This window comes from Bidens hawaiensis, unplaced genomic scaffold (assembly GCF_021521415.1).
Source record: "Bidens hawaiensis isolate Kalapana, Puna unplaced genomic scaffold, B.hawaiensis_p1.1 tig00030532_1, whole genome shotgun sequence".
Classification (NCBI taxonomy): Eukaryota; Viridiplantae; Streptophyta; class Magnoliopsida; order Asterales; family Asteraceae; genus Bidens; species Bidens hawaiensis.
Genome location: NW_027495095.1, coordinates 27,993 through 95,567, shown reverse-complemented (window position 1 = coordinate 95,567; position 67,575 = coordinate 27,993). Strand labels below are relative to the sequence as shown.

The 67,575-nt window shown below is 38.2% G+C and overlaps 2 protein-coding genes and 1 long non-coding RNA gene across 3 annotated transcripts; 1 reads left to right on the top strand and 2 right to left on the bottom strand.

The window, feature by feature from the left end:
- Positions 1-8,926: 8,926 nt before the first annotated feature.
- On the bottom strand, positions 8,927-18,124 carry LOC143580594 (uncharacterized). Its single transcript, XM_077063570.1, has 10 exons — positions 18,114-18,124; positions 17,880-17,997; positions 17,523-17,619; positions 17,329-17,435; positions 16,231-16,353; positions 15,473-15,626; positions 14,303-14,363; positions 13,868-14,220; positions 11,767-13,138; positions 8,927-9,384 (listed from the first exon to the last, which is right to left on the bottom strand). The coding sequence occupies exons 1-10, from the start codon at positions 18,122-18,124 to the stop codon at positions 9,141-9,143; spliced, it is 2,640 nt and encodes an 879-aa protein (XP_076919685.1). The 3' UTR covers positions 8,927-9,140.
- An 8,855-nt stretch (positions 18,125-26,979) lies between these two features.
- Positions 26,980-36,402, top strand: LOC143580597 (uncharacterized). The gene is made up of 14 exons (XM_077063573.1): positions 26,980-27,083; positions 28,136-28,229; positions 28,323-28,501; positions 28,637-28,687; positions 28,773-28,829; positions 29,275-29,395; positions 29,671-29,737; positions 29,818-29,965; positions 30,047-30,157; positions 35,476-35,547; positions 35,665-35,766; positions 35,835-35,881; positions 36,013-36,040; positions 36,151-36,402. Exons 1-14 carry the CDS (start codon positions 27,066-27,068, stop codon positions 36,268-36,270), a joined length of 1,215 nt encoding a protein of 404 aa, XP_076919688.1. The 5' UTR covers positions 26,980-27,065; the 3' UTR covers positions 36,271-36,402.
- A 16,088-nt stretch (positions 36,403-52,490) lies between these two features.
- On the bottom strand, positions 52,491-55,061 carry LOC143580596 (uncharacterized). Its single transcript, XR_013143686.1, has 2 exons — positions 54,678-55,061; positions 52,491-54,031 (listed from the first exon to the last, which is right to left on the bottom strand). It is a non-coding gene; the product is annotated as an uncharacterized LOC143580596 (long non-coding RNA).
- Between the last annotated feature and the right edge of the window lie 12,514 nt (positions 55,062-67,575).

Sequence of the window (67,575 nt, the reverse complement as noted above, 5' to 3'; positions counted from 1 at the left end):
ATATCAAGATGACATCTTTCATTTCAAATGACGGACGTCCATCAAAATATTAGAACATGGTGTTTTTATTAAAAAAAATCTTTTTAATATTACATTTTGTATTCTTTTTAAATAATGACATTTAGAAAACTAATAAATAATAAAGAGACAAAACGTTTTTAAAAACTATATTTGTTAAATACACTTTTTATTTGTTAATAAGGTATTTAAAAAAGGTTATTAAGTAAATATTAAAAAGAAAAAAGTAAATAATGTAGAGAAAAAGGGACTGGAATAGTCAAATCAGTCACTATTCACATCCGTCATTTGAAATGGCGGATGTCAAGATGACATCTTCCATTTCAAATGACGGGTGTCCATCAAAATTTTAGAACATGGTATTTTTATTAAAAAATCTTTTTAACATTACATTTTGTATTTTTTTAAATAATGACATTTAAAAAACTAATAAATAATAAAGAGACAAAACGTATTTTAAAAACATTATTTGTTAAATACACTTTTTATTTGTTAAATAAGGTATTTAAAAAAGGTTATTAAGTAAATAATAAAAAGAAAAAAGTAAATAATATAAAGAAAGAAGGATTGGAGTGGTCAAATCAGTCACTATTCACATCCGTCATTTGAAATGACGGATGTTAAGATGACATCTTCCAATTCAAATGACGGATGTCCATCAAAATATTAGAACATGGTGTTTTTATTAAAAAAAAATCTTTTTATATCACATTTTGTATTTTTTAAATAATGACATTTAAAAAACTAATAAATAAAAAAGAGACAAAACGTATTTTAAAAACGTTATTTGTTAAATACAATTTTTATTTGTTAAATAAGGCCTTTAAAAAATGTTATTAAGTAAATAATAAAAAAGAAAAAAATTACATTGATAAAAAAATTGCTATTCACATGTCAAGTTAAAGATGGTGTCTTGTCATTTCAAGTCAGTCAAAATCACTATTCATATTCGCCATTTGAAATGACGGATGTTAAGATGGCATCTTTCATTTCATACGGCGGATGTCCAACAAAATTCACTTTTACACATAGGGGCATCCTACTTTGAAATCTGTGACCTGCCAGTCAAACTGGCGGATCACCAAAAAATCCGCTATTTCAAATGGCGGAACACGAATAAAATATGGGAAAATTACATAAATAGACAACTTTGACCAAGATTTTACCAAAATAGACATATCTATTTAGCCTACATCTCTCCAATCATTGGTTTTTTTGACCAATAAACAACTGATACGTTATCGAAGCCGGCTAAGGCGGCTAAGACTTAGCCTCCACTTTATGGGCACAGAATTTTATGAAAAGTAAACTAGTCCCACCTTTAACCAATAATATTCGACACGTGTCAAAGGCGGCTAAACTTAGCCTACATCTATGGTTATTTAGTCGGCATCTCTGACTCTTAGCCGGCTTCGGGATACGCATATATTTAGTTAGCCGGCTCCAAATATTCATTCTTAGCCGGCTTCAACTCGGCTTGTAGGCTAAGGCTTCACTTAGCCGCCTTCTTTTTTTCATTTAGCCGTCTAGTTTTTGCCGCCGAAATTGAATATTTTACCAACCTTACCAACTCTATTAAATATTTAGCCGTCTTCTTAGCCGGTGTAAATTTAGCCCCAAAATTAAATATTTTTACCTACTCACTTAATTATTTAGCCGTCTTCGCTTTGCCGCCAATTTTTTTTCACCTAGCCGGCATGTTTTAGCCATCAACAATGAATACATTTACCTACCCAAATTTAATTTTTCACCAACCATTTTTATGAAACTATACAACCCCATTTACTTTTTTGCCTGCGTAAACTAACCACTGCTCAAATGAATATATGGAAAAAAATGAGGAAAAAAAGTTTGAGAGGGTGAAGATGGTTTTATAAGATGTAGTGAATATGAGGTTGTATAGTTTTATAAAAATTGTTGGTGAAAAATTAAATTTGGGTAGGTAAATGTATTTATTGCTGATGGCTAAACCATGCCGGCTAGGTGAAAAAAAATTGGTGGCTAAGCGAAGCCGGCTAAATAATTAAGTGAGTAGGTAAAAATATTTAATTTTGGGGGCTAAATTTACACCGGCTAAGAAGACGGCTAAGTGAAGTCGACTAAATATTTAATAGAGTTGGTAAGGTTGGTAAAATATTTAATTTCGGCGGCTAAAATTAGACGACTAAATGAAAAAAAGAAGGCGGCTAAGTGAAGCCTTAGCGCTAAATAGATACGTATCCCGAAGCTGGCTAAGAGTCAGAGATGGCGGCTAAATAATCATAGATGTAGGCTAAGTTTAGCCGCATTTGACACGTGTCGAATATTTATTGGTTAAAGGTGGGACGAGTTTACTTTTCATAAAATTCCGTGCCCATAAAGTGGCGGCTAAGTTTTAGCCGCCTTAACCGGCTTCGGTGACATGTCAGTTGTTTATTGGTCAAAAAACCAATGATTGAAGAGATATAGGCTAAATAGACATGTCTATTTTGGTAAAATCTTTGTCAAACTTGTTTATTTCTGTAATTTTCCTTATAAGATTTGCATGCAAAGCTCAATCAATAATATTTAGGAGAGAAAGGGAAACGATGTAGGCACCACCCACTGTACAACGACACCACTAAAGACCACCATAGAATCATGTAACCTTCAACCTATGAGTTTTTGCAAGTGTACACAACAATTTTAAAACGTGTTTTATGTGTTGGGAAATAATTTCGAGATCTAGACACTACATTTGCGTGGCTAATTAATGTCGAATATTTTCATCTGATTTAAATAAGTTTTATTTAATTAATTTTGTTAAATAAGTTGCATATTTGGATGAGGTGCAGATTTTTATGTCTTTGTTCAATAACAACCTGAGTATTTATGTTAATAAACTGTTTGCTTAATTGAGAACATTAATACATAATACAAATTGTGTTACGCAGACAATAATTGGAGTTTTACAAATTGAACAATACTAACAGTTATGAAGAAATAATTCGTAAAATCACCCAAACAAAACTCCAAGGATAATGGACTTTGAACAACAATATGGTGTTATATAGTTAATAGAACCTATTTAGTTGCCACGGATGATGCCAATTAAGAAACACGGATCCGATCTCCGGGTATGGGTCCTGGATCCAATGAGTCCACAAGGTAAAATACGATAACTACTAACACAGTATGAGCACAACTTCCCAAAGTCCAATGACCGGAACTTGCAAAACAGACACCGTGAGTCTCGTTACAAGAAGGACAAGAGGGGGGGGGGGTCTTCCTGTAACCACCATCCAGCGTGAGAATCAGTATTGTTCGTAAAGAAGAAAGTACTAAGGTATACAGACTAAGTGTAGTCAGAGTATAAGTGAGTCAGAGTAAATGTGAATGAATACCTCATGTAGGTTGACAAGGTATTTATAGCCGAAGGATGTAGGAAGGTGATTAGGCCAGCTGTCCTCTTCTAGAAGATCTTGATAACTGCCTGGACGCGTGTCCCTTTGTGATAGGTTGAGCTATATGTCCCATGTGCATGGGTATAACAACCTGGACACGCGTCGCCTTATGATAGGATGGATCATACCCTGGCCATGTGCACGGTTATAACAACCTGGCCAGGTGTCCTTTACTCATTGGCTGGCGAGTCACATATTCTTCAAGTAACAATCGTGGATACTCTTCTAGAGGGTAGTTAGTTCATGACAGCTGTCCAGTTGGCATTGCCTTCCGGTCATTTTGACGGACAGATGTCCTATCTCGCGGATGACTTCTGAGGGTGCCTGGATGCTTCCGCGTATGGTGTGAGGACGTTCTTTCTCTACCGTGTTATGGGGATGATCCGTATATCCCGCGGGTGGTATATAAAGGGTTTCTCTACGACCCGCGGGTGATACGTAAGGTTATTTGGGTCTTTTTGGCACCCAACCTCTATAATTGTCAGTTTCAATTTTTGACAATGAAAATAAATAACTCACCGGTTAAAATAAGGAATACGGATCACACTTGAAATTTTCTATACAAATGTTTAGTGAGTTTCCAACTCAACTAAGATCAATTGATATATAGTTCTGATAGGTGGCCCTTTTATATGTGCAAGTTCCTTACTTCCTGTCTATGTAATATGTACTAAACTTTAATTATGGATAAAGATGGTAATTTTGATGGTAAAACAAGTGTTGTATAAAAAACGTATTTAAAAGTTTATGAAAAAAAATGTTGAATTCTTTATTGTGGGTTATTGTATGCAAGATTGTTTAATGTCAATCATCAAGATTGTTTCAATTTTGTTAATTTTATCATTATTGTTGTCCAACGCGTGTGGTATACGAATTTTTAACCTAGCTAGTTACATAATAAACCAAACCAAACAACGGGTGAAACAAAATTGAAATTAAGTTAATATAAGACACAAAGATGACAAGGCTTTTGAAGTTACCTTATATGACTTCAGTTACAAGTCAAACTATCTTAATATTTCAATACTTGGTTACTAAACATGTCCTTGTAGAGCAAATCTATAAGCATGTCATTGCCTGATACAATGGCGCGATACCAATCGTGACGGTAGTTTGAGAGCAGTAGATCTCCATTTAGAACTTGTACATTGGCCACTTATAGGTGCATGCCAGCCCTCACCGTCTATGGTCTCGTTAATATATGTATCTTTCATATTGTCATGTATATATTCGACTCCAAATTTCAAATTCTAATATAAGTCTGCTAATCATATTTCATACTTTAATTTTACTTTATCTTTGATATTCTTTATTATTCTAATAACTCGGTACTATTATTGTTTCATTTCTTTTTTGCAAGACAGGTAATCGATATGAAATTAAGGCACACACTAACAACATTTAGTTGTTAGGGTTGTGGGTTTGGTTCAATTGGCAAAGTCATTGGAGTTAGGTATTAATGTGGCGTTGCTCCTCTTGATGCCAAGATTTCAAACCCAAATAAGGATGGATTTAGTGTAATTTAGTCACTCATATATAAATAAAAAGAAAAAGATCAGTTGGTTGTTAACAAGAGTTTAAAACCATTGCTAGATGATACTGTATAAGAAATATTTGTAAAAAGTCAAGAAAATCTACAAAAAAATAAACAAAAATAAATAAATAAGAATGTTCTGTTGTTTTTGTAATATTGAGATACAAAGTATATAGCATATATCTAAACCTTTATACCCGCGTGTACATTGATCCAAATCACATGACATATATAATACGAATCAACCCCACATGAGATGACATGTAGTGCTCGGGTTGTCATATCACCCATGTGGATGGACCGACTCTATGAGTCAGTAGTGATCCCATACCATTTTTTTTTAAAAAAAATTAATAAAAATTACAACTTCAATATTAAAATTTAAATTTTAAATCCAATATGTTTTCAATTTTGTTAATTTTAAAACTCAAAATGTTGTAGAACCCAAATTTTGGACTCGGTTTTAAACTTGAGAAAAATGAAAGTTTAATAATTTTATATATTTAGTATTAATTTGGTGATCATTTTTATCACGAATGAAATTAAGTAATAATGTACAATAACATCTAACAATAAGCTAAATTATATAAAAGTATCTATGTATTTTCATTTATTCTAATTTTCTTTTGCTGCTTAAAAGCTTTATTTATGTCTTTATTATAACGCAAATTATTTGAGAAATACAAATAATTGCTAGAATAAAGACATAAGGAACGTGACAGGGAGTTTGGGCAATAAACTATGTTTATCTAATAAACCGTATAATACACATATGAACCGTATATCGTATAATGCCACATATTATACCGTAAAATTGCCATTCACAAAAAAATAAATGATTAATCTGAAAATAAAATGATTAAATAAATACAGATAACACATGGTATATTGATATATCAATGATTATGCACATCAGGATGCTTATGCAGTAGCAGTATGCCCATGTTAAACACTTTGTCACCTGCATGATTCATGACCCACCCATGTTACTAGTTCTTTCCTTCAATAACAAATTGACCATTGTATACATCGACGACAATTTAGGAGGTCAAACTATAAGAAAGCATCAACTTTAATACCCATATTAATATAGAGGTTAATAAAGAAGCGACAATTTAAAAGGTCAAGCTATAAGAAAAGTCAACAGTATGAAACTTCTACTTTATTATCCATAATAACGACACCTTAATATCCCTATTAGTATAAGAAAACGTCAAATTTAATGCTCGATCATACTAATATAAAGCTTAATGCCCATATTAAATTTTCATTTTAATACAACGACGGCAATTTAAGAGGTCAAACTATAAAAAGAAAACGTGGACTTTAACACCCATATTAATATGAAATATGGCTGGGTGAAAGATTAACGGACCCTTGCGAGTTCCGCCATTATGGTAACCTTTAAAATCTACACAAGTATTTAAAGACTTACATATGATTAGGTCTTGATATATATAACCACCAATCAACGTTCCATTGTTGACTAGAAACCATAGCCCCAGAAATGAGTACGCCCTGTGCATAAACAAGAAAAAGGATTTTGAGTGTATATATTAATATCATGAACCGGAACAAGCATATGTGGTTTGTGACATATATTGTAAACTAGAGAAAGATGCATTCTAGTAGTATAGTAAAATTCAGTATTCCACACAAAGTAAGATAAATTTGGCTCAAGTAAAGTTCATCTTTATCAGGTCTAGGATTCAATTAAGTGTATGCGAGCGTGCACTTTGCAACTACTAATTTGTGTTGTAACATAACTGAATTGGACTAATGGCACTATAATCATCAACGTTTCTCCTGATTCACAAAACAAAAATAAACAAATAAACATACAAACCAAAATCATGCATGATATGTTAATGATATAATTTTCATTTTAGTACATTACACATCCTATATTTTCAAGAATCATGGTGCGTTATAGATTGAAACCAACTCACCTGAACGCATGAAATAACATGCACACAAGTTTCCAGATATCTCTTATGTTCAAATTGGCCAGTACTAAGCCTTGTGTCGTTATCCATCCATGAGTGTATACAAAGTCATGTATTATTCGTATTGAAGTGGTTTTAACATTTCATACTCATAAAAGTAGTTGCTTTAGATAAGGCACATGCTCTTTACATTTTTTTCCCGAAAACTTAAAGAGCATAAACCCAGATCTAAACTTTGATGCAGGTTTAAATGCATACCTTGGGTTGAATGTAGTGATGTGTCCAATCTCTAGTTGTACACATTGAGCCTTTTCTTATGATGTGAATTAGAAGGGAATTTGGTTGTCTCGACATTAGAGATATAAATGGACTTTTAACCTATCCATATATAAAATTTGTGCCGTAAGCCTGTAGTTATACTATTAGGCAAGTAGTTTGCCAAATTATGTTGTATCCAAACAAACTTAACTAATATCACAACATTCATGATCAATAGACTTGTCATCGTGCACTTGGCTATATGATTGGCCAAAGTGGATGCATTATCATATAGAATGGAAATGCGTGATATTGGTTTCGGCCATAATGGAATCTCATAGATCATGCTCCGTAATGTTATAAAGGCATATTCCATAGTTGAGTTTTTAACGCAAGTTTGCTTCTTATTAATGAAGAAAATCCTATTAATGAAGAAAATCATGCATATGAAATAATAATCAATGTCTTCAATATTTGAAAACTCTTATTATTGCCAGCTAGTGATGAGTACTAGAAATACTAGTATAACAACTCAATTTTCCAACAATTTAAGTAATAGCAGGTCGTGTGCGCGTCATGACATACATTAAGCATCAATATTCAATTCGGAATATCTTATTAGACTATTAGTATTAGAAACCATAAGCTTCATATTGGGTTTGCCACACTTCTAACAAGATCTTTTAGATTTTGTTGTCCTAGAGCATCTATTTAACCTTGAACTTATTCGTCGAGCATAATGATCCTACCTTCCTCTACCCTACTAACTAAACAAAATGTCCTTCGATTAGCTGTTTTCTCAAGTCTCTAAAAGTTACACTCTATGCAAGTGGCTTACAAGTTGCACAAGAATGAGTTCCTCCATCTTTTGCTTAAGCATATGATTGAATCCCTCTAATATAAAGGCAAGTTGTTTATGATACTTGACACAAGGATTCATCCACCTTCACCCCATGCTCTTAGAATTCCCCAGCATACGTATCAATTCATTATACTACTTCACGGGCTTGAATCCATTATTTTATAGTGTTACTAAAATTAGTGACTATAAACTTCTTACTAAAAGCATCATCTTTAGTCCATAATACTGTGGATTCAGCATGTATCAAAGAGAGAATCAAACATATCATTCAGATTGTGTAGACGTAACGATCATTCTCCCATTCACCCCAATGCCATCTTGCTTATAAGAGTTCATCCTCCATAATTTCCTACATGAGTGTACTCTATTCATACACGACCTAAAATAGTAATAGAAAATGCATCTTCTTCTACCACCTCCTAAGGCCGTATCCTTCAAGCTTCTCCATTTTACCTTTACCAACCTTGGAGATCATATCATGAACATATTCAAGAGACATGAGGATAATGACAAAAAATTCTTCTTTTATATGTGCGTGAATTTGATGGTTTAGGATATGGATAATAAACAGAGTCCTAGATAATAACTTTGATCATGTATTGCACTCTCTAAAAGAATTATTTCAGCCCTCTAAGTTACACAAAATCCTCTTTGAGATAATCCAAGAAAAACTAAAGTTTGAGGCAAATACACTTAGAGCAAGAACACACCGAAGTTGTAAGTACGTTATTAGAACTTGATTGAAAAAGATTTAATGTATTGAGCCAAAATTAGCATATGAATATTTACTAACTGAGGTGCACTTTTTCATGATTTAACTGTTACAATATACCCATTAATGACAATCTACACCTTTTCATGAAATGTATGCATATATTTTAACTTTTTATTCAAAGATTTATATAACTATTGTAATAATATTGTTTTACTAATCTTCAATAACTCAAGTTATTAATAACAAAATATAAAGAACGGATAAAAAACGTTTGTGCGCAGATGCATACCTGAACATGAGCAGCATTTAAGCAGAAATCAAAGAGAGAGGTTTGTCCTGATTAATATACAGAAAAACTTTGTATATACACTTTGGCATCTGGCTCCTATTTGATGCCAGAGGATGAAGTGGATGCGAGTGAAGCCTCAACAATTAAAGAAACCGGTTGTCGAGCCTGAAGGCAAGCCCCAATATCAAACGGTCGCAACTCAGATCCGTCAAATAGAAGATTGACACCTGGCAATATAGCTTCTCTGCTTTCTGTGTCATCTGGTTTAACGCCAGTTGAGTCAGAGGCTTCTTCAAACATACCCATGACAGTTTCATAGATAGGTGAAAGAGCATAGGATCTGCAATATCATCACAGTTCCCATAAGTTGTCACAAAAAGGAAGAACATCAACAGTCAAATTTGGGATCATAATGAATTATCAATAATTGATCATTATATCAACCTGTGCATAACGGCTTTCGTGATAATTAAACTAGCATATAGTCCCTGGCGGAATGAAGAGAGTGGGGTTAAATATATACATAATTATTTATATTTAACATACGGTAGTTAAGTTAATTTAAGTGGGTTAAAATATGGTTAAGTTAGTAAAATGAAGCCAATTGTCGCCTCTTCTGAACAGGTGCAATGGTTTATATACATCGGTTAGTTTAGTGTATATATCTATGCAATCAGATCGAATTGCTGTGGTGTAATTGTGTATCTTATATTCTCTAATACAAGAATTTCTATCATCCCTTTGTGTTTACTCTCAACTTTATTTACCACAAATTATCTCAATCAAACTGCATAGATCATTCCACACATTTTTTTTTATCAATATATATTGATCAATATAAGGAACCTATATAAAGATTTATCTCCATCAAGAATTCTGGACAAAGAACTCATATAGAAGGCTGTACAGAATACCAGACCAGAATAAATCAATATAACCAAATTAATATCCAATTAACTGCGATACTATCAAGAAGAGATCTCGATAAAAGCCATATAATTTCTTGATAAATTAGTCTTTCGATCAAAAAGGAATCACAGAAATTAGTGGCCATTAATCAAGACACTTCAGAATCAGAAGGAGCAAAGCCAGAACATTCATAGAATCTAACTTGAAGCTGATCACAAATAAAAAAAACTAGAACCAGGAAGAAGATCTCAACCATCAGAAAACATCAAATCGAAATCAGGATGGGACAACTTATTTCAACACTCAATAGGATATATGATGTGTATATCAAAGGTGGCACTTGACCAATCAAGAACAGATCAAACACTGATGACATATTTCGCCAAAATTCAAAAATATAGAACACAAGGGAAAGACAATCACCACTGACCCAGATTAGGAAGAAGCAAACGGGTCAGCATCAAGGAAGGAACAAATTACCATAGATGAAGACGACATAAATAATCCTGCAAATTATAATTATAAGATGCTAAACATCAGAGGACATGCAGGTCATTTACATCTCAAATTCAGATTGGAACATGAAGACTTTGCAGTTTTCAAGGTATTCGTAATGAAATAAACAAATCAAGTCGGGCTCACAGAAACGTGAAGGAAATGCAAAGCAACAGAAACAGAAATTTAGGTCCGCAGACACAACATGGAAGATTTTGGCAAAATTCTAAGTTTTAGAACCTTTCCATCAAAATTCTTTATATATATATATATATATATATTTATATTTAAAATGAGCCCTGCTTGCGGTGCGCGCATATAATGTATATATGTGTGAACCCTCGGGTGGGCAAAAGTAAAATTGCACTAATTTTGACGTTATTTTACTAATCTCGTGAAAATAACGTTAAAAGTGGCGGAAGGGTAATCAGGCATCATGTGGTGGCGTTGATAGCCGAAAGACAAGGGCACATGCACCAATCAGCCAGTGTCCCGATGATTGAGTGCTATGTGCCTTATGTCCAAGGCTTGATGCAAAACTACTATCGAGCCGGGGGTCTCACCGGAAGCAGCCTCTCTATCCCTATGGGATAGAGGTAAGGCTGTCTACATCTTACCCTCCTCAGACCCTACCATAGCATTGCTATTGGTGGGATATACTGAGTACGATGATGATGATGATGATATTTATATTTAAAATAGGGTAATTACATTAGTTTAGGTGGGGTGGGTCAAAATACAGTTAAGCTAGTTATACAAAGCCAACTGTCGCCTCTTCTGAATAGGTGCAATGGTTCATATACGTCGATTAGTTTAGTATTTTATCTTTGTAATCAAATTGAAATGGTGAGGTCTAATTATATATCTTATTAACTATAATAAAATAATTATTCTATCATCCCTTGTGTTTACTTTCAACTTTATCTCCTGAAAATTATCTTAATCAAACTGCATATATCCTTCCAAACATTCGTTCCAGATTAATATTGATCAAGATAAGTAAACTATATAGAGATTTATCTTTAACAATAAAGTCGGATTTTCGAAGGAAAATGTGAGCTGGACCCTCCAAATTTTCTCAGCTACGAAGAAAATGTGATTTTTTAAGAAAATCCATGAATTTAGTGAAAAATTTTATTTTATTTTTGGTTAAAACATGAATTTTTACATTATATTAAGTTTTTAAACTTTTGACACTTTTCAGGAGGAAAAGTAAGTATTTTTCTTCAAATATGTAAATAGATTATATGCCGGCCCTCGGAGCGAGAGGTTCCGTCGAAAGCCATTTATATAATTGAATAAATTCCAACATCAATACCTTAAAATGCTGCCATCAAAGCTGAGGACTTCTGAGCCACACCGCTGCCTATTAGCAAGTTTCAATCTTTGATGATCACTCATTCCAGATATTGGAGAAGAAGGGTCTGTGAGAGGATTCCATCTTTGACTTGCATAAGTCATAAGAACTTTACTTTGACTTTTCGTCTGGTCAGCTTTTGGTTGATCTCTTTGATAAAACATTCTTGCAGTTGAACCAGTTGCTTGATACTCTGAACAAACCTCTTGCAACATTGTCCTCAGCTCTTGCATTGAATTATGATGATCAGTAAACAAATTCGTCTGAAGCAATTGTGACGACACAATTCTTCTACATATATTATTACATAAAGCCGGACTTGATAACGGAATTCCAAATTCAATACTCAACGGGACCCATTCGTACTCATCAGAATTGAAACTGTTGGGATCACTCGCTTTATAGAGCTTCAACAAACGAATATAACCGACTGTCCATAACGAATATATCTTGTCCCCCAAATTTTCCAACAAAAAGTTAAGTTTCAAACTTTCGTTTTCATCGAGCCCAAGTTCCTTCCCGATATCGGCAACCGAATCGCCTGAGTTTTTTAAGGGTAGAGGTACTTCCATTGTGTTAAACTTTCCATGATCATCAAGATCATACTTGCTTAAAGGCTGCACTAATATAGCTGTGCGTTTTAAAAATGAGTTTAAACAATGTAACAGTATATTCCCATTGACCAAACGCTGGTCAAACTTGTCGTCAGAAGATTCATCCCAAGACCAAACAAGGGCTTTTTCACAACCAGATAATGGTGCAGGAAGCAACCTTAAACACTGACCTTTCATAAGCACAACCGATATCGGGCCACTGCATGCAGCTGAATATAACACGAGTTTCATCCATGGTGTGATTGAGGAGTAAGAAGGCGGGCCAAAATGGACTGGGACTTTGGGCCCGGGAAGGACCGAAGAATGAGGGAGCGGTAACATCGACACGACAATTTCATAGTTCCGGTGGAACAATCGGTCCAAAGTTGTGGCTGCGAGTGTGGCTAAACTTTCGCATCGTAAGATATCGACATTGTATTTTCTTGTTTTCTTGTTAGTTATCTTTTCAACATCGTTGGTGTCTTCAGAATCATCGGACTCATTAACAGTGTGTGCAGCTGTAGTGGGGCCGGGGTCTTCGTTGGTTGAGGTGGGTGTGATTCCTCCTGATGTTAAACATTCTAAAATGGACCGTAGACTAAATGCATGGTTGGCGAATTCTTGAAGAACTCCTTCAAATTTAGCTCCTTCTAATGAGCTAAGATCGTTGCAGAGGTCTTTTATGCTTGTGTGGCCTAGTTTCCCGGCTTCATATAATGTTACTGCGTGCGACTTTAAGCCTGCAGAAGATACACGTAACGGTTATAAACAAGACTGGGATTAATATCTGAATGCTGTAATTAGAATGGAAGGAAACCCTCAATATATACAGGAAAGAAACCAGAAATCCTAATGATTATAATCAACACTCCTTCTCTTGGAGAATAGATCGCTCTTTTAACCTTAACCAAACAGACGATTAAACACAAACGGGCTTTTCTTGTTCGTGTTTGTTCCTTAAGAAAATGAACATGTTCATGTTCGTTCATTAACAATATAAACGAAAGGTTAACGAATGTAAACGAATGAACATAACTGAAGAGAGCTAAAACCAGCTAAAAGTAATGTGATGAACGACGTGTTGGCCCTAAAAAGCTATTAAAACTATACTAAGTTGTAATCGGGGGGGGACTTGAATTAATATATTAGCGAATGTAAACGAATGAACAAACATAAAGAAACGTAAACTAACAACATACATGAACGTGGAAGAAAAAAACATAAACGAATTTGAATGAGCGAATACAATGAAGGAAAGAGACATGTGTTCATCTTCGTTTGTTTATTAAATAAACGCATAGACGAGCGACAAATTTGTAGAGAAGTCAATGACTATATGTTAAACTTGGTCAAATAGCTATTTTGGTATAGTCATGTTTAAAATAACTATTTTCTTGATATTCCCAGCTAAGTGATAGACTGATAGGTAAACTAAATAATCAAAAACATTTAATGAGGAATAAACTTACCTGGTGAAACAGAGCCCATCATAAGATAAGATGTAATATTAGCATCAACAACGAAAGCAACACGAGTATAACCGGAGTTATCAGAAGAATCTTGGTCAAAAACAGTGGAATCAACAGACATGTTTAAGGATCCGACACTAGTACGAGAAGCTTCATCATCATCAGATACTACATTTTTAGGAGAAGTTGGTTCTTGAAGCATGGAACCCGGGTCAATTAGTTTAACAGCCCATGCTAAACGACAAGCAAAAGAAGCAGCAGCCTGTAGTTGTGACAGCTGGACCTGTAATGTTGTGGCCAGCTCAGCAACAGTTGAGTTCTCACTTGAAACCACAAAAACAGCATAAAGCAACCTGTATAGTGAAGTTCCCATAATCAATATCTTATAATATACTTTTCTTCTTGCACTAGTTAATAAATTAACAATCTTCTTACTCCTCAATGGGGTCTTCATATGATTGCTCTCTGTTTGAAACAAACCCTTCTAGCCTGCATACTGTAATATTCAAAATGTCAACTTTCCAACTTCATAAATAGGGCAAACATGAAAACAATCACGAAAAAGGGTAATATTTTACATAAAATAGTAAAGGATACTAATTCTCAATTCCTAATTCTAGCTAGGGGTGTGCATGGGTCGGTTTGGGGCGGTTTTGAGCCAAACCCATAACCATAACCGATATGTCGGTTAATGAATAACCATAACCATAACCATAACCATAACCGACCCGTTATGGCGGTTATGGTTAATCGGTTTTGTAGGTTATAGTGAGCGGTTATGGGTCGGTTAACCGTAACCATAAAAATGTAATTGGTCTTAAAAGTTTGGTACAGATTATTACAAAAAACAACATGACATATTCTAACAAAGTATATAATCGTTAATATTAATACCAAATATTAAAAAGAATGACATTATATAATCAAACAATGAATTTAACTTCATTTGATAAAAAAAACGTCGAACCAAAAACATCAAAATGATATAATCAACAACATGCTTGGTGGAAGTTAATCCCAAACATATTGTTGGTTAAATAAATGGGTCGGTTCGGTTATGGCGGTTTTGGAATTATCTTTAACCAAAACCGACCCATATTTGACGGTTTTTAAAATTTCATTAAACCGACCCACCGGTTATGTCGGTTATCGGTTAAATCGGTTCGGTTATGTCGGTTATGGTTCGGCTAAACGGTTATGGCGGTTAAGTTGCTCACCCCTAATTCTAGCAACCAGCTGTAAAATCATCTAATATAGTGAAAAACTTAAGTTGTAAAAATATCTACATTTACTTGATTACCATATTAATATGTTATTTTTTTCTTCTTATGTTGATCTTCTTCTCTAGTTTTCTTTTAGTAATACTAATAAGTCGTCATTCAAATGAAATAAAAAAAATGCTGAAAAAAAATGTTAAGCTCGGTTTTCTTACATGTGGTTTGGTCATTTAACTAGTTCAAAACTGAAACCTTCAACCATTTGAGTCATTATGGTTTCATTTTTAACCCTTTTCGTCTCCCTTTTTGAAATGACAATATTCACATAATAAACACAAAATATTTCAGATTTTATAGTATCATAATGGTAAATAATACAAAGTGCTACCTTTAAATCGATCCTCAGCATAAACACATACATCAAGGTATATAAGCCCTCGACGGTAAAGACCCTTGATCACAACCGGGTCAAATAACATGAATGCATTTCCTTCCTCTCTGCATATTTTGTCAATTGTTCCACTTTCTTCTTCTGAAAGTTTCTGCATATTTTTATTTTCTTATAATCAGTATTTTGTTAATTAACATGAATTCTTCCCTGTGGCTTGACCATTTTGCAAGTGTGGTCCCCTGCTGTATAAAAAAAATTAGTCCAAGCATTTGTGAGAGGTTAGTCCCCACCGTTAATCCCAGTTAGTTTAACGAAAAAGTGATGTCATGCCCCATTCATGTGAGGATAATTATGTGTTTTCAATTTTAAAACTCAAATAAAATAGTTTTTCAGCTCCAGAACTCTTGACGCCGACTTCATCACCTTGGGTTTTTAAACCGAACCTTCGATTTTTTTAGGGTTTCATATAAAATGTGATTAACTCACATCAAAGACAATTTTACTGGGGGTTCAAATTTTAAAAGACACAATTACCCTCACATGAATGGCACATTACATCACTTTTCCTCTAAAACTAATAGGGATTAATGGTGGGTACAAAGCGTGCAACTCTCTCACATTCACATATGTTTGAAATTAGTTTGCAATTTTTAAAATATGGGGACTAAACTTACAATTTGGTCAAATCAGAGGGCCTAATTGTGCAATTTTCTTGACTAAAATACAATAAAAGAGAGAGATACAAGTCACCTTACCTTAAATTCTTCCAATGTGAAATTGACAAGACAAACTCCCCACCAAGGTTCAATTGTGATGTCTACTGGATGTGTGGGTAATGATTCTCTAGCTATTGATTTGTTCAGCTTCCACATTATTTTCTAAATAGCTCCGAATTCATTATGAATAATTAGATTAAAGGAAAAAAGATGCTTCAGGTTGTATTTAGATTTTTAGACAATAATTGTGAACAGGTAGTAAATCTATAAGGGCGTGCGGATATTCATATTCAACTTTTTCTTTCATGTTGAGCCAACACGTAGAGAACATAAAATGTTAGATAATATGTGTAGGCATGCAAACAAACAGAAGGTTCAATGAACCGTTCGGCACAAAGTATGTTTATTTAATTTATGAATGAACATGAACGAAACTCTTTGTTCATTTAGTTAAATGAACGAACATGAACACATGTCTCGTTTGTTCATTTATGTTTGGAAGTTTACGGTTGTTTAAGTTCGTTTGTTTATGTTCACTCATATATTCATTTAAACTTCTTGGCTCGTTATAGTTTACTCTAGTTTTATAAGATTCAAATATCGCCCATTACAATTTAGTCTCATTTTATTAAATTTTTGGCCCAATAGTTTGATGTTCACGTTTACTTTTAATTGGTATTCAGTCATCTATGTTAAATTATGTTCGTTAACGAACCGTTCATTTACACTGTTAATGAACGAAAATAAATGAACAGGAACATGTTCATTTTCTTAACAAATAAACACAATCATTTGTTCAGTAGTTAAACAAACGATCACCCTCCGTTTGTGTTCGTTCGGTTCATTTACAGGCTTAAATATGCATGAGCCTATGAGGACACGTGATTGATATTATAGCATCCCGCCTCTCGTACCAACTAATATTGTCCACAAACACTCTTAACTGTGAAGTTCTCCTCTGATCCACGTAGAACGTGCCCAACATGTGTTGTTGGTATTGAGGCGGGACATTATTAATGAATCTAGCATCTCTCCTATTTACAGCCAATGTGAGATTTGTCTAGAGTGTTACAGATACACACACATATACAGAAATGTACTACATAAGTTTGAAAAAATAATATCGTAGGATTATACCTTAGATCTGCATTTATTCATAATATCAATAAACTCATTTCTGCCTATCCCAGTGAGTCGCAACGCATCAGCAGCACTAAAATTTGGAATGCGGTCATAAGACTGTTCTGCATTTAAAACCAACATCAGTCTGCACATATGGAAATATTATAGTATTTTTCAAATTTGTGTCCTCAGATAACAGAAGCTAGTACCATTTTTCATGACTTCAAATAAAATATCGCAATAGTATCTGAATGGAGTAACCCTCATTACACGACAAACATACTCTGCAAGATGATAAGGAAACAGCTGCAAGAAAAAAACAAAACATCATTAATTGCATCATTCAATCACGGAAACCTAACAAGAATCAAAATAAACCCTTCATTCATTTTTAAGGTTATTAGTGAACCTACACAGACAACATAAAGAGCATGGATAAAACATGAGTGTCATGATACTAAATATAGTGTGCATGTTTAGTTTATATATGATAGCACAAGTACGCTATCAAAGTCAGAATCTCACAAGTTCAAATATGCATCATTCATACTATAAATAGTGCTTACCGCCAAATTCTTTCGAAGATAACGCATCATATCCTCATAATATTCACTTTCCCTGCATACTTTACGCACAAAAGAAGTACGCCATAGGAGCCTTCTCTTTATACAATGTGCAGTTATCCTGCACTTTCATAGAATGCTCAATAATTGCATGCTTAATCGAGCAAAAAGTCTCAAAGCTTACTCCTTTATATGAAATTTATAACACATTAACCCAATTGACCAAAGAATATATACATTTTCACCATTAGGTCAAATTTTCAAGTGCAAAATTGATATGAACATTGTTATAAATTTGTTAGGAACAAAAGGCACACACGAACAAGAAATCAAAGCGATAAAGAACACGAGAATTTTACGTGGTTCGGTTGCGGTGTACAACCTACGTCCACGGGGTAATTAGGTTTGTATTATTTTGGTGATGTATAATAACAAGTACAAGAGACTATTTATAGACCGCATATTAGGGCTACTCCCTTGCTAAACAAGCTAGAACCCAATTGGGCCCAATAGGATTAGGGCCGGCTAAAAAAATAACCTCCCTAACTCCTTTAATATGCAGTTGTCTAAATGTGGGTCCGGGGATACCACATCGCCCAACAATCTCCCACTTGGTGTCTTCGGACCTAGAAATGCACCATCTCTTCTGTACTTCTGTAAATGAAAATCCCTCCTGATCTTCAAACCATCCTAATTACCCTTGTCTCCTCAACATTATTTCTGGAGACCAGCTGAAGCTATGCAAAGCTTCAGCTTATCCAGCACCACACACTTGGTAAACATATCAGCTGGATTTTTAGCACCTGGGATGTTCTTCAGACTGATTGTTCCTTCACTGATCAACCCCCTCACGAAGTGATATCTCATCCCTATATGCTTTGTCTTTCCGTGATACACTGGATTCTTTGCAAGTTTAACTGCACTCTCATTGTCACAGTACAATGAGTAGTCGGGTTGTTGTTTTCCTAATTCTTCAAGAAAAGTCTTCAACCAAACTAGTTCTTTGCTGGCCTCTGCAACAGCCATGTATTCTGCTTCTGTAGTTGACAGAGCCACACTTTTCTGAAGTCTAGACATCCAGCTAACTGCTGTCCCTCCCACTGTGAAAACATACCCGGTAGTGCTCTTGAACGTCCCTTTACAACCACCCAGGTCAGCATCTGTGTAACCTCTGAGTATGGCATCCTTTTTTCTGAAACATAACCCCATCTTCTGAGTACCCTTCAAGTATCTAAGTATCCATTTGACAGCCTCCCAATGTTTTTCTCCTGGATCTGACATAAACCGACTAACAACCCCAACGGCATGAGCAACATCTGGTCGAGTGCAAACCATTGCATACATTAGACTCCCGACTGCTGATGCATATGGGACTTTGGTCATCTTCGATCTTTCTTCTTCAGTTTTAGGAGACTGATCTTTGGTGAGCTTCAAATGACTTCCCAATGGAGTATTCCTAGGCTTGGTTCTTTCATCATTCATCTTGAACCTTTCTAACACTTTCCCTATGTATTTTTCCTGGGATAGTGTTAGAGTACCTGCCTTCTTGTTTCTAGTGATGTTCATTCCCAGTATCTGTTTTGCTGCACCCAAGTCTTTCATTTCAAACTCTTGGGACATCTGTTTCTTCAACTTGCTTATTTCCTTCATATCAGATCCTGCAATCAACATATCATCAACATACAACAGTAATATGATATAAGAGTTGTTGAATTTCTTCAGATAACAACAATGATCCATCTGGCATCTTTTAAACCCCGACCTCTCCATGAAATTATCAAACTTCATGTACCACTGTCTAGGCGCCTGTTTCAGACCATACAAGCTCTTCTTTAGTTTGCAGACCCAATTTTCTTTCCCCACAACCCGAAACCCTTCAGGTTGCATCATATAAATGTCTTCTTCAAGATCACCGTGTAGAAATGCCGTTTCACATCTAGTTGCTCTAGATGTAAATCTTCTGCTGCTACAAGACTTAAAACAAGTCTGATGGTAGTCATTTTCACCACGGGAGAGAAGATTTCATCATAATCAACTCCTCTCTTTTGTTGAAAACCCTTGACCACTAAACGGGCTTTATATCGTTTAGACCCATCATGTTCTTCTTTGACCCTGAAGACCCATTTATTTTGCAACGCTCTCTTATCCTGCGGAAGCTTGACTAAGTCCCATGTCTTGTTCTTTTCTAGAGAGCTCATTTCATCCTTCATAGCATTCTCCCACTGGCGAGAATCCTTCATCTTGACTGCTTCAGAGTAGCTTTCGGGTTCACCGTTTTCTGTCAAAAGAATATAGTTAACTGAAGGATTGGAATGACCGGGACTATACCTTTCTGGCTGTTTAGTAACTCTGGTGGATCTCCTGACCCAATTTTCTGTCTGGTCAGGCTGTTGTGGGATCTCCTCGTCTTCAGACTCTGAACTCCCACTGTCAGAAGTTTCTTCTGACTCATTATTTCCACCAGCTTCAAACTCAGGAACTGTGTCGACTTCAGTTTCTGTAGCGGGTTCCTGAACCGGTTCGGGGATCGGTTCAGATCTCTGGTTTTCAATTTTGAATTCAACCTGTTGCTTCTGAACCCTAGAGTTTGGATTTATCACATCTTTGTACAACTCAGCCTCATTAAATGTAGCATGTTTGCTGCGGACTACTTTTCTGCTTTTCGAGTCCCAAAGCTTGTAGCCCATCTTGTCTGACCCGTAACCAATGAAAACATACTTCTTGGCTTTTGAATCTATCTTGTCAGCATTCGGATCTAGGTCATATGCACTGCACCCAAAAACCTTTAAGTGCTCATAATTAACCGCTTTCCCCTTCCATTCTTCTTGAGGTGTTTTGTAACCCAACGGAACTGATAGACCTCGGTTGATAAGATAGGCAGCAGTTTTAACAGCGTCTGCCCAGAACATTTTAGGGAGCCCTGCATTTATCCTCATACTTCTGGCTCTTTCATTTAACGTTCTATTCATCCTTTCTGCGACTCCATTTTGCTGAGGAGTACCTGGAACTGTATTTATCATCCGAATGCCATGCTCAGCACAAAAGCTAGTGAACTCTGAGCTAATGTACTCCCCTCCATTGTCTGACTTCAAGCACTTTACCTTCAGATCAGATTCAAGTTCAACAGCAGTTTTCCATTTCTTAAAAACATCAAATACTTCAAATTTATTTTTAAGAAAGTAAACCCATACCTTGCGTGTGGCGTCGTCTATGAAAGTCACATAGAATCTCGAGCCTCCCAAGGATTCAACACGTGTTGGTCCGAAAACATCTGAATGGATAAGCTCTAATTTCTGAGCTTTAGGTGCTTTCCCTGTCTTCACAAAAGATACCCTCTTCTTTTTTCCAAAAACACATGGTTCACAGAATTCAGATTCAACCCTTTTAAGATCTGGAAGCTTTCCTCTGGCGACAAGCATCTTCATGCCCTTCTCACTCATGTGGCCGAGTCGTTGATGCCACAACTTTGATAGACTCGGTCCACTCGTTACTGCATTAGCACTACCTGCAGAAACCTCAACCATATACAAAGTACCCCGTTTCTTTCCCTTGGCAATTACCATGCTACCCTTGACGACCTTCCATTGTCCTCCCCCGAATGTTACATCATAACCCTGGTCGTCTAATTGCCCAATGGAAATTAACATTTTTTTCAGTTTTGGAATTACCCTGACATCTTTCAATGTCCAAATTGTTCCAAAACTTGTTTTCAAGTCAATATCTCCCAACCCAGTAATTTCCAAGATTTGGTTATTAGCAAGACTTACAGTACCAAAATTGCCCCGTCTGAAATTCTTCATCTTTCTCGAGCTTGAGATAGCATGAAACGACGCACCTGAGTCCATAATCCAGGACTCGACTATATCCTCAATACAGCAGATCAATGCATCATCAGAATCTGATGCTGTTGAGGAGGCAACATTCACTTCTTTCTTGTCTCTGGGTGGTTCTGTACATTGACTTCTGAAATGACCATTCTCATTACAGTTCCAACACTTTATGTCGTTTCTTGTTTTTGAACTCCCCTTTCTGTCTCTTGATTTTGATCTTCCCCTATTACTTACCCTCTTATCTTTCTTTCTACCTCTTCCCTCAGTACTTAGCAAAGTACTGGATGATTCACCTGCATTCTTTCTCCTGATATCCTCTCCTAGGATCAAGTCACGAATACCCTCGAACGTGAGTTTGGTGGTTCCGGCTGAACCACTAACGGCAGTGACTGTTCCTGACCAACTTTCAGGTAACGAGGACAATAATAGCAAAGCTTGCACTTCATCATCAAATTTAATATCAACAGATAATAACCGGGATATGATAGAATTGAACTCATTTATATGAGAGGTAACAGACGCACCTTCCCGCATACGCGTATTCACCAATTGTCTAATTAAGAATACCTTATTAGACACGGAAGGTTTCTCGTACATGTTTGACAACGCGGTCATCAAACCCTTAGCAGTGGTCTCATTCACTATATTGAAAGCAACGTTCTTAGCCAACGTGCATCTGATGACTGCTAGGGCTTTCCTGTCTAGATCGGCCCATTCTTCATCCTTCATATTCTCGGGTTTTTGACCTCTCAAACATGGAAGCAAATCTTTCTGGCATAACAAGTCCTCGACTTGCATCTTCCACCATCCAAAATCCTGCCCATCAAACTTCTCGATTCTGATCTTACCGTCCTCAGTCATTATCTTTACCGAGTTTCTAACGGAAGCAACCTGCAATACTGATCAGAACTGTTTGACCTCTTCTGGTCAAAAGACAGATTGTACTGTAGCGCGCACTGTTCACACGCCGGAAACACTGTAGCGGCGCGGTACTGTAGCGGCGGCTAGGGTTTCTGATTAGGGTTTGGTGGCGACTGGCGGCTGGGGTTTATAGTGTGATCCTTGCTCTGATACCAGTTGTTAGGAACAAAAGGCACACACGAACAAGAAATCAAAGCGATAAAGAACACGAGAATTTTACGTGGTTCGGTTGCGGTGTACAACCTACGTCCACGGGGTAATTAGGTTTGTATTATTTTGGTGATGTATAATAACAAGTACAAGAGACTATTTATAGACCGCATATTAGGGCTACTCCCTTGCTAAACAAGCTAGAACCCAATTGGGCCCAATAGGGTTAGGGCCGGCTAAAAAAATAACCTCCCTAACTCCTTTAATATGCAGTTGTCTAAATGTGGGTCCGGGGATACCACATCGCCCAACAAAATTGAGTGACAACATTTGTTTATTCGTTTTATTGCTACCAAGATATTCCCTCTATCCCACAAACAGCAACAATTAGGGTTCCCTTTTAAACAAAGTTTCAACCTAAACTTTAATCTTTGTCCATTAGTAATCACATCCACAATAATATCCCTAACTTGACTAATAATATAGCATTTTCAGTAAACTATGTGATCCTGCAAACATAATATCTATTGTTGGATGGACATATTAGAATTTATTTAAGAACTAATGCAACTAGAAAGTCGCAGCAGAATTGCATTCATGATTAACATGTGTTCTTATCTAGTTTGAGCATCTTTTAGTCCAACAATAGCCACATTACTCCAAATATCAAGCAACCTGATCCATTAACCTAATAAATAATCAAACAAATGCAAGTTTACAGGAAACAAAGGAAGAAAATCATAACATCTATTGTTGGATAGACAGATTTTAATTTATAAAATTGCAAACAACTTTTTGAATAAGTGGTATCAATCTTAGCTGGTGCAGCTAGCAAGTCATATTCAATTAAATACCAGCAGAATTACAACCATGATTGACATTTGTTTTTAGCAGGATTGGCTTTGCTATTCAAAAGGGGGTTGCGGCGCAGCTTTTTGCCCGTTTGCCTGCCACTTTATTGTAATCGTTTTATAGTAAATTATCATTTTTGGCTGAAAAAAAAAAAAAAAATTGAACATCACATTACTCTAATTTCAAACAACTTGATCCATTAACCTAACCAATAATCAAACAAAATGCAAGTTTACAGCAAGCAAAGGAAGAAAAACAAGCATCATAACATCTATTGTTGGATAGCCAGGTTATAATTCCTGAAACCACAAACAACTTTTTGAAGAAGTTGTATCGAAATTAGCAGGTGCAACTAGAAAGCCAAATTCAATTAAACATATGCAGAATTACAATCATGATTAACATGTTTTGTTATCTAATTTGAGCATCTGTTATATAAGTCCAGCAATAGCCACATTACTCTAATTTTAAACCACCTGCTCTATTAACCTAATAATTTATAATGGAGCAAAATACAAGTTTGCTGTAAATATGGAAGAATAACAAGTAATGAAGTAAGTAGAAACAAACAAACCTACCTTCTATGCCATTCATCCTTTGAATTCAAACTGGCTTGGAGACGTTTAGGGAGACTCTCCCATGAACATTCTTCCTTAATCGCTCTTAATATCAACTGCTCCTCAATCGTCGATTGTAACTGCAGCATACTATCTATCCGAATCGATACACCTATAATTGAATCTATCTCATAAACGTATATATACTAATTGATTTAGGTATTCAAGAGCAATGTGTTACGTACCTCAATTAGGTAGGTTAATAATGCGATTCGATTACGCGTGAAATTTAAAAGGAATACGATGGATCAATGTATGCTAGGGTTTTATGACGGACGGAGATCTATTGTATTGAATCATAATCATAATGATTTCGTTAATTATGACGCAAGCAATTCAATTGCATGTCGGAGATGACCACCTTTTTCCAATTTCAACTTAAACTTTAGCTTTCTTGTACGTCACGACCTATACGTCGTCATTGCGAATAAAGACCTTCATCTCAAGGGAAACGTAAATTTTAAGTCCGGCTACGGAACCCAATGGCAATATGCGAACTCATATGTCCTCAACACCTATCATCTTCTGTTTCGGAAAAAAACAAGTGGCCCGTTACGGTAAAACGCGGTTGGGATCAGATTCAAATTTAGCCTTTACGGTCTCCGACCCATATCTTCACTTACCCTCAATGCCAGTTGATTGGCAATTAAAATTAATTGAAAATTATGGGATTTTTTTATAAATATAATGTACCAATTAGGCCTATTCACGAGCCGAGCCGAGCCCAAGCCAAGGCAAGCTCAAGCTATCAAGCTGGCATGGCTCGAGCTCTTAATCGAGCTAAAAATTTGAGCTCAAGCTCGGCTCGGTTTTAAATCGAGCCGAGCCCGAGCTCTTAATCGAGCTAAAAATTTGAGCCCGAGCTCTTAATCGAGCTAAAAATTTGGCTCGAGTTTACCTGTAATAATAAAAATTATATACAACCATCAAGCTAAACTAAACAAATATGACGTTAAGATCAACACCAACCAAATACAAACTAAATAAATACGTCTAATAACACCATCGAAAACAAAATATGTTCAACAAGTCTAAACCAAACCAAATACAAAATTAAGCAGAGAAGTATTATCTATGAGTGACGGCCGATGGCGAGGTGAATATGAGCGGCTAGGGTTAGGGTGGAAAATGGAACGTATACTGATTATTGAGTGTGTGAACTATGAAGTCTCATCTCTCAGTTACTCAGTATATAGAATTATGAATATGAACAATGGAGTGAGAAAGGAATTTGGGTTGGATTAAAGGAAAGTCCATGTGTTAAAATAATCGGGCTCGATAATTATATGCATGTATGTGTGTGTGTGTATATATATAATAAATTAAAATAAAATAGTTCGAGCCAATCGAGCGAGGTCGAGTCGGGGCTAGCTCAGGCTCGGCTCGTTTAGAAATCGAGTCGAGCTAGGCTTGGCTCGTTTACAATCGAGCTGATTTCGAGCGAGCTTTCTCCGAGCGAGCTTCGAGCCGTGAGCTTTTTGAACAGTTAATGTCAAAGTTTGGACTTTTTGTACCAAGCATGATTCTTTACCAAGCATGATTCTCAATTAGTGTCAAAGTTTGGGCTTCCCTAACCCATCCGTCTACTCTGTTGTTGAATGTTAAGTCAGTCTTAAGATCGAAACTCATACTTGAATCATAGCTAATTGCACACGTTAGAAAGTTGAGCACGTGTTAAGAAGCCAGTCGCATGTTAAGGAAAAGTAGTGTCATTCAAAGCTTGTAACGTTGTTTTATTATCTGATGGATAAACTTTATGTCTTTATGCTTCTCGAATTCACAACATTGTTTAAAAGGCTGATATTGTAAGTTCGTAACCACTATATAAAAGTTGTGTTCACAAATCAAAGCTTTCAGGAGATGCAAGAGAAAATGCATATGTTTATCACACTCTCATAAGTCATAACATTAAATTTCAACTAAATAATAAACATTAAAAATGGGGAAAAAAGGTTAGAATCAAACGAACAAACCATAGTTCTTGAAGATTTAAAAGCTACACAATAACACAAAAAAACGAGTGACGGGGGACAATGGTGGAGGTTTGGTTGTCTGTAGCGAGATAGCTTGCAGCGGTAATTGTAAGCTCGCGTGTGTCGGTTTTAACAACTCTGTAATGAGAGTGGAAGACCGACTTTGATTTCACATTTTCAAAAGGGATGATGATCTACATCACAATTTATCAAAGTTATAAGTAGTTAATTTTCAACTAAAATAATTTATTAAAATAAAACAATTAAATAAACGGTTTTACACCCCCACACTGAAACGCAAGGGTGCTAATATTGGTTTATACTAAAAATGTTACGTTGTAAGTATTAATTTTATGTCTATATCCTTTTAGTTTATTTTATTTTATTCTTTTGTCTTAAAACACCCAACCAATTTAACCTATTACATAAAATGATTTTTTATAAAGTAAACAAGTTAAACAAGTCAACTCATAAACCTGCCGGGTTGACTCAAACCCGTTTATACAAAACCTAAACATGTAAATTTCAAGCCATTTGGGTCCATAAATTCACACACACCCATTGGGCTAGAAAGAGAATGAGTGCATTAAAAGGTTAGTGGGCTAAATATTGGCATGTCTTTATCTATCTTTTATCATATTAAAACCAACCGGATATCTAGTAAGAAGGTGATGACATGGACAAACGTACTTTACCTGTTTGGTATATAAACCACTTATTTTTAATTTGCCGCCGCCTCCTTCTTATTATTATTATTAATCTTCTTCTTCTTCTTCTCTGTTCTACCTTCAGCGTTGAATTAGGGCACACGTGTTTATCTTTCGCGCCGCCGATTTCCTCCCGTCAATGGCTCTTCGTTTTGAGGTATGAATTTGTATTCAAGCATCAATTGAACTAGTTTTTATTATATTTGAACCTATTTTGATTAATTTATGTTATTTTTGGATGAAACATTGAATCTTAATGGTTTATATTTGTTAGTTTGTGATTTAAGTGTGTTTGTTTATATTCGTTTATGTTTCTTTGTGTTCGTTTAAGTTTGTTCAATTATGTTATTTTATGTTTTTGAACTGTTCGTTTGTTTGTATCAAAGAGCATTAACATTAAAAACTAAATCAGACATGTTTTTATAAATTCAAGATAACTAAGTATGTTAGTAATCTACCACCAGTAACAACCGTTCTAGACCTGGTATCAATGCTGCCGTGGTGGTGGTGGTGGTATGCAGGGACGAAGCCCCCCCCCCCCACGAACTCGCCCAAGCTTCACCAATGGTGGTATGAGTGATAAAATGGAAAAAGATTGACCTGGATAGGGTTTCATAAATAAAAGAGGAGGTAAGGGGCGGCTAGATCTGAACCGGTGGTATCTTAACCGGTTTACTCGACGATTCAGGAGAAATCCAACAAAGAAGATGCGGTTGATGTAGGTGACGATGGTGGTTGATGCATGAGAGGGGAGGTTGACGATGGTGGGTGGTAATCGGAAGTAACCAGTGATGGAGAATATGTAGAGGAGAGAAATTAACTTAGGGTTTGATGATGATATGGTTTCACAAATAAATGAGAACCAGAGAGCGGCACCTAGGATATTTTGGTAGGCAATTATATAGAGTATAGATTACATATGCAATGAATCTGATTGGAACGAGTTTTAATCTCTGTTATTGAGATTAGGATACAATAATTATTAGTTAATTCCTCATTTGATCCAAAATATTTTGTTTCCATTAGTTTTTTAATGTAAAAGTAATTACATGAACTAGATAGCTCAGTTTATTTTTTAAACTGATGATTATTTGGTTACATATCAAATCATTAACTGTAAAGTGTAAGTGTATCTTTGCTAATTATAAATTTACAGTTGAAACTTTTCTTTTAACAAAAAGAAACATATTGTTTTCTTTTTCTTGCTAGATTCTTGGGAGGTTCAATCGTGCTCGTGCAGCCCGGCTAACACTGCCTCACTTTCTTTGTGAGACGCCTCTATTTATGCCTGTTGGAACACAAGGTTATAATTTGAACTGTCCATATAAGCACTCACACATACATACTGCATGTTTATCTACTATTTGGAATATAAGTACGCTTTTTATGGTAACAGGGACAATAAAAGGTTTGACCACCAACCAACTTGAGGATATCGGGTGCCAAATTATACTTGGAAATACATATCATTTGGCACTCCGTCCGACTTCTGAGCTAATAGACGAATTAGGTGGGCTCCACAAGTTTATGAACTGGCCTAGGGCGCTTCTCACCGATTCCGGTGGTTTTCAGATGGTAATTCTTTATTCTTCATTTCTTCACAAGTTTGGTTTTCAAGATAGAAATAATTAATTATGCCTTCATGGAACGTGCATTTGTTCCAACAATTATCATCAACTTTGTTTTGTAACCGAATTAAAACACTTTCAGGTCTCGTTGTTGCATTTAGCTGATATCACGGAAGAAGGTGTCACGTTTCAGGTTCTCTATCTCTCTCATTGTTGTGTTTGTTTCCTACTTTAATTTATTCATTATTCGTAGCTAATGTTTGATATTTATTTTGCAGTCGCCAGTTGATGGAAAACCAATGCTACTAACACCTGAAGAATCAATCCAAATCCAAGTAAGTAGTTGTTGGTGCCAGTTGGTTTTTTACTTAATAAAGCTCGTAACTGTTTGATATTAGTGAAGTTTTTTTAAAGCCATGAAGTTGTGTTTTAGTATTACTAGACATACTGTATATATGTATAGAGAGATTCATGTTTTAATTTTGTTTCTATATTTTGGATTGATCTGTTTCTTATTTTAACCATAAAAGGTTTATAAACAGAGGTAATTGTTTATAAATTTTGTCTTATCCTCAATACTAATATGCATAATCTCTCACAATAATAAATGTTCTACAATGATGATTGTGTGTGTGTAATTGTAGATCTAAGGTTGCTATTTATCAGTTACTCATTTATTGATATATTAATACTTTTGGATAGTTTCTTTAACTTGATATTGATGATATTGATCTTGATCTTTTACTTTGTATTAACGAACTGGATATCCATGTTTTGTAGAACAGAATTGGAGCAGACATTATTATGGCTCTTGATGATGTAGTGAAAACCACAATTACAGGTCCTCGGATTGAGGAAGCTATGTATCGCACGTTGCGTTGGATAGACAGATGCATAGCAGGTAAACATTTTTTTCACACAATATCAGGTCTTGTGCATATACGTTGGGATTAAGGATAAACAAAAGCTTATATTCTTTCCGTAAAATGTCTAAACTTTAAAGAATCTTATTAATCCATTTATAGTTGAGATGGAAATTTAAACCATATCCATTTATCGACAAATGAGCCAATGTGGGTTATGTTATATCGTCTTTAACGTGCCACCTGGATTAATCTAAAAGATTTAACTAGTAAAGCAAACGGGTGATGGCTCATAATTATTGTGCATATGCAGCTCATAAGAGACCAAAGGAGCAGAATTTATTTGGAATTGTACAGGGCGGTTTAGATCCAGTTTTAAGGTAGTTATTATTAATTTAATCATTCTTGATTCATATAATTATTTTCAATACTAATCTCATTTCTAACCTTTTATTAACAGGGATATATGTGTCCAAGGTTTGGTGGAGAGGAATTTGCCAGGGTATGCAATTGGCGGCCTTGCAGGCGGTGAAGATAAAGATTCATTTTGGCGTGTTGTTGCCCAATGCGCTGCTTCACTTCCCGAAAGCAAACCCCGTTATGTTATGGTACTATAACAGTTGTGAGGGTGTTTTAGTCTTTTACCTTTTTCTACATCCTAATTTTGTGGTGTGACTGTATTTTCTCAGGGTGTTGGGTATCCACTTGATATTGTGGTTTGCAGTGCTTTGGGTGCTGACATGTATGACTGTGTCTATCCTACACGTACCGCCCGATTTGGCACTGCGCTTGTGCCCGAGGTATGTAGTATTACAACAATTTTACATTTTTCTATATATAACAACATATTTATTTTCTAGTGAAACTTAATTAATGCTTGCGCCTTTGTCTTTATAGTATAATATTAACACAGAATAATGATTTTATATTATTGAATAAACCAATTACAGGAAGACCTATATATAGGAATAGATATTACACTTAGATACCATTAGGAATAGAGAATATAAAATTACTAGCTAAATATATTGTCTAACATCCCCCCGCAAGTTGAGGGCGGGGAACGACCTGCAACTTGGACCTTAACAGCAGAAACCTTTGCGATGATAGAGGTTTGGTAAAAACATCTGCAATCTGATCATGTGTGGAGATAAACCGAATTGCCAATTTCCCTTGAGCAACTTGTTCACGAACAAAGTGATAATCGACTTCAACATGTTTAGTGCGAGCATGAAATACAGGATTGACAGAGAGATATGTTGCACCTAGATTATCACACCAAAGTGTGGGTGAGACTTTGGAGATAATACCGAGTTCATTTAGGAGAGCTTGAAGCCAAGTTATTTCTGCAACAGTGTCAGCAAGCGCTTTATACTCGGATTCGGTTGAAAATCGCGAGACTGTTCGTTGTTTGCGAGCATTCCACGAGATGAGATTAGAACCTAGGTAGATAGCAAATCCCCCCGTGGACCGACGGTCATCTGGACAGCCGGCCAGTCAGCATCAGAGTAAGCTTGCAAGGTCGTACGCCAGTTTACATCAGTAAAAGCCTGAAGAGTAGAGCTGGAGTTCTGGCGAATAAAAAGACCGTAGTTAGAGGTACCTTGAAGATATCGTAAGATCCGTTTGACAGCTAACCAATGATTTACTGTGGGAGAATGCATGAACTGACAAACTTTGTTGACCGCAAAGGTTATGTCGGGTATAGAAAGAGTTGCATATTGAAGAGCACCAACCGTCTGGCGATATTTGGTAGGATCAGCAAGCAAAGGACTGTCAGCAAGAGCCAAGGATTGCGAGCTACTCATGGGAGATGGAACGGATTACATTCGGCTAAACCTGCTGTGTTTATTAAATCACAGATTCTTTCCAGAAGGTATGATTTCAATTCCCAAAAAATAATGCAAATTACCAAGGTCCTTAACTGCAAACGCAGTGCCCAACTTTTTAATGATGTCAGTAATGGCTTGTGGATTATTCCCTGTAACAATAATATCATCCACGTAAACAAGAACATACACCAAGGTACCCTTTCTCTTGAGAATAAATAGAGACGGGTCTGTTTGAGAACCAATAAAACCGAGATGATATAACGTGGTAGAGAAACGTTCAAACCATGCTCGCGGTGCTTGTTTAAGGCCATATAATGACTTATGTAATAAACAAACATGACCAGGCCTTGATTCATCAACAAAACCTTGTGGTTGACGAAGATAGACAGTTTCTTTTAAATCACCATGAAGAAAGGCGTTTTGAACATCCAATTGTCTAAGTGGCCATTGGTTTGTAACCGCGAGAGACAAAAGTACCCGAATAGTGGTAGCCTTTACAACCAGGCTAAATGTTTCTTGATAATCGATACCTGGTTTTTGATTGTAGCCCTCTGCAACAAGACGTGCTTTGTACCTCGTAACCTGCCCATTGGCATCCTTTTTAATCCTGTAAACCCACTTTGAGTCAATAATATTAGTATTAGTAACCGGGGGCACAAGTGACCATGTTCCATTTTTAACAAGAGCGTTAAACTCTTCAGCCATGGCATCACGCCACTCGGGGAATTTGTTGGCGATGGTAAAAGAGGACGGTTCGAAAGGTTGGGAAGGACCAGCAGAAGTATGGTAGACAGATGGATCATAACGGGTTGAAGGTTTTGGATTTTGGCGAAGGTCGGATGGATGAGGGCGTGGTTGAGGAGGTTGTGGAGTGGATTGAGACATGGACGCGGAAGTAGAGGTGGAGGCGGGGTTGACTGTGGGGGTTGTTGTGGGTGTGGGGGTTGTAGTTGTTGGGTTTGGGTTGGTCGTGGGGGTTGTTGCAGCCATGGGGGTTGGGGTGGGTGGTGAAGATATGTCATGAAATTCAGGAGGGTCAGGGTAGGAGTAGTAGTAGGGAGAGGTTGGCTCGGTGGCAGGTTGGGTAAGTTTAGGTGTAAAGGGGAAATGGAGTTCATTGAAACGAACGTGACGTGCAATGTACACGAGCTCGGTATTAAGATCCAAACACCGATACCCATGATGTATTGGGCTATAGCCGAGAAAAACACATGAGGTGGATCGAAAATCCATTTTGTGTCGATTGTATGGTCGTAGGTAGGGAAAGCATTGACATCCAAAGACCTTTAGAAAAGAGTAATCAGGTGGTCGTTTGAAAACATGTTCAAAGGGTGATTTGTTGGAGTTAATTCGAGAGGGCAAACGATTTATTAAGAAAACAGCCGTCTCGAAAGCAAAACTCCAAAAACGCGGTGGAGTGTTGGAATGAGCCAAAAGGGCAAGGCCCGTTTCAACAACGTGGCGGTTTCTACGCTCAACAATGCCATTTTGTTCACTTGTGTGCGGGCACGAGCGTCGATGTATAATACCAAGTGAAGTGAAAAATGGTGTAAGGTTAGTGTTAAATTGTCGTTCCGCCATAAGCACAAATGATTTAAAGGTTAAGTAAACATCAGATTTTTGAGCCAAGGGGTAAAACCACATATATCGTGAATGATGATCAACGCATAACATAAAAAACCTGTGTCCATCAAAAGAACGTGATGGAGCAGGACCCCAAACATCACAATAAACCAAATCCAACATGTTATTACTATGGAATTTTGAAAGGTTCAAAGACAATTTGGAGGACTTCCCCATTTGACAAGAAGAACATAAGTCACGACATAAAAAGGATGAAACAGGTAACGAATTACTAGAAACAATAGAATTAAAAATACGGGTATGAGGATGTCCAAGACGATGGTGCCAAATTGTTGAGGATGCTTTGGTGGCTGTGAAAGAAACATATGGAAGAGACTTCAACTGAGGCAAGCGAAGATTGTAAAGGCCTTGATCACTTGGACCCGTGAGTAGGATGGTACGTGTAGACTCGTCCTTCACAACAAAAAAAGACGAGTGAAATTCAAAGAAAACATTATTGTCTAAACAAAATTGTTGTACAGATAGCAAGTTCTTTTTAAGTGCTGGTACATGAAGAACATTAGAGTTTAAACGTTTTGTTGGAGGAATAGATTTTTGATGAACCAATATGAAAGATGGGAAGAGGATTACCGTCGCCAACATGAAGTGAGTGATTACCATTATATGCTTCTGAGTGATCCAAGTTTGTTAAATCTGGAGTAGCATGACCATTTGCCCCGGTGTCAGGGTTCCATGTTGAACCGGAGGCTGAGCCAATACTTGAGAGAGCCGCATAACTGCTGCATAATTTGGCTGTGACAAACCCTGTGTGGAGTTTGAACCGGATCTGTTTGGACACAGCGCTGGGATGTGGCCATAGACTGTGTTTTGCGTTGATGCCCACGCAAAAGATGGTTGGCGATTTTGGCCACCAGTTCCACGAGAATCATCTCGATTTCTGTTATTATTTCCGCGGTAGTTACCACGTGAACTGCCACGCCTATTTCCATGATAATTATTTGAGGAACGATTTGCAATAAAGGCCTGAGATTGGCCGGTCTGCTGTATTAGAGGGCTGAGTTGATACCCTAATTGGGCTGCCATATGTTGGACAGCAGCGAATTGTGAGTTTTGTGCAGTACCTGCTGGAGTAGGTGCAGGACCAGCGAGGGCAGCCGTGAACGCTTGAGGAGCAGTAGTTGTGTGACTAGTGACCATGTAGTCATAGTCACTTAGCAAACCATATAATTCATTGAACATCACAGGTGGGGAGCGAGCTATAAGAGTTTGTTTTAAACCTGTGTACTCTTGACGTAGACCTGCAACTACAAGCATGACTAAGTCTTTGTCTTTGAATGGTTCTCCAATGTTGGCTAGAGCGGTGGCGTACTCCTGTGCACGAGTAAGGTAAGCAGGGGGACTTTCATCACCTTTCATCTCAAGCTTCAACAGTTGGGTTTTTAGTGTGTATTCTCTGGAAGAGTTATGTGGTGCATATGCTCGTTCAAGAGAGAGCCAGAGATCCCGGGAGGTAAGGCCTTGAACATGTTGGAAGGATGCTTCAGAAATAGTGGAGATCAGAAGCATTCTCACATGAGCATCATTGGCAACCCAATTGGGGTAACTAGGGTTGTCCATAGATGCGGTGTCAGTGGGGGCAGCAGTACGTGATGGCGGGCAGGGAATTGTTCCGTCTATATAACCAAATAGATGGTTGGTGACTAAGAATGGATGAATCATATTTTTCCAGAATCCACAATTAGTGGGTGAGAGTTTGAAAGCAAACTTATGGGAATTATGGGCCGTCTTCTCAGTGGTTGTGAAAGCAGGGATCATAGCCATGATTTATTGCAAATAGGTTGTGGAGAATATTGACTGTAGGTTATTGTTGGTGATGGAGATTAGGTGTTGCAGGTTGGAGACTGCATGTATTGTTTGGAAGAGAAGAGAAAAAAAAATAAAATTGCCTGACGGCTGGTAGGGTTTAAGATTAGGTTGATTAACCTAGCTGTGATGCCATATTAACACAGAATAATGATTTGATATTATTGAATAAAACCAATTACAGGAAGACCTATATATAGGAATAGATATTACACTTAGATACCATTAGGAATAGAGAATATAAAATTACTAGCTAAATATATTGTCTAACATATAATAATTTCGAGGATGATAACTAGCCCATAATAAATTCAGTTTTATGTATGCCTGTAAACGATCCAAACGTTTAGTGAACCGTTCGACGGGAAGTTCGTTTATTTAATAAACGAACGGACTTCATTAGTTAAACAAATGAGCATGAACACTTGTCTCGTTCGTTCGTTTACATTCATTTATGTTTTAGTATATGTTTGTTTAAGTTTAAATTTTTAGGCTTGTTGCAACTTAGTCTAGTTTAATAAATGCCTGAAACAGTTTAGTATAGTTTTAATAAAGTTTTAGGCCTAACAGATCTATGTATATGTTTACTTTTTTTTGCGCAATTATGTTTTTTTTTTCATCCATGTTCATTTAATTTCATGGGCCATTCATATATGCTATTCACAAACAAACATAAACGAACACACTCATTTACTTAGTGAACGAACATTAACAAGAATACCTGTTCGTTTAATTGTTCGTGTTCGATCATTTGTTTGGTTATAGTTAAACGAACGAGCACCGGAGCACGGACAACATGGTAAGGGTTATATGACCAGATATGGTTTTATTGATTTCAGGGGGTTCTGAAACTTAAACATCAATCTATGGCTGAGGATACCCGACCAATTGACTCAACATGCGAGTGCATGGTATGCTTATGAATTGCGATCATATCGTTGGTTTTTTAGATTTATACAATTTGCTATCTTTTAACAACAAAAAATACTTGCATTTTTCATAATTCTTTTGTTGCTTATATAATATAGGTTTGCAAAAACTACACAAGGGCCTATCTTCATTGCCTTGTAACAAAAGATGCTACGGGCTCTCAACTTTTGTCTTATCATAACTTATACTACATGATGCAGGTAATTAACTTACAACGGCTTATATATATCTCTTGATTCAGAAATTAATTTTATTTTAAAATTTGCAGCTTAGCAGAAACCTTCATTCATCAATAATAGAAGGAACATTTCCAAAGTATGCTTTCCTTCTAACTTTTTATACAACTTTCCCTTCACAAGATAATTGCATAAAGACATTATTTTCCTGCTATTTTTATTGTGATAAATTGATGATATTGATTTTGGTTCACATGTTTTCATACGCAGGTTTGTATGCGACTTTTTGAAGAAAATGGTACGTTTATGCATGTTATAAGTTATATTTTTTTAGATATTATGTCTTCACGATTATCATACATAAAAGTGTTCGAAATTAATTTCAATGATTTATTTGTTTTCTTGTAGTTTCCTGAGGGTGATGTTCCTGAATGGGTCTGTAATGCAATGGAGGTTGCTGGTATTGACATCTCATCATGTTGTACACCATTAAATTCAAAGCTTAAGATGCATGCATCAAGCGGATAACTTATTCGTCGAGTCATACACGCAGCATAAATTTTGTAACCTATATATATGCTGCTATTCTTTATAGATACACATTTACACAGGCAAAATATGATTTTGCATGTTGATTAGGTCATATGTTTACTTGGAACTAGTTTTTACTAACTTCACTTCCTTACATTCTCTCATTTGGAATCTACTAACTATGTTAATTGTTTCAATAACATTTGTTATTTGGGTCTATGAATATCATACATTTCAATTTGGTTTTGAATTGTTTTATTTTAGATATTTGATGGCGTCTTCCGGTGCATGTTTGTAGCCTTCGCATTGAAGGCCTGATACATTCACGGAAAAACTTTATTTTATCTTTTATAAAACCAAATTTTATTACAAGCTTTGTATAAAACCATAATTGTGAGGACAGTTAAATTTTGGTATAACTCAGAGTTGAGTGGGAGCAATTCAAGAAATTAAGAGTATGTTGTATGAGAGTTTTAGATATGACATGGTATCTCATGTACCTATAGTTGAGATATGAAAATTCTTTTGAAGTGAGAAGTTTTCTTTCAAGAAACTTAATTTATGTTATGAAACTTTTCTTTCAATATTTATACAAAAAGTTGATATATATTTCAAGCTTTTAAGAATTTTAAAGTCTTAATTCTTTTTTGTAAAAATTTATATAATATATATTTTTTAGCATAGGTACAAGAGATATCAGCTCCATGCTAACTTCTTGCACGCAACTTAGGGTAATTCTTTGTAACATCGCGATTTCGCGTAGACGTTAATTGAAGTAATAATTTATAGATCGATGTAGCATGCAATGAAACTCATGAGGGGACAGATGTAGCATGCAATGAAACTCATGAGGGGACACTATGTAAGTGGATTTAATTACTTTAGGAACAAGGTGCTATATGTTGAACTTGGAGGGGTAAAGTGGAAAGTTGGTTTCAAATTCCATTTATTTAATCTAACCTTATGGTTTTAGGGTCAAGTGTACGTTCTTCAGCTCAAGGTATTATTCACGCCGCCAAATCTTTTTATTCATTCTTTATTCTATCAATCGTTTTTGTCTAATTCAACTACGCTCAATTGATATTTTGTGGTGTAAGGTCCCATTACCGGTGCCTCACATTTGGACGTTGGATTTACTCATCAACATAGTTTCATTTATCAGAGTTAATAAAAGCATATGCGGAATATAAAAACTTTCATAAAACATTACTTATCAAATCATAAACATGTCTTAAAACATTCTCCTTGTCTTTCAAAATCAAACATAACTCATAAAACATAGCAGATCTTCAGATGCCAGACTTTTATTCTTCTGCCATGTGTCCCGCTCACGCTAGCTGCCGCATCCTACTCACCTACGTGCATACTACTAGTTAATCATTCATCATACAATACATACACTTTCCTTCAATCATGCATCCGAAGATACATAATAATTATTTCACTAATTTACCTTCATTTCATATTGCATACGTACGTACATACTTTATTACTTTTATACTTTATATTTACTATCCATTCTATCTCAGATATTATTAGGGTCTGATCCCTTCATTTTCTATCTTAGACATTATTAGGGTCTGATCCCTCTTTCCTTTGTCTATCTCAGATATTATTAAGGTCTGATCCATTTATTGTCTATCTCAGATATTATTAGGGTCTGATCCCTTTTTACTTCTCTATCTCAAATATTATTAGGGTCTGATCCATTTCTTCTCTATCTCAGATATTATTAGGGTCTGATTCCTTACTTCTTCATCTTCGTACATACTGACTTTTCATACCCGTAACATACATATACTTTATTTAATTATTATTACATACTCATATGTTGTATATATATATATATATATCATACACATTCATTTTTTTTTCCTATTCATACCTCCCTTGTCAATACGTGCAATATCCGAAGATCGTTCACGTACCGACAAGCTTTCGTTCACATACATAACATAATATCTATCACATAAATCATACATGGCATACACTTGCCATTTAAGGTAAGTGTATTAACTATCACATCGAGTATGCACACAACCCCGAAAATATAACAAGGAATGGGGCTAGAAACTCACCTGGATCCTATTGTGCTCGCCGTTTATCGTAATTCCTTTCTTTAACTGAGCTCGGCTAACTGTTAAATATGTATTTGTTAATTAACCATCTAACTAATTAAGTTGGTATTTTAGTTTACCAAAGGGCTTCCTAAGTTGGGCTTGTTTGTTTTAGTTCATGACAATGGGTTAACTTATCCTATATTAGATATGGGCTTAACATTTATGGGTTTAGTTAATTCAGGCCCAACTGTCCACTATCTGGGCCCAACAGAGGACTGGGATGACCGAGAACTCCAAGGCAGAGAACCCGTGAGGTTTGACCGAGAACCTTGGTTCTTGACCGAGAACCCTCTTGGCCGAGAACTTGGTCACCGAGAACTCTTGGTGAATGTTTGACCGAGAACCATACGGTTGACCAAGAATTCTCCCATTTGGCTGAAATCTCAGGTCTGATGATCCCAGTTCATATTTTTCTTATCCACAAATCATTTTTTAGGCTCAATAACGATTAACTACTCGTAACCACACCTTTAATCACCTACAACTCAACCTCCTAAACCGTTTTAGCATAAAGCTTGAACCTTTAACCATAAAATGTCCATTTAAGCTAGATCTAGGGTCCACTTGACGAACCGTATATAACCTTGACTCCTTTTCGTCCATTTTAATCATCAAGTTGTCAACTTTATGTTCTATCAAGACCCGATCTAGTTTATGTTCAATTTTCAAGGCTAATCGTTCATAAAAATGTAACCTTTAATCGTAGAGAACATACCTTTTTGATGTTTCTAGGTTGCGGCTAGTTTGGTTATGAACGTGGACTTGTTATCTTGCTTGTATGATTGAAGATCCAACGTTGCTATGATCGATTTAAGGATTGGATGGTGGCCGGCGGCTATAGGAGATGTATTTGGTTTAAGTGTGTGTTTTAAGGTGTAGGCAAGAGTGTTGAATGGATGGAAATGGAAAGATTTAGGATTTAAGGGGTATTTATACTCCCTTAAGCCCATGGACCTAAGGTCCATCTTTCCTTTTTAGTCCATGATTATTTATTTTACTTAGCCTACTTACCTTTCCTTTAATGATTTATTATTTCCTTGCCAAATCAAGTAATCTCTGTTATTATAATATAGAACACTATTACTTGAAATTTTGGGGTGTTACAAGTCTTCCCTCCTTAAAGAGGTTTCGTTCCCGAAACCTAACTATTACACAAACAAATTCGGGTAAAACTTGTGCATCTCATCCTCAGCTTCCCAAGTGGCATCCGATCCCTTGCGGTGCTTCCATATCACTTTCACTAAGGGTATAACCTTATGACGAAGCTACTTCTCTTTGCGATCAACGATCTCTATTGGTTGCTCAATATAGTTCAATTGTTCATCAACCTCAATGTCCATCAATGGCACGTGCGACGTGTCATCAGCCAGACACTTTCCCAGATGAGAAACATGGAAGGTTGAGTGAATTCCTTCTAGCTCATCGGGGAAATCCAGCTTATAAGCTACTTCACCCAAGCGATCTAAAATTTTGAATGGTCCAATGAATCTCAGACTCAATTTCCCCCTCTTTCTAAAACGAATAATTCCTTTCCAAGACGAGACCTTGAGCATCACATTGTCGCCAACGTTAAACTCAATCGCTCGTCGCCGCTTGTCAGCATACGACTTCTGTCTGTCTTGAGCAGCTTTCATTCTGGCCTTAATCTGATCAAACTTTGAAGATGTCTCTTGAACCACTTCTAGACTTCCCATTTCTTTCTGGCCGATCTCTCCCCAACACACGGGAGTCCTACATCGTCTTCCATAAAGCATCTCAAATGATGGCATACCAATACTTGAATGGTAACTGTTGTTATAGGAGAACTCTGCCAGATGCAGGTGATCATCCCAACTTCCCCCAATGTCTAAAACACAAGCACGTAGCATATCCTCAAGGGTTTGGATTGTCCTCTCAGACTGCCCATCAGTTTGAGGATGATACGCCGTACTGATGTTTAATCTCGTTCCCATAGCTTCATGGAACTTCTTCCAAAACCTCGAAGTAAACCGAGTATCTCTATCAGACACGATCGATAACGGTACTCCATGCTTAGATACTACCTCTTTAATGAACAAACTTGCTAAAGTCTCTGACGAGATGGCCTCTCGTATAGGCAGAAAGTGAGCACTTTTGGTCAAACGGTCTACTATCACCCAAATGGTATCATGGTGTTTAGCTGTACGGGGTAGCTTAGTTATGAAATCCATGGTGATGTGTTCCCATTTCCATTCAGGTATCTCTAAAGGCTGCATCTTCCCATAAGGCTTTTGATGTTCGGCTTTGACTTGTAAACAAGTTAAGCACTTACTAACAAAATTCACCACGTCATTCTTCATTCCTGGCCACCAGTAGTCTCTTTTCAAATCTTGGTACATCTTTGTAGCTCCAGGATGAATCGAGTATCTTGACTTGTGAGCTTTATCTAAGATTCGACCTTTAAGATCTCCATAGCGTGGGATCCACATGCGGCCAAATCTAGTCTTAACACCATGAGTGTTTTCCATCAACTCATCTTGCTGGCCATAGACTCTCTCTTTCTTCACTAACCCCTCATCTACTAACACCTCTGACTGTACTTTGATGATTTCTTCAAAAAGGCTCGAATTCATAATCAACTGGTACGACTTCACTGTAGCAATGACTTCCTCATTATTACGACTTAGCGCATCAACGACCACATTAGCTTTACCAGGATAGTACTTAATATCGCAGTCGTAATCCTTTATCAACTCTAACCAACTTCTCTGCCTCATGTTCAGTTCCTTCTGCTCGAAGAAATACTTCAAACTCCTATGATCGGTGTAGATGGTACACTTAGTACCATACAAGTAGTGTCTCCAAATCTTAAGAGCATGTACTACTGCTGCTAGCTCTAAATCACGCGTCGGGTAAGTACTCTCATGGACTTTCAACTGTCTAGACACATAAGCTATTACTTTTCCTTGTTGCATCAACACGCAACCTAACCCACGATGCGAAGAATCGGTACAAACAACCAGGTCCTCATCACCATCGGGTAAAGCAAGGATTGGAGCTTGCGTGAGTCTCTTCTTTAACTCCTGAAAAACTTCTTCTTGAAACTTACCCCAACTGAATACTATCGACTTTCGGGTCATACCGGTCAACGGTGCGGCTATCTTGGAGAAACCTTCGATGAATCTCCTATAGTAGCCAGCTAACCCTAAGAAGCTTCGTATGTCAGTCAGATTCTGTGGAGTCTTCCAATTCGTTATCGCCTCAATCTTAGATGGGTCCACGGTAATCCCTTCAGGATTTATCACGTGACCTAGGAATTGCACTTCTCTTAACCAGAATGCGCATTTCGAAAACTTAGCATACAATTTCTCTTTCTTCAGAGTCTCCAAAACTTCCCTCAGATGTTCTGCATGATCAGACTCGCTTCTAGAATAAATCAATATGTCATCAATAAAGACGATTACCGATTTATCCAACATAGGCCGACACACCCTATTCATCATATCCATAAATGCCGCAGGAGCATTTGTTAGACCGAATGACATCACGAGGAACTCGTAGTGTCTATACCGCGTCCGAAACGCTGTTTTTGGGATGTCTGCCTCTTTCACTTTTAATTGATGATAGCCTGATCTGAGATCTATTCGTGAGAACCAACTTGAACCTTGAAGTTGGTCGAACAGATCATCAATCCTTGGAAAAGGATACCTATTCTTCACCGTAAGCTTATTCAACTCGCAGTAGTCTATGCACATTCTCATGCTTCCATCTTTCTTCTTCACGAATAACACTGGTGCGCCCCACGGGGAAACACTTGGTCTAATGAAACCCTTGTCGAGGAGTTCTTGCAGTTGGGACATAAATTCTTTCATCTCGGACGGTGCTAGACGCTAAGGTGCTTTCGCGATGATTTGGGCTCCTGGTACTAAATCTATCTGAAATTCTATCTCTCGCTCCGGCGGCAACCCCGGAAGATTGTCAAGGAATACTTCTGGGTAATCGCGCACTATAGGAACATCTTTCATTTCTTTTGTCTCAGTCGTAGCGTTGACAACATACGCCAGGTAGGCACCGCACCCTTGCCTTAACAAACCCTCGGCTTTTATCATCGAAATGACGTTAAGCCCAGAACTTTCCTTATCGCCATAAACCGTCACCGGACTACCATCCAAGGACTTTACCTTATTATCATACCCTTACATACTATCTGAGCTTCATACTCAGATAACCAATCCATTCCCAAAACTACATCGAACCCTCCTAAGGTCATAATGATGGTCGGTTAATATGTATATGTTTTAGTTCGTTTATTGTTTAGCTTTAACTGTTATTCTAGAACTATCGATACTTCATACGTGTATTATTGGATATCAGGTCACGGGTGTTAAAGTGCTCTATTTGGACCTGTTGTGACACAGAATGAAGACCCGGGATGTCCAGCACGAATAACGAGACAAGATATGAAGTTTGCTGATGACATGTCCCATTGCGATACGCGATGGGCTTGGCTGAAGACCCATAGCATATCGCTATGGGTTTAAAATGATCGTTGACTTTTCTGGTCCATCGCGATACGCGATGGACCATTGAAGACCCCATCGCGTATCGCGATGGGGTGTGCAAACGGGAAATTTAGGTTATAAACATATTGTTCATTCGGAAGAACCCTAACTCGGTTTTGACGACCAATAGGCGATTCCAGCAGTCCAAGAAGGCGATTTTCACTATCCTAGCTCGTGCCAAGACCCTACATATGATTCCTATCATCCATATCGAAGATTCAATGATGTCAAGGCTCGACTAATCTCCTAGAATCGAACCCGGGATGTATAGTTAGTAACCTTTTACAGTTTTTCTCATGTGATTTGGAGTACTTGTGTATTGTTATTGATGATTGATATATGATTATTGATGTTTGGTATGTTTGTGTGTTCGGTCGGTTTAGGTTTACGTTGGTCTGAACGATCTGTTACCAGTTGCTAGATAATTAGTCATATAATTGTTTGGTTAGATTGAATACGATAAAACATACAATTTCCCTTAACTGAGTCACACTGGCAAGGACTGTTTGATAATCAGTGCCGTGTGTAAAGTAATTGTTGATGTCTAAGGTTTTGTCTTATTGATCAGTTTTCAGTTAATCGTTAATAATTATTCTGTTAGGTTACATGAGATACTGTAGGTTGCTTACTTGAATTCCCCGGTGTGATTTGCTTTGTTAACTGCTTACAACTCGTTTATTTATTCGTTTCTTAGTTCTCTACATTTACTAAAATTGCTTGTGTGTTCAGCACTAAAAAATCAGTCACTTCATAATTAAAAATCTGTTACACGAATACATTGACCACATACTCTTTGTGATACGATACCCTACTTGCTCTAACTATTTAGAATAATTAGGTTTTTGATTGACTCAAACGACGGTCATCAAAATGGCGCCGTTGCCGGGGAGTTAGTGCGCTTAATGTTTTTCGTGTTATTTGATTTCTTTGTTTATTTTAGTTTAGTCAGTAATTTTTAATTTTATAGTTGGTTTTTTATTTTTTATTTTATTTTTCTGTATTTTAGCGGGTTGTGTTAGTTATGCAGATTACAGGTTTATGCACACCCGTCATTCGGGCCGACAGTCTCCATTAATTTACGAGCCCGAAATCGAGAGGTTAGCTCGGCAGAACCGAGTATAGAACAAAAATTCCGATATGGAAGACCATAACCAGAACCAGAACGAAAACCAGAACCAGAACGAAACCAGAACCAAGACCCACTCCCACAAACTAACGCGTTTCACCCAGACAACATACCTGACCCACCAAACTTCAATAACCAAAATGACCAAAATCACTCAGATCGTGCTTTTAGAACCCGAAATCAAAACCCAAGACGAAACCTAAACCTCAACTTTGACCGAGCCGGACCATCCGCTCCAAATAATAATCCCAACCGCCGAGTTCGGATAAATATCGATGATGTTCAACCGAGTGTTCTGACAGAAGAGGAAGATGAAGGGGAAAGTAATAATGGAAACGAAGGTTTGGAGATCGATAATGAGGTAGACAGATGGGTTGGAGATAATCGGGCAGTTGAGCCCAAGAACGAAGGTTTTGAGCAGGAAGATGTGGGTTATGGTAATCGGGATGAAGAGGTAGAAGAACCGGTTAATCGAAGACGGGCTGAACCAGTTAATAGAAACGGAAGGGGTTGAGATAGGGTCAATCGGGCGGAACGGCCCGAAAGAGTTCGTGGTATTCCGGTTAACCGGGGTGGTATTGGAAACCCTGGGGGGCTTAGGAGGAATTATATGGCTCCGGTTCACGGTGTTAACAGTCGGTTCAGACCGGCTATCTCGGACGAAGCATCCCCGTTGGTCCCACAGGAACGAGTGCAGGGACAGCAAACTTTCAAGTCCACGGGTTGGCTTCTGAAGACCCGTATTTGCACTTGACCGATTTTTCGGCTATTTGCGGGTCTATTGGTGATGGTACGTTCGATCAGGATGAAGTCCGGTTGCGATTATTCCAGTTTTCCCTAAAAGACAAAGCAAAACTCTGGTTTAATTCGCTACCGATGCACAGTATCAGAAATTGGGCCGAGATGCAACAAGTTTTTCTAAACGAATTTTATTCACAGTCGAAGACTACCGAGGCCCGTTCAGACATTCGCCACTTTTCACAGTTATCTGGTGAGTTATTTCATGAAGCCTTTACCAGGTATAAAGACATGATCAGGAAATGCCACATCACCAAATCGAACTGTGGGAACTGGTAAAGTGCTTTGTTGATGGGTTGACATACGAGGACCGAAAGCATCTTAAGGCCTCGTGTAATGGTCTGTTGCTAAATCAGCCTGAGGAAGATGATTGGGATTTTCTAGACTTTATGTGTGAAGATTTGAAATCTGAAGCAGCAGCTGAAAGACGAAGACGGGGTAATTCATCAAGGTCAGTTAAGTCAGTTGCGAGTGAGTCTGAAAGAATTACTGAGTTGGAACGTGAACTGGCTGAGTTGAAAAAGGGTAAGAAGAAAGAGGTCGGGAAAGTTGGTGTTAAATTCCCGGTTTGTGAAGATTGTGGTGAAATCGGGCATAAGGCAGAAAATTGTCTTGAGTATTATGATGATGTGGAGGATGACACGGAGGAAGTTAATTATACTTACGGAGATTCCAAAGGCCAAGGGTTTAATTCGAACACATATCACTCGGACCTGAGGAATCACCCGAACTTTCGTTACGGGAATGCATCCTCGCAGTTGAACCCGAACTTTCAGGGATCGAGCCAGAACAGATCGCAGGGTAATTACCGCCAGAGCGGTTATCAGCAGGGTTCGATTAATCAGAATCGGGGGTATAACGAGACGGTAACCGGGGCGGAAATTCTTCGGGTAATCAGGATCATCAGAAAGGGTCCTCGGGAAATTCTGATGAGTCGGTGCACTCAAAATTGGATGCGTTGTTGAAAGTCATGACTGATCATAAAACTGAGACGAAACAACAGTCTGAGTTACGGGATAAGTCGTCAGAGGCAATGATGAAGCAGATCGGTCAGCTCGCTTCAGATGTGGAAAAGTTACAGAAGAACACGAGCCAACTCCCGAGCGACACCACAATTAACCCGAACCACTACAGCTCGAGTTCGAAGAAGCACGTCAACCAGGTAAGTATTTTACGTAGTGGTAAGAAATATGATAATAAGGTTGGGGTCCACCACCATTGGTTGATGGGGTGGTGGAAGAGATTGATGAAAATCTCTTCAGTGATGACGAGCCGGAACCAATTAAACTAAATGAATCTAACAAAAGTGAAACTAAAACTAACAAATTGGTTCCGAAGGATGACATCAACAACTTTAAGGATAAAGAAAAGGTGAAAACCGTTCCATATCCCGATGCTTTGTTGGCGTCATCAAAGGCGAAGATGGCATCAAAACGAGGCCCACAACAAGAAGAAATGTGGGAAACGTTTAAACAAGTAAAAATTAATATCCCTCTTTTAGATGTCATAAAACAAATTCCCGCCTATGCTAAGTACTTGAAAGAGTTGTGCACACAGAAAAGAAGTCATAAGATTCCTAAACAAATTGATTTTACTGATAACGTGAGTGCAATTCTTTCGGGTTCGCTCCCACCGAAGCTACAAGATCCGGGAACGCCCATTATACCCATTCAAGTGGGTGATTTTAAAATGACTCGGGCACTTCTAGATCTTGGAGCTAGCATCAGTATTCTCCCGGGAAGTCTATACGATCAGTATGACTTTGGCCCGCTTCGCGCGGCTGCCACCACGGTTGTTTTGGCTGACCAGACACCGAAACTTCCCCGAGGAATACTGACTGATGTTATTGTTAAGGTGGAAGACTTTTATTTTCCAGTTGACTTTTTGGTCCTCGATTATGTTTTGGGTGAATGGACCAAACAGCCTACGGTTATCCTCGGTAGACCATTTTTGGCTACCGCAAATGCCAACATTAATTGCAGAAATGGTACTATTGACATGGCATTTGGTAACCGTAAGCTGAGGATTAATGCTTTCACATGTGGAGATAATTCTCCGGTTGATGACGAGTGCTTCATGGCCGATGTCATTGACGAGTGCATTCCGCTATACGACTCTGTCGTCAGCTTGGATGGCACAACAGAGACGTGTTTTTTGTTTGACAGGTTACAGGTGGAGATAGAAAAGTTGCTGGAAGAGGAGGAGAAACAAATGGAGATCGCAGCTGTGCGAGGAGACCGTGCACCATGGTCAGTTCAGGTGGAACCACTTCCTGAGAAGATCGATACCGGGTTGAAACCGTCAATGCTGGAAGCACCGAAAATCGAGCTAAAAGAGCTCCCAAAGCATTTAAAATATGCTTTTCTTGGTAAGAATAATACATTGCCTGTTATTATAGCTTCTAACTTATCTGTTGAACAGGAAAATGCTTTGATGGCGGTGCTGGTTGAGCATAAGGAAGCAATCGGGTGGACGATAGCGGATTTGAAGGGAATCAGTCCCTCAATTGTGATGCACAAAATTTTAACAGATCCGGCTGTAAAACCCGCACACGATGCTTAGCGGAGGTTGAACCCAAACATGAGGGAAGTGGTGAAGAAAGAAGTGCTGAAATGGTTGGATGCTGGGATTATCTTCGCCATATCAGACAGCACGTGGGTGAGCCCGACTCAGACAGTACCGAAAAAGGCGGGTATCCAAGTCGTCAATGACGAATCAGGTAACGAGGTCGCCACCCGGCCGGTAACCGGGTGGCGCATTTGTATTGATTATCGAAAACTGAACACGACAACATCGAAAGATCACTTTTCGCTTCCGTTTATCGATCAAATTGTTGAAAATCTATCTGGTCAAAAATTATATAGTTTTTTAGATGGGTATTCCGGGTATAACCAGATAGCTATTCATCCTGAGGATCAAGAGAAGATCACGTTTACGTGCCCGTATGGTACATTCGCATTTAGGCAAATGCCATTCGGGTTATGTAACGCCCCCGCCACCTTTCAGAGGTGCATGATGAGTATTTTTTCAGATATGGTGGGGAAGTCTTTGGAAATTTTTCATGGATGAATTTTCGATTTTCGGCACATCTTTCGAGTCATGTTTAAACCAACTCGAAAGAGTTTTGAAAAGATGTGTCGAAACGAACTTGTTTCTTAGTTGGGAAAAGAGCCATTTTATGGTCCAAGAGGGAATTGTATTGGGCCATGTTGTTTCGAGTCGTGGGATCGAGGTGGACCGGGCTAAGGTCCAAGTCATTTCTACTCTACCTCATGCCACCAATGTCAAAGGCATTAGATCATTTCTGGGGCATGCCGAGTTTTATAGACGGTTTATTAAAAGTTTTAGTGACATTACCAAACCCTTATGTAATTTAATGCTTAAGGATGCCTCGTTTGACTTTAATGATGAATGTGCTAAGGCCTTTGACATTCTAAAATTGAAATTAGTTGAAGCCCCGATCTTGCAGTCACCGATTGGAGTTTACCTTTTGAAATAATGTGTGATGCAAGTGATTATGTAGTTGGGGCTGTTTTGGGTCAACGGGTTGACAAGAAACCCGTTGCTATATACTATGCAAGTAAAACCCTCTCGGATGCTCAATTGAATTATACCACAACCGAGAAGGAGTTACTAGCAGTAGTATATGCTCTAGATAAATTCCGGTATTATATTTGGGGTAGTAAAGTTATTATATATTCTGACCATTCTGCTGTCTGGTACCTCATGGACAAAAAGGATGCAAAACCAAGGCTTATCAGATGGGTTTTGCTGTTGCAGGAATTTGATCTAGAGATTCGGGACAAGAAAGGGAGTCAAAATATTGTTGCAGATCACTTGTCTCGAATTATGGTGGAAAATGGGGACACGAATGGGCCCATTAACGAATCTTTCCCGGATGAGCATATTCTGGCAGTTTCAAAAAATCTCTGGTTTGCTCATATTGTTAGTTTTAAAGTTTCAGGTGACTTACCAGAGCATTGGCCAAGAAGAAAGAAGAAACAGTTGATTCACAGGCCAAACAGTATATTTGGGATGACCCGGACCTGTTCAAGATTGGTGCTGATCAGACGATGCATACCCGACGAGGATGTCAGATCGGTGTTGGAACACGCACATTCGTCTGCGTGTGGTGGTCACTTCAGTTGCCAGAAAACCGCTCGAAAAGTTTTAACGAGTGGTTTCTTTTGGCCATCCTTGTTTAAGGATGCTCACGAGTTTGCGACACACTGTCTAAAGTGTCAACAACTCGGGAGCATTTCTAAGAGGGACGAGATGCCCTTGAACGCGATCCTTGTTGTTGATAATTTTGATGTTTGGGGGATCGATTTCATGAGCCCGTTTCCTAATTCGCATGGTAATCTGTATATCCTAGTGGTCATTGATTATGTGTCTAAATGGGTCGAGGCAATAGCCACTAGGACAAATGATCATACATTCATTTGCAATTTCGTTAAAAGTGTAATTGTATAATTGTTTGTGATGGTTGGTTAATATGTATATGTTTTAGTTCATTTATTGTTTAGCTTTAACTGTTTATTCTATAACTATCGATACTTCATACGTGTATTTCAGGTCACGGGTGTTAAAGTGCTATATTTGGACCTGTTGTGACACGGAATGAAGACCCGGGATGTCCAGCACGCATAACGAGACAAGATATGAAGTTTGCTGATGACACGTCCCATCGCGATACGCGATGGGCTTGGCTGAAGACCCATAGCGTATCGCTATGGGTTTAAAATGATCGTTGACTTTTTTGGTCCATCGCGATATGCGATGGACCATTGAAGACCCCATCGCGGTGTGCAGACGAGAAATTTAGGTTATAAACATATTGTTCATTCACCCTAACTCGGTTTTGACGACCAATAGGCGATTCCAGCAGTCCAAGAAGGCAATTTTCACTATCCTAGATCGTGCCAAGACCCTACATATGATTCCTATCATCCATATCGAAGATTCAATGATGTCAAGGCTCGGCTAATCTCCTAGAATCGCACCCGAGATGTATAGTTTTTAACCTTTTACAATTTTTCTCATGTGATTTGGAATACATGTGTATTTTTATTGATGATTGATATATGATTATTGATGTTTGGTATGTCTGTGTGTTCGGTCGGTTTAGATTTACGTTGGTCTGAACGATCTGTTACCAGTTGCTAGATAATTAGTCATATAACTGTTCGGTTAGATTGAATACGATAAAAAATACAATTGCCCTTAACTGAGTCACACTGGCAAGGACTGTTTGATAACCAGTGCCGTGTGTAAAGTAATTGTTAATGTCTAAGGTTTTGTCTGATTGATCAGTTTTCAGTTAATCGTTAATAATTAATCTGTTAGGTTGCATGAGATACTGTTGGTTGCTTACTTGAATTCCCGGGTGTGATTTGCTTTGTTAACTGCTTACAACTCGTTTATTTGTTCGTTGCTTAGTTCTCTACATTTACTAAAATTGCTTGTGTGATCAGCACTAAAAAATCAGTCATTTCATAATTAGAAATCTGTTACACAAATACATTGACCACATACTCTTTGTGATACGATACCCTACTTGCTCTAACTATTTAGAATAATTAGGTTTTTTATTGACTCAAACGACGGTCATCACATAACATACAAAGTAACAGGGAACTCATGTCCCTCTAACTCTATCTTACAGTCCTTAACCATTTTCATTATTTCAACCGAAGTGTCGCTAGCGGTTTCTACTATAAAAGTTTCAGACACTCGGCAACATTTCATTTTAGCTAATTTACTAAATGGTGTAGTTACGAAACTTTTGTTCGCACCCGAATCAAACAATACTGAAGCGGAAATACCGTTTACTAGAAACGTACTGATGACCGTCGTTTTAGCCATTCAAAAACCCAATTAATTTAAATAGTTAGAGTAAGTAAGGTATCGTATCCACGAGGAGCATGTGGTCAATATTACAAATTTGTTTGATTATTTTAATATTAAATTATAACTAAAGTGGACAAACGTTGTCAAGCAAAATTAGAAAATTGATTTTAAAAACAATTTAAAGAAAATACAACCTCCTCCAGGTTTCAGGTTCTAGGTTTCGCACGTAACTCGTTTCATTAATTGGACACCACGTGGACATGGAGTTGGAAAGTCGGTTATTTAGGTGCTAATCAAAAATAGATATTTGTCATCAGATCTTTTATAATTCAATTACCCTATTTCTTAGTGTGAATCGACCTACTCTATGTCACCCAACAAGCTACTAGGTTTTGTCATCAACCGAACAAGTTGCAAAGCAAGGATTACTAACACATGCAAATAGTATAAATAAACCAACACATCAATACGTTCATACAACGTTGTCAATGTCAAGAACAAATCCAAACATGAATAAAATTGAGAAAAGTGTTAAACCCAAACGAACCATTCATTCGGAGAAAGTTACAACGAGATTAGCCTTGCCTCATCATGATTATGTCGTCTTGATTTGTGTGACACGCAGCCCTAGGCCGCCTTCTCTCTTCCATCAAAAGCCCCTGCCGTCTGACAACACAAATTGCATCCACCCCAAAACTGCCCTCGAACCTCCTTTGTTCCAATGTTGGTGGACTGTCTCTATTTTTTCCATGTTCGGCCGTTTTGCAATCCAAGGAGAAAGTCCAGGCCTGTTTGCTATTATTTGTAATCACCAATATTAATTAATTGAGCCCATTTTTCTTTCTCTTAATTTCCGTTCAAACTCACAACCAATGGTGTGTAGTAGTTGGAAGCTTGTAAATTATTGTTTGCTCCTGTGTAACATTAATTCAAACAAGTCACAATAATATTTTCAAATCATATGTAATCGTATAATTCGTATTAGTGTGTGACTTGTTTGAGAATTCAAATTATTAAACTTATTTATATATATATAAAATGATAATAACAACCCATGGTAATTTTAAGTTTGACAAAATTACTAACCGTATTTATTAAATTACATCGTTTCAACTAATTTTCGTCTTAAACCCATAAAATATAAAAACCACTAATACATAGATCGTTTAACTTATAATTATGAATAAAAACATTCATTTATATATATTTGATACCTGTAAAACAACCACTCATCACATCTCCACACTTATCATTTGCTTGCCCTCAAGCAAACTCTCATCCAACGCATACACCTCATCGATGGTTCATCAATTACCATTATTAATACTAGTAAGGTATAAGGTCATACCCAATTCCCAAGAACTGACACTGTCATGATTGATAACCCATCAAATAATTTAATGATACATTTTAAAACTATGGACCGTCCAAACGAGTGTACTTTGTTTCCGGTTAAGGCACACATGATCACGCCCCTCATAATATAAAATCTCTCCTCTCGGTTTAATATCTGGACCAGCAAAAAATGTGCTAGTATCTCTTTGCCCTCTATACCAAGTATGAACACAATGTAATAAGCTCGGAAGCAAGTCATATCTCCACCCATTACCCACCGGTTGCATAGAGAATAGAACTAAGGGTTTTGTTGTGGCTTTGGTTAGGGCGTGGAAGCAGATTTATTTAGTAGCTTATGGTGGATGAAACCCAATTTATTCAACAAACAAACAACTCACTCACTATTATTTACAAACACTACTAACTCAAACATCGACTCTTTTTGAGCTTTTCTTTGATTTTACAACATTTTTCTAATTTCTTTCTCTCTTTTTTAAACAAATACTAACATCAATGTATACAAACAACTGATCCGAGACATAAGTACATTGTGTATTATGCTCGACAAACAACTTATATACAACTCTTGACATACCGAATTTCATCCACAGGGTTAAGAATAATAAAGGCCAAGGCAAACACGGCTTGTAATGTGGGTTAAATAAACGAAAGGGAAAAGGCACATACTTGGCTCCTAGGGGATAATGTAGGGTTGGGAGTATTTATTTATTTTTTCTTCATGTAAAGGCCATTATATGTGGGTTTCTACAGTCCTATTTTTCCATACAGGTGGTGGTATTAAGATCTCAAAATGCATGAGACAACCAAGTTCTAGATATCATGGACATACTGGTTACTCTCTATAATGGCACTCGTATGACATGTGTATATACTATGTATTATATGTGTATTATATATATGTGGTCAACTCACACACGTACCGGAGGAATAAGGTTGCTGATATAAACATGTATACATGTCCCCATGACTCGTTATCCCCATCTAAACGGTCCATTTTATTTTTCTTTTTGAAAAATATTTGCATGGGAAGACTTTCGAGAAGCTTAAAAACTTACCATGACCAAAGACCTCTACTTGGCATTAATAATAGCAATTAATTATTTACAAATCCGGCTTTTGAGAAAAATCAAGGCACTCTAAGGCAAAAATTTTAATTTTACCCCATCTCCACACTTGAGGTTGACATTTTCCTCAATGTTTAAAATTTAGCAATAAAAAATATATTATTGAGGACGGGATTAAAATTGACTGATTAAAAATTTTAAAACCGGGCTTAAAGTGATGGTCCTAACACTTTATACAATATACAATTACACTTTTAATAGTAAAACTAATAAAAAAAAAGAATTATGAAAACGAAATCACCTGATAAGAAAAATAAGCCACTCAAATATACTCGTGCTTGCGCTCAACGAACCCGACTCCTCAATTCACTCAACAGAAACTGCAAACTCTCACACGTGTAGAAGCACGCTTCTCACAACTGTTAGGATATGTCTTTTAAACCATTTGCAAAACCGTTAATTTTAATTACCATGCCAAATTAAATAAATTTCATAATTAAATTTGTTAAACTAGTAAAATTGTTAAAAGACCTAACTCACTTTCGTAGGAATCAAGATTGCATTTAGCGTATGCAACAAGCCCTTTAAACCCCCGGTAGCCCGGGTGGACGAGTGAGGTCTCGTGAGGGTTTATAGTGAACTACACCCACAAAGTTCAAATACAACAAAACATACACATACCTGAATACAAGGCCGAGTTGCCTCCCGGTTAGCGCTAAATTTTTATTAAGGTCTTCAGCCAGACCATACCTTATGTGCCGTTCATGGTGGTCTTGTAAGGTGCTTGCCTCCTTCCGCTCCTAAACTTGTTCCATTCTCATCATTAGTTTCCCATACCAGATCATAAAATTTGCAAGTTTCTCTGTAATAGTCATACTCTAACGATTTCTTGACCTTTTTTCTTCTTCTCCTTCTTGACTTCTTCTTCACTTTTTCTTCATTTAACCTGTCAATCATAAAATATACTTTCTTTTCTGTTTGATTCTCCTTTTCAGAAGATCCACACTTGTCAGTTTTATGACCAGATAAATTAGAAAACAACTTTAAACTCATTTTATTTTCCCCGAACCTCATTCTAACTGTTCCCTCAGCACAGTTAATAATAGCCTTTGTTGTTGCTAAGAACGGTCTACCCATAATAACAGTCAGTTGTGTATTCTTTACACAATCAAGAACGAGGAAATCCACCGGATAATAGAATGCACCAACTTTTACAATCACATCCTTTACAATCCCCCTAGGACACTTAGGAGTTTGATCTGCCAACACCACTGTTGTTTTAACCTTTTGTAGTGGCCCAAAATCATATTGATCATACAAACTCCCCGGTAAAATACTTACACAAGCTCCAAGATCCAATAAAGCCATATCTAATTTAAAATCACCTATTTGTATTGAAATAATAGGTGTTCCTGGATCTTGAAGTTTCGGGGGAAGGGTACCCATCAAAATGGTGTTCACACTAGCAGTTAAATCAAATTGTTTAGGAAACTTGTGACGCCGCTTGTGGGTACTTAACTCTTCTAAACACTCAACATGATCAGGACTCGCTTTAATTTGTTCAAGCAACGGTTTATTTATTTTCACTTTTTCAAAATTTCCCCATTTTTCACTCTTAGGTTGTTCTCGTTTACTTAAATTTTTTGGTGAAAGTAAAGCCATTGGAAATGGAACTTTCACATTCAAATTACTAATTTGAGAAAACATGTTCTTTGAATCACTTGCAGACTTTGTAAAACTTTTAACTTCCTGATCATGTTCACTATCACCCTTAGACTCGGTTATATCATTCACTCCACCCTCAACACATTGTGGTGAATGAGTTCCAACAATAGAAATTTCAGAAAGAGGATGAGTACTTACCTCATTTATGTGGACACTCGTTGTGTTAGACGATTTGTGAGCTGGACATATCTGAGTATCGCTACAAAGCTTACCTTGATCTCTTATAATGACTACCACTTCTTCAGTTAATTGTCCAACCTGCTGTGACAATGCCTTGATTTTCTTTTCTCTAATCTCGTTGCCTTTTTGAATATCCATCATTAACTCAATAATTTTATCAAATTTTTCATTGATGGAGTTATCATCCGACCCATGCTGACCCGTTTGCCTATTCCCCTGATAATGCAAGTTGCTTTGATAGTTACTTTGACTTCCTTCATAGCAATTCTGAATTGGTGTCTCAAAAGATCTTGCATTCTGATGTGGTAGCTCGAACAATGAGGCGTTCTTTGGTACTATAGGCGGAAAATGACTAGCAACTCCTCTAACTGGGGCCCTGTGATTCGCCCTAGGCACTCCATCCATATACTCATCCTGACCCTGATGTCCTCCATAATCGTTCTGTTGATCACCATTATACATTTGCCGACCGAACTTGAACCGATTCTGACCTCTTTGATTAAATTGTGGCACCGTAGGCACAAACTCAGCAAACTCATCATATTCATATTGGTTTTGTGTTTGAGGATGTGGTAGGTCAAAGTTTGAGAATTCTTGTGTGAATGGTAGGTCTGGCGGGCCACCCGGTGAACTTTGATTACTATAATAACTCATAATCGAACTATACGTATGCTGTCGACTCTATAATAAAATCCTGCACAAGCAATACCAAGCGTAATACCGAACTTAAACAAAAAGAAATAAAAAGAAAAATATTTTTGGACAATAAGCCGATTACAACTAATAGATAGCGATAAGCGGGTATCGAACACAGGGAGATTTGTGGAAAATGCGTTACTGAGTAGCTATAAAATTAATCTAAATTAATCTAAGTGCAAAATGTAAATTCAATGATTTGGTTGTTTGGTTTTGATTAATAAAAATTGTTAAAGCAATAAATGAGTTTTAACAATATAAGAAACAATGCTCTCTCCCGATTTCAGGTTTCCAAAGTTGATAAAGTTAATGTTTACTTGTGAGATGAACTACACAATTATAGTTCGTGAAAATACGTTTGGATGTGATAAGAGAGGACTAAGTACTTGGATTACCAAACGCAAGGTTGTCACTCAAAAATCAGTTTAGTATTGTTAACCCTAATTCTCTTCTACTAAATCTCGATTGCCTATGGCACCAAGAACGGATAGTCAAGAACACGAATTATAACATACTAACAATTACAAAACAAACACACAATCACCAAAGCACAATAATCATATGATCACAATACTATCTCACCAATAACATAAATGATTAACAAATATCCAATTAGAAAACCTTACAATTTGGGAGAGAACAATAAAGAGTACTAGCCACACATAGTTTGATTTATCATCACTTCAATTAGGTTAATCATGCGAATCACAAACCCAAACGAATGATTACAATCACCAAAATCTTGTTCTTGCTCTCACAAATTCGCCCCTAGGGTGTTTTTGGGATCAAAGATAATGAAAAGCCAGCCAAAATACGAGTAATAAACAAAAAGAATTCGGCAATTACGATCTGGACCGTGGCCCACGGTGGAACCATAGGTCACGGTGGACTTCTTGTTTCTTCAGGACCGTGGCCCACGGTGGAAACGTGGGTCATGGTGATCTCAACGGCCACCATACCAGCCACGGTACGGTGGCTTCTGTTCGATTTGCACATTTGGACCGTGGCTCACGGTCTGGACCGTGGGCCACGGTGGACTTCCACGCGCCTTCTCGTTTTCACTTCTTTTGACCACTCGCGCGTCTTCGGCTCATGCGGTTGCCTCGGTATACTCCATAATAGCCCCGGAACCTCCTTTGAGTCTACAATTCACCAATAATACCGTAGTTATCTAATTCCACAAAATAAACAAATTCAAATCATGATTAATACGGCTTTAATTCAATTAAGGGTTGTCCCATGGACCACCCGTCACGTACCTGTGACGACATCTGGAATCTGCTTAGCTTGTTCTTGAGTCAGCATGTAGGCTCTAGTCTTTCGCCTTGTTGGTTCAGCATCCTTCTTTCCACTTCCTCCGGTACCACCATCAGTGCATTAATTAGCAAAATGTCCCGGCTTACCGCACCTGTAACATGCGGGTTTTGCAGTACAATCGGGAGCATAATGCCCCACCTTTCCACACTTATAACAGGCATTCGATCCCAGCCTGCATTCCCCACCATGAGCCTTACCACACTTATAAAAAACATCCGATCCTTTACCCCACTTACACTCACCCCCATGCATCTTTCCACACGTCTTGCACGATCTCTTCTCCCACACTTTCTGCTTCTTATCCTTGGAGTTCCACAACTGAGTACCGGGTTATTTAACAGGAGCAACCCACTTCTTATCCTTCTTTTCTTCTTCCACCACAACATCATCCGCAGCCAGGTCTGCATAAAACATCTTTGCGAGTTCGACAACATAGTCAAAGGTAGCAGGTTTACTCGTCCTGACTAGCGTGCGGACTCTCTGTGGCAACCCTCTCACATAGCACTTGATCCTTTTAGCCTTAGAGTTAACCAAATCGGGTACCAACCTAGACATTCGGTTGAACTCGGTGGTATACTCACGATGTGTCATCGTTCCAGCTTTCAGGTTCAGGAACTTCATCTCCGCCCTTACAACTTCAGCGTCAGCACATAATCTCTTCATCACTAACTCTTTCAGATCCTCCCACTTTAGAGCTTTAATCTCATCTCGGGTCTTCCTCTGCTCCACACTCTCCCACCAATACATAGCTTCATCCCTGAATGATTGGGTGGCATAACCGACGGCTTGGTCGGGATGGCATTCGCTGATTCGGATAATTTTATCCATGGCGGTTATCCATTGAAGGGTAGCGATTGCGTCTCCCAAACCAGTCAGTTTCGGCGGGTCACAACCCTTGAAGGACTTATAGTTTCACCCACCTCGGCCACTCTTTCTATCATCAACCTTCACAGACATTACCACACTCGAAGCCTCTCTCTCCCCCTCATCATCTTTCCTACCATCTCCTCCTTCCCTTTCAGCGGTTCTTTCACGGCCTCCAGCAGACCCTTCAGCATTCATGTTTTTCACATTAGCTGCTACCGCTTGAGAAATGGCCGTTTGAATTGCGGGGTCCAGTTAAACTCCCTCGTTGTTACTCGGATTTCCACCGGGTGCACTTCCTTCTCCCTTAGCGTTAGTAGCTGCTCCTACTGACGATTCTCGGACAACGCGTGGCCTTCCACGACGTCCCGTACGTCCTCCTCTTCTAGCAACTTTCTTAGCTCCAGCCATTCGTATTCTAAAAAGGAAAACACAAACGTCATCACGTAAGGAACTATTTAGTATAAGGATAGTAAGGCTAACAGGTCATAACAGTGTCCAGCTGTGATTAGCTGGTCACGTTACTTTCCGTGTCCTATGCACTTCCTTTTATGAGTCTATTTGTTCTGGTTCTACTTTAAACAGTTAGTCAATCAAGACAATCAATTAATCCTATCCCTATCGCTCACATCTCCTTCCTTTATCATTTAACATTTAGTCATACGTCTTACCTTTACTGAGCTTGCTTGAGCGACACACGGTATTCTTGAAATGGCATCTTCTTTCCTTTTTAATTTAATCCCATTTTCTGTTCGAGTCTAAGCATGTAGGATGCTTAAATCTCTAGAACTTTGCTCTGATACCAACTTGTAAGGCCCCGTTACCGGTGCCTCACATTTGAACGTTGGATTTACTCATCAACATAGTTCCATTTATCAGAGTTAATAAAACCATACGCGGAATATAAAAACTTTCATAAAACATTACTTATCAAATCATAAACATGTCTTAAAACATTCTCCTTGTCTTTCAAAATCCAAACATAACTAATAAAACATAGCAGATCTTCAGATACCAGGCTTTTATTCTTCTGCCATGTGTCCCGCTCACGCCAGCTGCCGCATCCTACTCACCTACGTGCATACTAAAAGTCAGCTACGCTGAGTGAGTTCTAGTTAATCATTCATCATAAAATACATACACTTGCCTTCAATCATGCATCCGAAGATACATAATAATTATTTCACTAATTTACCTTTATTTCATACTTTCATACGTACGTACATACTTTATTACTTTCATACTTTATATTTACTATCCATTCTATCTCAGATATTATTAGGGTCCGATCCCTTCCTTTTCTATCTCAGATATTATTAGGGTCTGATCCCTCTTTCCTTTATCTATCTCAGATATTATTAGGGAATGATCACTTTCTTGTCTATCTCAGATATTATTAGGGTCTGATCCCTTTTTACTTCTCTATTTCAGATATTATTAGGGTCTGATCCCTTACTTCTTCATCTTCGTACATACTGACTTTTCATACCCGTAACATACATATACTTTCTTTAATTATTATTACATACTCATATGTTGTACATATATATATATCATACACATCCATTTTTTTTCCTATTCATACCTCCCTTGTCAATACGTGCAATATCCGAAGATCGTTCACGTACCGACAAGCTTTCGTTCACATACATAACATAATATCTATCACATAAATCATATATGGCATACACTTGCCATTTAAGGTAAGTGTATTAACTATCACATCGAGTATGCACACAGCCCCGAAAACATAACAAGGAAATGGGGCTAGAAACTCACCTGGATCCTATTGCGCTCGCCGTTTATCGTAATTCCTTTCTTTAACTGAGCTCGGCTAACTGTTAAATATGTATTTGTTAATTAACCATCTAACTAATTAAGTTGGTATTTTAGTTTACCAAAGGGCTTCCTAAGTTGGGCTTGTTTGTTTTAGTTCATGACAATGGATTAACTTATCCTATATTAGATATGGGCTTAACATTTATGGGTTTAGTTAATTCAGGCCCAACTGTCCACTATCTGGGCCCAACAGAGGACTGGGATGACCGAGAACTCCAAGGCAGAGAACCCGTGAGGTTTGACCGAGAACTCGTATGTTGACCGAGAACCTTGGTTCTTGACCGAGAACCCTCTTGACCGAGAACTTGGTCACCGAGAACTCTTGGTGAATGTTTGACCGAGAACCATACGGTTGACCAAGAATTCTCCCATTTGGCCGAAATCTCAGGTCTGATGATCCCAGTTCATATTTTTCTTATCCACAAATCATTTTTTAGGCTCAATAACGATTAACGACTCGTAACCACACCTTTAATCACCTACAACTCAACCTCCTAAACCGTTTTAGCATAAAGCTTGAACCTTTAACCATAAAATGTCCATTTAAGCTAGCTCTAGGGTCCTCTTGACGAACCGTATATAACCTTGACTCCTTTTCGTCCATTTTAATCATCAAGTTGTCAACTTTATGTTTTATCTAGACCCGATCTAGTTTATGTTCAATTTTCAAGGCTAATCGTTCATAAAAATGTTACCTTTAATCGTAGAGAACATACCTTTTTGATGTTTCTAGGTTACGGCTAGTTTGTTTATGAACGTGGACTTGTTATCTTGCTTGTATGATTGATTATCCAACATTGCTATGATCGATTTAAGGTTTGGATGGTGGCCGGCGGCTATAGGAGATGTATTTGGTTTAAGTGTGTGTTTTAAGGTGTAGGCAAGAGTGTAGATTGGATGGAAATGGAAAGATTTAGGGTTTAAGGGGTATTTATACTCCCTTAATCCCATGGACCTAAGGCCTATCTTTTCTTTTTAGTCCATGATTATTTATTTTACTTAGCCTACTTACCTTTCCTTTAATGATTTATTATTTCCTTGCCAAATCAAGTAATCTTGGTTATTATAATATAGAACACTATTACTTGAAATTTTGGGATGTTACATGTGGTGGCTTTCCGTGCATGTTATAGCCTTCACATTGAAGGTGAAGGCCTGATACATTCAAGGGAAAGCATTATTTTATCTTTTATAAAACAAATTTTTATAACAAACTTTGTATAAAACCATGAAGGTGAGGACAATTCAGTTATGGATGGGAGCAATTCAAGAAATTAAAAGCATGTTGTAACTACTTGTAAGAGATATAATGTGGATTGTATCTCATGTACCTGTAGCTAAGTTATGAAGATTCTTCCAAGATTTATAGTAAAATTTTAAAATTTATGTTATTAAGATGTAAGTTTTCTTTCAATATTTATACAAAAAGTTTGTTGATTTATATTTCAAGCTTTTAATAATTACATGAATTCACCATATAAAGTTATGTCTTATTATAATTTATTTTTTTTAAAACACTTATATAATATTTTTTTAGCATAGGTACAAGAGATATCATTTCCATGCTAACTTCTTGCACGCAACTTAGGGTAATTCTTTGTAGCACCTTGATTTCGCGTAGACGTTAATTGAAGTAATAATTTAAGGATCAATGTAGCATGTAATGATACTCAAAAGGGGGGGGGGGGGATTATGTAAGAGTTGATTTTGGTTATGAATGATTGTTGTGTTATGATAAAACGTCATTTTAGACAATAGCGTTAAATAGTATGAAACGAGGCCCCTTGGAAGGACGAGACGAGACTTGTTACGTCGAGGGCCTCATAGACAAGCTACCTTGAATAGCTAAATCACATGAACACCACTCGATGACTGCAAGTCAGGAGTAAGAAGGATAACCCAGAAAGCTAAGGCGATTCAATAAAGTGCGTGAATACAGGAAATGTTCCTTTACAAGGAATAAGCTAGGTTTCGGGGACGAAACCTCTTTAAGGAGGGAACACTTGTAACATCCCGAATTTTATAATAATAAATAAAAGAAGTTTATGATATAAAAACGAGTGTTACTATTTAATTAATATTAAATATAGAAAGAATTAAGGACTTGAGTAATCAAAATGGATTAAGATGGTGGGATGGGCCTTAGGTCCATGGGCTTTAAGGAATATAAATACCCCCTTTAAACCATCCTAAAACCCTAACTCCTCATTCCATCTTTCCATAATCTCTACACACACCCAAAACACACATACACACACTAGCTAAGTATCGGCCGAGAGAAAGAAAGAGAAGAAGGAGCCAGATTCAAGGTAAGATATAGATAAATCCGAGGTTTAAGGTTCATAAGCAAGCTAACCAAGACCAAACGAACACAAAAAGGTATGTTCTTGATCTTAAAGTTTACGTTTTTATGAACGATTAGCCTTGGAACTTGAACCGAGAGTAGATCGGGTATAAACGAGTATTAAAGTAACAAACTTGATGTTAGAAACGAACTTAATAAACCCACGGCTAGGCACGGCTCATTTAAAATAGATCTTTGATCTAGTATTGAACGTTTTAGCTTAAAGGTCCAAACTTTATGCGTTTTCGGGCCGAGCCTTATCCTAAAATGACCATGGGAAGGTTCGCAGGAATGGTTAACATCATATCGAAGGGTTACGGGTTGAACAGAGGTGTTATGGGGTTAAAAATCGAAACTCGTCGCTACTGCAGATAACTTCGCCAAATACGTCCGCTTAATACTAAGTTCGCTTATACTAAGTTCGCTTATACTAGATTCTCTTAATACTAAGTTCGCTTAATACTAAGTTCACTTAATACTAAGTTCGCTTAATACTAAGTTCGCTTAACACTAAGTTCGCTTAATACTAAGATCGCTTAATACTGATTAAAAGGAATCTGATGCGATAGGACGAGTTTTGATACGTATAACTTATATACAGTCAGCCGAGCTCAGTTAAAGAAGGGATTAACAACTATCGGAGAAAGAAGCAGAGTTCAGGTGAGTTTCTAGCCCTATTTCTGTGTTATGTTTTCGGGGTTATGTGCATATTCGATGTGATAGTTAATGCACTTACCTTAGGAGGTAAGTGTATGCTTGGTATGATTTATGTATGATGATTGCTTGACGGTGCGTGAATGATCTTTGGATATTGCATGTACCGTCAGGTGGTAGTTAAAAAATATGATTGATATATATGATGTATGAATGATGTGTGTATGTTATGTTAATAGGTTGTCGGTACGTGAACGATCTTCAGATATTGCATGTATTGCCAAGAATAGTGATGATTTCCTTATATGGATATTAAATAATAACTTATAGATAGAGTTACCTCTACGGATATATATAGAGTGTTCCTTTAGTGGAAAGTATAGTGTTCCTTTAATGGAAAGCATAGTGTTCCTTTAATGGAAAGCTTAGTGTTTCTTAAATGGAAAACATAGAGTTCCTTCTAAGGAAATACATAGGATGTTCCTTCTATGGAAGTATATAGAGTATCCTTCTATGGAAGTATATAGAGCGTCCTTCTATGAAGAATATATAGCATGGGCAATAGCCATGGTTCTTTTAATAGATATTATATGACGATCCTCTTATGAATATTTATATAAGGTTAATATATTAATATGTATCTTCGGATATATATGTATATGATTATAAATGCATGTATAGTATGTTGTATGATTAACTAGAACTCACTCAGCGTAGCTGACTTTTAGTATGCACGCAGGTAAATATGTTTAATGAGCTAGCATGAGGAGGGCACATGGCATGGACTGAACGGATGGCATCAAAAGATGGAAGAAACGATGTTTTAAATATATAATGTTTTTGTGTTATGGTATCAAAGAAAAGATCTAATATTTTGTAACGAATGATTTAAGTTAACGTTTCCGCGAAAGTTTTAATTAACTCTGATTTTAGAACTGTGTTTATGAGTAAATCCGACGCTAAATAGGGCTACCGGGAACGGGGCCTTACAAAGACCCTCGGACAGTGTATTGAAGCTGATCCAAGAGAGAAGGTTATACTTGTACTATTGGTGCGAGATAGCAATGGGAAAGACCCTCGGACGGTGTATTGAAGCCGATCCAAATCGAAAAGGTGAATACGCTCCAACTTTTACAAACTTGTTTTCAAACGAGTTAATCGCGGTCGCCGCTGCGGAATCCGCAGCAATAGTAATCGCCGGCTCGGTGAAGGATGCTGTAAAAATAGCACTCACAGCCGGCGGTGACGTCATCACAGCTGGAATAGTCGGCTCAAAGGAGTGAGCAACTGAACCAGCGGAAGCAGGCGCAGGCGCCTGGGTCGTCGCCTCAGGTAGGCTGACCAAGCCTACCGTCATTGGCGGAGAGGTACTCCTCTGCGCTCCACCCTGGAATGCGTCAACATCCACGCCTGCGTAAAGAAGATAAGTGTTAATGATATTAAGCTATGAAGTTAAAGAAAGGAAGTTTGTACTTACGGGTTTTCTTGAGCCTAAAGGTACGGAGAGGCGGGGACGAACCCGATGGAGCCGGCCTCTTTGCGCCGGTTACCGTCGTCTTCTTGGGCTCTCCGGAGGTGACAGTCGCAGCCTCCGGAGCGGTGGTCTTATCACCACCGGGATTCCCCGCCACCTCTTCGCTCTCGGTCTCCGAATCAGACCGAGGCGCTGGATCGGCAGTGGAGGCCACCTTCTCCTTCCCCTTCCCGCCGGCAGCCTTCTTCTTCCGCACCAACGGAGGACCATCTGCGGATTCCTCATCAGAACATACGATTAAAGGAATTCCAGCAGAGGTTTCAACATTGAGGGGTCGAGGGTCGAATAGCGCCTTACCTGGCCGCCTGGTGCTAAGGATCTCGTGGCCTAACTGGTAGACCTCCACGAACCGATCCGCCGTTTGTTCTAGGATGGGCAACTCGTTCTCGTCTAGAGTGCGAGTACCCATCCGAGCGGGACCATCAGCCTCCCGCGGGTACAGGAGCGACTTCAAGTCGTTCCCCTCTGAAATAAACAGGAAAGAAGTTAGAAGAAATTCTAAATCAACAAAAGGAAACAAAGCATACCGTAAGGAACAGAGTTCGAACCGTATTCGAGGACGATTGGGATCTTTTGTGCATCGGCAGCCTTCCACACCCGGCTCATCCCCAGCATCACCATCCCGGACTCCGCAAACCGGTAAACCGGAGATTGGACTCGGGATATCTTCGCAAACCATTCCGCCTCCTGGTAGTTGGAGGCGTGAAGGCTGGGAAGTGCTTGCCCGTTCTTAAATTTCATGGCAAGGGGGATAGCGCGAGCGGAGAGGTAGAAGAACTCCCTCTTCCACGCGCGAAGACTGCGCTCGGTTGCGCAAATCTTCAAACCCTTAATCGGGTTATCAACGTATACCACCCCTGGATGCACCTCCAAGTGTAGAAGGTCATCAGGCGGTCAACATAGGGCTCAATGCCCAGAATCCGGCACACCCACTCGAAGTGGCGAACCTTGGCAATCGCCATCGGATGCACCTCGGTCAGGTGCACACCGTGCCTCTCAAGGACACGGTAAACAAACTTTGTCAATGGGAACCTAAGATTCCCATAAACAAAGAATGCAGCATATACCCCGATCTTGCCTCTGGGGGCATCGTACACAGTCTTATGGGGTTCAGGAAACTCAGGCTCGAGAGACTCGAGCATGAACTTCCTGACGACGTACTGGTACAGATCGACAGGCAGAGCACACTGGCACTCGCCAGCAGTACTCTTGTCATCGGCTGTAGATTCGAGAACACGAGACATCTTGTAAAAGAAAGAAGAAAACGATTTCGGGAGAATGCTTGCCTGAAAAGGTGAGTATTCGCCGGAAATCGCTTAGAAGATGAAGAGAAGAGTGAAAGTATGGATTACAAAGAACCCTCTCCCCCTTTATATACTAATCGCAATTAATGCGATGCATTTAATGCGGAAGAGAGAGAAATCGAAGGTGCAATGATACTATGACACGTGGAAAAAAGCAAGCTGGCAACAGCTGTTGAAAGGACGCGTACCATTAATTTCGCGGCCACGCGCCCGAAAAATCGCGCCCACGCGCCTGAAAAAGCGTCTGGAATGACCATGTACTGTCACGTCACCATAACTTCCTGCACATCCTGACACAGTCAGAAGAAACCGTCGCACGACGTTTCAGAGGTTTGGACTGTTCTTATCCTTTCACCAACTCTTCGAATTTCAAAATTCAAAATTCAAAAAGATTCAAAAGTAAGCGGGAAAATACCCCTTACCTTGGCAACCAAGTAACCGTAAGACGGATGCGGGTACAGTGTTAAGGCAAAACCCTTCACATACCTAGCACCCGCAGGGAATTGAAGCCAAGAATAACTTGGCAACCAAGTAACTGTAAGACGGATGCGGGTACAGTGTTAAGGCAAAACCCTTCACATACCTAGCACCCGCAGGGAATTGAAGCCAAGAATAACTTGGCAACCAAGTAACCGTAAGACGGATGCGGGTACAGTGTCAAGGCAAAACCCTTCACATACCTAGCACCCGCAGGGAATTGAAGCCAAGAAAACCTTGGCAAACAAGTAACCGTAAGACGGATGCGGGTACAGTGTTATGGCAAAACCCTTCACATACCTAGCACCCGCATGGAATTGAAGCCAAGTATACCTCGGCAACCAAGTAACTATAAGACGGCTGCGGGTACAGTGTTAAGGCAAAACCCTTCACATACCTAGCACCCGCAGGGAATTGACGCCAGGAAAACCTTGGAAGTAAAGTAACCTTAAGACGAGCCCGGGTACAGTGTTAAGGCAAAACCCTTCACATACCTAGCGCTCCGCTGGGAATTGAAACCAAGAAGGATCTTCTGGGCAATGCTTGCGGAAACGGAAATAACATCCCCGCATAGCGGGAACGTCGAGAACTACGTTGTTTGAAGCTCCAGGATGGAATTGGTGGTTTTAACATAATTGATCACTATGTTCAAAACTACCAAAACCTCATGGAGAATCCACACAAGTGGGACTCAACGCTCCTGACTTGCGAGGAGGTTACAGACCTACCCGCATCATACCCAAAGATTAAGCAGGAAACTCGGGAATTTCTGCAAGTGACAAGGCCTTCCGCGGGAAGAATCCCCATGGAAAACCTTAAAAAACCCTTTTCAAAACCCTTTGCTTAAGTCCAAAAGTTCACCTCACTTTATTAAACACTCATGAGAAGAACATTGGACTGGGGGGACTTGAAGAGGTAGGTCCCAGCAGAGCCCAGTTGGACCCGCAAGACTCACCTTGAAGAGGGACGTCTGCGCAGAAACCAACTGGATCCGCAGGACCAACCATGCTCAGAGACGTGACGTCCTTACGCGCAGTACGCAAGCTGTTCCCGCAGGAAATGCCTCCCAATGGTGAAGGACTCCGCCTGTTCCCGCAGCCTCGGATACAAGCCATCAGGGAAGGCCACCCGCGCAGCAAGGCTACACGCACAAGGCACTTAGCTCTCAATCACTCAGTGTCACCTGAAGGAATGAGCAAAGCCGGGAACAATCCCGCACAAGGGCGGGAGGGGGAATACTCCCGCCCAAATAAGCCAGTACGTACGATATGGGAAGATCTTCTGTACTGTACCTGACGAGGTATGGGCAAAAGATCTTACTAAAGATACGACAGCTTATTGACAACAGTATGGCGACCAGCATGCTCCTGTACTGTATGTCACTATTAGCAGCTGCCTACTCACCAACTACTGCCATACCACGTGCATAGCCGGCAGTTGGTGGAAAAGGAATGGTACACAGCAGGCCTGGTCACTATCAGCCGCTGCCTACCCACCAACTACCAGCAGGGCATGTGCGTAGGCCACTGTTGGT

Coding starts and splice junctions, on each gene's coding strand:
- LOC143580597 (XM_077063573.1), top strand. Junction 28,502..28,636: donor ATTCCGGTGGTTTTCAGATG/GTAATTCTTTAT, acceptor AAACACTTTCAG/GTCTCGTTGTTGCATTTAGC. Junction 35,882..36,012: donor ATAGAAGGAACATTTCCAAA/GTATGCTTTCCT, acceptor TTTCATACGCAG/GTTTGTATGCGACTTTTTGA.
- LOC143580594 (XM_077063570.1), bottom strand. Junction 17,436..17,522: donor ATTTGAAGTCATGAAAAATG/GTACTAGCTTCT, acceptor TTTTAAATGCAG/AACAGTCTTATGACCGCATT. Junction 14,364..15,472: donor TGCTGAGGATCGATTTAAAG/GTAGCACTTTGT, acceptor TGAATATTACAG/TATGCAGGCTAGAAGGGTTT.